This window comes from Aphelocoma coerulescens, chromosome 1 (genome assembly GCF_041296385.1).
Source record: "Aphelocoma coerulescens isolate FSJ_1873_10779 chromosome 1, UR_Acoe_1.0, whole genome shotgun sequence".
NCBI lineage: Eukaryota > Metazoa > Chordata > Aves > Passeriformes > Corvidae > Aphelocoma > Aphelocoma coerulescens.
In genome coordinates, this window is record NC_091013.1 from 12514968 (window position 1) to 12587056 (window position 72089).

A 72089-nucleotide genomic window follows, 5' to 3' on the forward strand; every position below is an offset into this window, starting at 1 on the left:
TCCAAAATACTCATTACTTACGTATTTACCTTCTGTGAGATAAGAATTAGAAGAAAGCAAAGCAGGCACAAAACTTAAAAGAATATAAAGATGTTTATTAACAGACCTAAAAGAAAGAAAAAAAAGTCAGACCAAACCTTCAGAACACTCCTTCCCCCACCTTTCTCCCTTCTCTCACTGACAGTGTAAAAAGACAACCCTCAAGATTTTCAGCCAGTTTACCACTTCTATAATAACCTTGTTCAGTTCACTTAGGGAGAGAAGTCTCTCTTGCTCATGCTGTGGAGGCATCTCCACAAGAAGTTCACTCATGGCTTCAGTATCACAACAAGACAGCCGCCCGGGTTGGTTCTCCGCTTGCATTTGAGAGTCTCTTCCCCGGACTTGCAGCTCTTTCCACAACTGCTTTCAACGGTCCAATCTTGAGCTACTGGGGTACCATTTTAAGGTTGAGCGGTTCAAAAACAAAAGTTCTCTTCACCCATCTCTGGGAGCATCTTCATCTCTAGGAATAGAGGCCCTCCCCCTTCCCTGGGAGCAAAAGGGTCCTCATCATCTTCATCTCTAGGAATAGAGGCTCTCCTCTGCTTTTTGCTCCCCCGGGAGCAAAGGGGCCTCATCATATTACAGCTACTTTAACATTTGCTTATTTCAGCATAGGTACTTTTGCTCACAAGTACAGTTTGAACGTTCCAACCCCCCATGCCTTCATGAAATTACAACAGGTACTCTGATATATCATAGTCTATCACCACCATAACTTTACAACAGAATTTCAGCTTCTAAGCATCTCCTCTTTCTCCTCCCTCAGGGTTTCGGCTCTTCTTCCTTTACTTAATGTCTGCAGGCTTCATCTGCTCTGGAGGAAACTTAGAGCACTAAAAGGGTTAATCTCACCCAGGCCCCGCAGCTGGAATTCGCCTCTCACTGTTGGTCACATGAGCTTTGCCAGGCAGCGGAGCAGCTTCAGCTGAATCTTTGGCCGCACTGCAGGGGGCAAGGCGGGGCGTGTAGACCCAGGTGGCCACAGGCAGGGAGCAGGGTTGCAGGGGCTGCAGATGGAACAGGGCCACACAGCTCCAGGATGGCTGTGGCCCAGCCTGGCCCAGGCTGAGCAGAGCCCAGCCCAGTTACCTGTCCCAAGGCCAGAAGCCAGAGAGAGCTTTCCCAGGGTTTGTTCATTCTTAAATGTGGACCACAGAGGCGTGTCAAGCTTTTTAACTGGCTTAAAAAAATTGTCAATATTCAAACTAGCCAGCTGATAGGTTCTGTCAGGTCATAGAGGAAGTTGTAAGCACCTCTTTGCAAGAAAATCACTTCTGTAGCTATGCTAACCCATGACACCATACTATCATACAAAGTCTTTACATCAGTGTAACTTACGCAGATTCTTGCTGCATTTAGATGGGGAAATGCAGATACCCTATAAAACATAAAACTTTGCAGCTTCAGTTTTTTTTGTTTACATAACTCACCTGAGTTTGATACAGCCTTTTGATTTTCCATTTGTATCAACTACAATTTGTTTTGTAAAGGAGATCATAAATCTTAAATGAAATATAGTTGAGTCCTCGGCTGTGAAAATTTCCCATAAGATTCTTCAGCATACAATTATATTGTATTCCATTTAATTGCCCACCTCAATTATTTGCTGCTTTATGGACCTTTCACCTTTGTTTGCAGAAAACATTTATTACAGGTTAAGTAACAAAACAATGAAGGAAAAAGAAACTACCATTAGGGTAAGACACTCAGAGGAGTGTAATTAATATTGAGTACAAAGGGGGAACATTGGTAATAATTTGTGATCTATATATATATGGCCTTGAATGATATACATTATGTCATTTCTCTCAAAGATATATAATACACATTTAGATAATAATGAGGCAGTCAGTATTATGTAGCAATGGCAGAAGTGTAGCAATGGATCCAGATAACATACTTGTTATATAACACAGTCCTGTTAAATAAGCTGGGATATGAAGGAAGAATACTCAAGTTAGCATCTTTCTAGCTAATGTCTGCAGACTGTGTTCAGTTCACATTTTACTAAGAGTAAGAATAAATTATAAGAATTGAAGTACATAAAAAATGCCAAAAGCACTTACATCTTCCAATATGCAGCCAAAAAAAATCATGCACCTTGACTGTTCTATGGTTTTTATACTTTCTTTGATTTAATATGAAAAAGCATGAACACACAAAGCAGAAAAGAAAAAGCTTCCCTAATCAGTGTGTTGCAGCTCCCCAAGACAAGACTGCATGTATCCTTCTTTAGGAAGCTTTCTGAGTGAGGTTTTTGAGTGAGTAAGTTCCTGTTGCCTGAAGTATGGCATAGAGGTAGAAATTAATGAGATAGTCCCAGAATAGCTAAAGGGTAAAGGTCTGTTACTGGAGGAAGATGTACCTAAGTGGCCAGCAATAGTAATGAGGTCCACAGGTCACCCAGGGTGCAATTCAGAGTGACTGAAGCTGGATGCTTACCCTTGCTGCATGCTGAGCCTACATCTAAAGACAACCTCAGCACACAACAGCTACCAGAGGGTAACTCTTGTTCCCTCTGTTTCTACCTTGCATGAACGAAAACACAGGCTTGTGAACTGATCAGAGATTAATTAAAACAAAATGCAGGCAAAAGACTCAAAGGCAAAGTGAACGTGAACCATAAGAGTAACAGATAAGGAAAAGATGGAAGACTTCTATGAATATACCAATATGCAATGTATTTCAAACATACCTATAGAACAGCTATCTATTCTGTAGAGTTGTTTGCCAGCTGTAGCCCAATTGGAAGAAATATTTACAGCTGATTCCCTGAATTCATAGACATGGTGACCTGGGCCAAAGGTTACAGTCGGGAAAGATGTGTCATGCTCTTCATTCAGTGCCAGTTTGTGACACTAAGGTAAACTGGTTAATCCCATCTATATCAGCCATACTTTTGTTACCTAGAAATTAGAAAAAAATACTTCATGTTGAGCATTTAGAAGCATACTTACATGCATGATATAAGTGCTGAATATCAACACTGTGATCCACACCAAACACAGGTGCAAAGTCTGCTGCTTTCAAGGTACAAATGTAATGCAATTCAGCTATAGCACATTGCTTCCAGATGTACATTTTAAAAGCCTAGAAGAGGAACAAAGTGATAAAAGTCTACAGAAGGGATAAAAATAAGCTTGGCAGCTTACTAGAGGTAAATTTAGGGTGATAGAAAACAGAATCTCCCCCCTCCCCTTTCAGCAAAATATGACGCATTTGACATCTATGACAGTTTTCTCAAGAGCTTTGAAAGTTTGTGCTACTGCCAATATTAGCCAGACACTGTGTTGTAAATCTGACACAGACTCCAAGTGAGTTGCTAGCAATATTGAGCCCAAGGTAATATATTACTCACTTTCCATAATAGCCAATGCTGATCTCTACTTAGGCATTCCTGTAGGAAACACAATAAAAAATCATGTAAATTCCAGCTGCTGTATGCTGTTCTGGTTAGGAAGGTATACAAATAAGACTGCATGATACAGAAGATTAAGCAAGCCATTTCAATAATGAATACATGTTTTGTCTGTTAAAGATGCTTACATTTTCTTCATTTTTATTTAAGTTCTCGGTGAATCTTTAGTCAGTTTTTAAAATAAGCAGCTGCCTGAGTGCAATTTGGGTTTGAAAAAATATCTTGCATTTTTATTTGAAAAGAATTTTTAAAAAAGCAGTCTGTCTGAGCAAATCAGAATTTTTACCTTCTGTCTGGTCTAACCTGATGCACTTCTTTAGTCTATCCTAAGAACAGCTGGTATCAGTTATAGATATCACTGAAACAGGAACCATGGGTCAATTCTTACTTTCTCTGATTTTGAGAACACAGGTTATCTTTCTTAGCTGATAATTACTATATATATTCTTATTTGTCATTTTCTTCTCTTTCTCTTCCCAAATGGTACTGTCTTTGTACATAAATGAAATTCATTCTCTGAGACGGGAGAAAGAATTGGTCTATGCGGCCTTCTGCAGAGCAAGAAGGAAAAGGCATCTTTCTGAGTGTTCTTGGCCATCCTTACACCTATGATATAGATCATTCTATCATTATGTTATTTATTTTCCTTTGACAAAAACAAAACATTTCACTGTTTCTGATTCACAAATAAGCTCGATATGAACTATGTGGGGAAAGGTGTGAAAGGAAGACAATGAAGGAGGAAATTATTGCTGTTATAAAAACAAACCCTTCAACACAGATATGAGGTTTTTTCAATATTAACTCACCAAAATATCATCTAAAAATGTGTGTTTTAATAGCATGAAGAAATCACAATTATTACAACATCATTCTTTTTGTTCTTCACAATTACGCTTGTGGCAATTCTAATTAAAACAGATGTTATTGCATATAAATAGCAACAACATTTATCATTCTCTTGATAACAAAAAACCCTCATTTTCTTTATGGTTTGCAGTTCTCCTGCAATTTTTTTATTTTTTTTAAAGAACATCTAGAAATAAATCAGTAAAGGCCAAAGAATTATTAGGACATTGTTCTACACTTCCAATTTTATTCAAAACAATGGACAGAATAGAGACATGAGGAAAAAAATGTCTGATTTCCATACACAGGATTCTTTACAGAGGACTGTTCTTTTACCACAGGCAAAAAGTCTCTAAAATTCAAAATACATTTGTTCACCTTTCAAAACTATCCTTCATTCAGATGATTCTCTGTTAGAGATGAAGGGAAAGCATTTTGATACAGTTTTGATTAACATAAGTCAAGATATATTCTTCTTACTCTGTTTTCCATCCTCTCAGAGGCAGCTTCTCTTGTGCTACATCACAAAACAAAGGGCTTTGGCAGACTGGTGCCTGCAGAACAAAGTTTCTCTGAAGATGAACTGGCACCTGCTGTCTGCATTTACACCTGAGGCACATGTGTGAAATGAGCTCTCCAGCATAATGTGCTTACAGCTTGTACCACACGAAGATGGTGATTTAAAATGCATGCAATAACAAAATTTGAATTTAAAAAAAAAATTTATAGCCTTCTATAGTCAGTATAGTCAATAGATTCTTTGAGTGTGTTTTGCGCTCTATTAATAAAGGCAATGACCAGTAATTCATGCACAACATACATGATGCTGTTTGCCTGGATTCTCACTTGAAAACCAGTTTGGTCTAAATATATATTTTTTTTTCCTCTCTACAGTGGTAAGAAGTTAATTTCTATGTTGCAACACAGATGTTTAATGTCATTTATCTCCATGCAAAAATTGATTGAAATAACACTGTACCAAGATATGCAATGCTGACAGAGGGGCCAAAATATTAGTCCAAAGTTCAGACATGAAGTTTGTAAATCGAAATCCATCATATACAGAGCATAATAACTTTGCAAATATATTAATTTCTCATTGTTTTTGTTTGTTACCATCATAGTTTGGTTTGTTTCCATGATTTGGGGTTTTTTCTTTTGGGTTTTCAGTTGGGTTCTGAGTTTCTACAATGAGCTCTTCCCACTTCTGTTAGAAAGGTGAATGAATGAGGATGTTCATGGGCTCAAAAATTTGGGTCCAGATATGCCAGTGTTCAAAGTCATGCTGCAGTTTTTGCTTACCTGATAATATATGGCAATAGCAGTTTTTTTACTGTGAATCTTTATTTTATGCTTTTTTCCTTATGTGATTTTTCTTCAAAGAGGAAGAGAATACGGCAATTTTAAACCTTTGTTTAGACTATTACATGTGAAATACATATAAATAGAAATGTTTCCTGTGAGAAACTACTAACTTTCATCAGGAGAGCTCTATAATTATTTGGGCCCAGAATCCAAAGACAGAAACTCTGACGGTATTAAAAGAAAAAATCCTTCCAAAGGAAGATGGGCTTAAGTGTAAAAAAATTCAAAACAAAAATAATTTTTAAATAGCAAAATAAGAATTTTAAACTACATTAATATAAAGAGGCACAAGCAAACATGGAATAAGCAAGCAGTAAACTGTGTCACTTGTTATAAGGCTGTTTTGTTGTCCATGAGTGATGTAAAAAGGTTAGTTTCGTAGTTAATTGTAAAGTAGCACAGCTGATTAGTTATTTTAGGTGCAGTGGGCTAGCTGAGAAATAATGACTGTAATAATAGAACAAAAAAAGGGTAAGTTAGATTGTGTGATCACAGCAAAGCAGGTTCTCACACAGTGGTTGACAATGAAGACAATGGAGATGGATGCAGCAAAAAAGGAGAAACACTCAGATAGCCTGCCTTCTTCCTGCATGTGAGCATATCAACTCGAAATTAATGCATATAGGTCTGAGAGAAAGTCAAAGAGACTGAAAACAATATCGTGAAATAGAAGTGAACTAAGGAAATATTAAGAAAAATCATAGCCCCTTTGTTAAAGGAATAATCTTTCTGTGTATAGAACTGAAGTTTCTGAGACTGTCTACACTGTCCTGGTCCTGTCCAGAGTATAGGCATTAAACAATTCTTGAGTACAACAGTCCATTAAACAGCACATTATCCCTCACATGCCCTGCAAGGAAAAGAAAAAGCCTCCATTAATTCCTCAGATCAGGACAAGTCAGAGTGCTCCATGAGGCAGACCTATCCCATAGCACAGGTGCAACATCGCTGTTAAAATCAGTTTCTTCCTATTTCCTGGGCAGTTTCTACTTTGGAATCTCTACTGACAGACTTTTATATCTAAATCTTGCAGTTAAATTCTGTGGGGTACTTTCATGGCCCAACCTTTGGTGAATATTTGCCTTGATAACCTGGTAAAATGAATATTTAAGAATTTTTTAAGTATTATTTATATCTGGACTGACTACTCAGAACTGTTAAGGCAAAATCCATTTGCCTAAACTGATCTTGTAAAGTGGAGCATAACCATCAGCAGGATTAAAAAGCAATCAGAGAATTAGGAGGCTTTTGGCACAAAGCAGGAATTAGCCTGATAAGAAGTATAAAAACAATATGAAAATTCATAACAGGAGGAAGAGACTCTAGAGTGGAAACAACAGGAGTGAAACCTGATTTGGCACTGCCAGAGGGCTGTTTGTGCCACCACAGATACTGCCCAGCCCAGAGGGAGCAGCCTGAGTTTCCTGGCCCTTGGGAGTGGCTGCTCCCTGTGGGGAAGGGACATTAATGGACTCATGGAGCTGTGGCTCCCACATCTCCAATGGTGTGACAGCAGGACAGACCCACTGCCAGGAGACTGGGGCATTACTGACAACCCACACGCTCTGCTAGAGGAGCTCTGCCTGTAACCATATGCACGTCTCTGTATACGCTCATGTATAATCACATTTTGGTGTGATTAGGACCTTTGGGGATACATTTGTGATAAGATAAAGATGTCTATAAAATTGTACATGTTTTACATCCTGCATCCACTATTGCAGCTATTCTGTTTTATACCAGTATCAATCCTGTAGGTACAGTTTGCTGATTGATGGGTAACTACATATTGTTTATGTGTCAAGAAATTGTTTCAATACAATCTGGTTTAAATTATTTTTACTTTGACAAATTCCAACTGGGAAAAGTCATTTAGTGATATCACAAAGGTTCATTGTTGAGAGAAAACAAGATTCATTACCTAAAAATCTCCATATTAAAAATAGTGATGTTTGCTTTATGAACTATTTTGTTTAAAAAATCAAGGAATATCATGAAAGGAAATTGGTTAAGCAAGTGTGTAGTGGTTTGGTCCAAGATACTCATTACTGTTTATCTTCTGTGAGATAAGAATTAGGAGAAATGCAAAGCAGGCACCAAACTTGAAAGAATATAAAGAAGTTTATTAACAGACCTAAAAGAAGAAAAAAAACCCCATACTACACCTTCAGAACACTTCTCCTCCCCCCACCTTTCTCCCTTCTCCAAGTGACAATGGAAAAAGACAACCCTTGAGATGTTCAGTCTGTTTACCACTTCCATAATAACCTTGTTCAGTTCATTTAGGAAGAGGAGTCTCTCTTGCCCATGCTATGAAAACATTATCACAACGAGACAGCCGCCCAGGTTGGTTCTCCGCTCGCATGTGAGTCCCTTCCCCAACTTGCAGCTTTTCCCACAACTGCTTTCGAGGGTCCACTCTTGAAGTTTTTTGGGGTACAATTTTAAGGTTGAGCCGTTCAGAAACAAAAGTTCTCTTCACCCATCTCTGGGAGCATTTAATCTCTAAGAACAGAGGCCCTTCTCCTTCCCTGGGAGCAAAGGGTCTTCTTCATCTTCATCTTTAGGACTATCTCTGGGAGCATCTCTAGGAACTGAGGTTTTCTCCTTTCCCATTTGGAGCAAAAGTCCTCATCGCTTCCATCTCTCCCTGTCCAAACTTCTCATGAAATTACAGCTGTGTCAGCATCTGCCCATCTCAGCGCAGGTGCTTTTGCTTACGAGTTGAACACTCCACCCCCAGATCTTCATGAAATTACAATGGGATACTCTGATATACCATAGCTTCACAACAGACTTTCAGCTTTAAGCATCTCCTCTTTCTCTTCCCTCAGGTTTTCAGCTCTTCACAGCACTAAAAGGGTTAATCTTTCCTTGGCCTTGCAGCTGGAATGTCGTTTATCATAGTGGAGGGGGGGGAGAGCCGAGCCACTCTGGCTGCCCACAGCCCTGCTGTGGGGGTGTTCCACGGGTGGAACAGGTCCATCAGCTCCAGGATGGCCGTGGCCCGGCCCGCTCGGGCCTGAGCAGGGCCTGGGCCGGGCCCACTGGCCCCTGCACGGGGCCTGCAGCCACCTGTCCTAGCACCCAAAACGAGAGAGAGCTTGGGGGGGAGTTTGTCTATTCTTAAGTGTGCATCACAGAGGCGGTCACAATTTTAAGTGGCTTAAAGAATTGTCCATATTCAAACTGGCCAGCTGATAGGTTCTGTTAGGTCATGGGGGGAAACTGTAAGCACCCCTTTGCGAGAACATCACTTCCGAGACTATGCTTTGCTAACCCATGAAAGTGAAGAAGGACATAATCATAATTTATCACTGGTCACCGTAGTCTTCCCTATTGACTGCAGTCATTGTTACTGTAGTGCAACTGAGAAAACTAAACGGCATGAAGTCATTATTCAGCACATTGTTCACTAATGTAAGAGTTTCTCTACATGTTGGTAATCTGAAACACCTGAGTTTGTCTCTAGCTCTGTTAGTGATCATGATTATAGGAAATCTCATTTACATGAAGGTCTACTTTTTTCCTCATGTATCTAGAAAGAAATTTTTAAAACAACTTCAGTACTTTTTAATGAGTTGCTGAAAAGAGAATCTGCATTTTTACTTTACTTTGCAGCATCTTTAGAGCCTACTTGTTCATTTTGCTTTATAGCAACTACCAAGTGTTAAAAAATCATTAAAGTTAAGAACAATTGCCTGATGTTCTTGATAGCTCATTATCACTACTTCAGAATTTCTTCTTTCTTTCCCTCACTTTGATGATACTGTGATAAATTTCCCGGATACTTTCACTAGATAGGACCTAGGTTGCACTTGAATATTGCCAAGATGCCAATATTATTAATCAATTAAGTTGATCATCATTAATTAAATTAATGTTATCAAGAGATGAATATATGAAAAAGTAGTGAGAGAACAGTCAGAAGAAAGTTAGAGATATTTAAGTTGGCAGGGGTTGATGAAATTCTCCTTGGAGCACTAAAGGAACAAGCTGATGCAGTGTCTGAAGTGTTAGCGATTAGTACTGAGACTTCTTGGAATAGAAGGAAGGTCCCAGAGGGCTGGTGGAATAAAAACCCAAAACTTACTTACATTAAGAAAGGCAGAAAAGTAGGCTAAGTAGAGTTATAGAGCAATAGGTCTGATTTTGTTTTCAGAAAAAAAATTCCTGTAAGTTATGAAATAAAATATAAGCTTATAGAGAAACTTATGGCAGTGAGGGAAAGAGCTCAAACTGATGTACTTAGACTAAATAGCAGAAAACCGTTTTATTTATTTGTTTGACAGAATAACTATGGTATGGGATAAAGAATGATCAGTAGAGGGCTTATAACAGCACTTTAGAAAGGCTGTTGATATTTGTACGGCAACCTCTCGGATATTTGCCAGAGTAGGTACATAATCAGGTGAAAAATCACACTCCAAAGACTATCTACATGTAGTTTTCAATCGAGGTGAAAAACTACAATTTGAAAAGTTTAGTGAAGGATCAATCTCTACATATTATTGCTACTGGCCAGGTTGACTGAATAGACAATGCATATATTACGTCTGCTGTGCTAATGAGTTCCAAGCACTCTGTAGGGAAGAATTCAAATCTGAAATCACCTTAAATATTTGGAAAAAATGTCCAAAATGAACAGTATGAAGTTCAGTAAGCACTAGTACAAAGAACAGAACTGTGGAAGGTTACAGTTAAAAATGAGAAAGACTAAGATTGTGTTGGACTTAGAACAGACAAAATGTACAAGACAAGATAATACAAAAAGGAAAATATTAATCTGGAGTGTTATCAGCAGGAGTATTGGATGAAGAGCATAGAAAGTATATGTTTTTCTCTCTTTGTCCCACTTAAGACTTCTAAAGGTGTAGTTCATCTGCTTTATGTCACACAACTTTCAGAAACATGGCTAATGGAAGTCTGCAGAAAAGGAACAAAAAAAATTGAAAACATTCAAAAAACAAGAATTCGTATTTTGAAAGGTTGAAGCAATGTATTTTAGCTTTAAAAAAAAAAAAAAAAGGAAAAATGTATAGGGATGGTGCTAATGGTCTTCTAGCATATAAAATGTGATGAAAAAGAGGGTAATGCTGAGTTATTTAGTCATTTACCCAAATAAATGCCCAAAGACTACCAAATACACAGTGTTCTGAAACAAAAGACTAAAATATCTTTTGATGTCTTGGCTTTCTTTTCTATGCCATTTTCTTATTGACATTTTGGAAAATTCCAAGTTGTTTAGAGTAACCACAGGATTTATTTTATTTATTCTTCAAATCTTGTACATTTTAGTTATCGAAAGCCCATTTATGTTTATTCAACATCATTGGTTGCACTCCAATTATGTTTTTATCCTCTGGAGAAACTTTCATAAAGGCATGAACTTTGAGATCAGTTTCAGTAATAAATTGTCTTGGGGGGGGCTTTATGATGTGTATCCCATATTGCTGCCCTATGCCCAGCAATAACAATAACATAAATATAACAATTGTTGTTTAAATTATCTATCCTGCAGAGCTTAGTACATTAGTAGAGTATTTGGTCATTTGATTTATTTGGTTTGTATGTCAGTCTCTATTTTTTATATGTATCGCTTATTTTTCTAGAAAAGTAAAACTAAGATTTAATTGTTGGGGATAATTTTTTTACTTGTACAAGAAAGTAATTTATGTTTACTTTTTTTACTTCTAGAAAAATGTACACAAAATGATAAATCTAAAACTCTTAAGATCATTCTAAGTCTGAAAGTACTACTTTATTGATATTCACCACAAATGGAAAGTAACTTTCCTTGTCTACAATAATTTCAAATAAAAAAATCAATATAGGCATACGTCTTTGTTTCGATTGAATGTTGCTCCATTCCTGGTATGTGTATATACATATATTTATATACAGTCACTTTTAGTAATTAAAAATTTAAATATGAAGATCATTCATCAAAGTTAATTTACAAGGCAGTGGAGAATTAATTCTATATGTCAGTGAAAAATTAATTATATATGCACCTATAATAATACTTTATGCCCTTTTGCTTAACAGTGTGTTAATAATGTAGTTCTTCCACAGGAATATATTTGATGGAATAGAGCATTGCACATTTAGAAAACTTCAGATTTGCCCCTGTGATTGTGAAAAGGTAAAGAGATAATGTATTTATCAAGAGTTGCAAATCCAAAGTTCATTAATTTTTAAAACTGTTTCTCAGAGAGTTAAAATTAAGCAGAGCAACTGCAGAGTCCACATCTGTATTTGTTAAGGTACATAGACACATCCGTAAGCCCTGGCCTGAGGTTTAGCCAAGTGAACTGACCATGAGAATCTGTGGGATGTAGGAGTAAGAAGCTGTAATGGGTCTCACTATAAGAAATGGTTGGATTTCACTGGTGGTTAAGGCAGGGCAAGGCAATAGACAGCCAAACCCCATAGGTAATAAACTGGGAGAATTAAAGACCTCCTGGGGAGTGAAATCTGTCAATGCCAGTGTGGCAACCTACCACAACCTTGGTAAGCTGGCCTGAGATGTTTCACTTGTAGTGCATGAGGCTGGAAAGCCATAGGTAACTATAACAGAAGTGGCAATTTTAGCTATAGATACAGCAAAACTGTGACTGTAATTTAGGAAGGTCTTTGTATCTGGGAGGAGACAAGGATGAAGGAAAGGAATGATTGGTGTGGATGGAGGAAAAAGAAGAATGGGAAGTGGAGAGGAAGGAGGATAAAGGGGATGAGATGAGCAAAAAATAATGCAGATCAATGCATTTACCTGATTGAGGCACCTGGCCACTGCAGGCTGTCTTGTCTTATTAAAATTCACTCCTAGCAACTTTCTGTGTAAACTGCTGGGACCCCTCTCTGATCTCTGTGTGCATTTACATGTGTGTATGTATATATTTTGCTATCAAATTTTGAGCTGGACTAGCCAGTATGTCAGAGGAAACACTCAATAAAATTTGGCCTGGGCCAATGACTGTGTAAAGAGATGTGGATCTGCATAGTGATACAAAAAGAACCAGAGTATATGGTAACATTCTAGGTGTTTGAAAATGTGGCTGTCTCGGTGAACCAAAAGATTTAGGGTATGTGTATTCTTCACTGAGTGACCCTAAATTGATCAGCCAGAGAGGAACAGGTCTGTGCTGTCTGTGTTGGCCCCCTTTATGCAGTGCAAGTAGAGACACTGCTCTCTGTCTATGCTGGTTTCTATGGCTGGCCACGTTTGCACCATGAGTGGGTGGGTGATGAGCACCTGCCAGGAATAGTCGCCACTCAGCTGGACCTGGGAGCTATAGCAACCTGGCTATATCACACCGACTCTGAGCGAACCATGGGGGCTGAGATAAATCTGACTCTGTTGGAACAGGAAGGAAAATTTTCGCACAGATTTGGCTCCACGTAATAGAGGGTGTTCAGGAAGCATGCTTCCAATAGTTTTCCTGATCTGCTACAGACTCAGGGGAGAGAAGGAACCCACCCCACCACAACCTCCTTTCAGGGAGCTGTTGAGAATAGTAAGGTCTCACCTGAGCCTCCTTTCCTCCAGGCTAAACAACTCTAGTTCTCTCAGCTACTTGCCATAAAACTTGTTCTCTAGACCCTTCACCAGCTTAACTGCTCTTCTTTGGATGCAAAGATCACTTCACCACCAGAAGTGGTGGTTTGGTCTAAAATACTCATTACTGTTTGTCTTCTGTGAGATAAGAATTAGGAGAAATGCAAAGCAGGCACCAACTTGAATGAATATAAAGAAGTTTATTAACAGACCTAAAAGAAGAAAAGAAAAAAGAATTATACCACCTTTAGAACTCTCCTCCTCCCCCCACCTTCCTCCCTTCTCCCACTGACAGTGTAAATACAACCCTTAAGATGTTCAGCCTGTTTACCACTTCCATAATAACCTTGTTCAGTCCATTTAGAAAGAGAAGTCTCTTTTTGCTCATGCTATGAAAACAGTATCACACCGAGACAGCCACCCACTTCCAAATATTGTTCAGTCCATTTAGGAAGAGGAGTCTCTCTGCTTACGATGTGAGTCCCTTCCCCCCGACTTGCAGCTTTTCCCGCAACTGCTTTCGAGGGTCCACTCTTGAAAGTTTTCTGGGGTACAATTTTAAGGTTGAGCTGTTCAGAAACAAAAAAAACAGAGGCCCTTCTCCTTCCCTAGGAGCAAAGGGTCATCTTCATCTTTAAGACTATCTCTGGAAGCATCTCTAGGAATTGAGGTTTTTCTCCTTTCCTCTTTGGAGCAAAAGTCCTCATCTGGTTCATCTGGTTCATCTCTCTCTGTCCAAACTTCTCATGAAATTACAGCTGCGGCAGCATCTGCCTATTGCTTACGAGTTGAACACTCCACCCCCCAGATCTTCATGAAATTACAACGGGATACTCTGATATATCATAGCTTCACAACAGACTTTCAGCTTTAAGCATCTCCTCTCTCTCTTCCCTCAGGTTTTCAGCTCTTCACAGCAATAAAAGGGTTAATCTCACCTCGGCCTTGCAGCTGGAATGTGGCTTATCGCAGTTGCTCACCTGAGCTCTGCCGGACAGAGGTGCCGCTTTGCTGAATCTCGGCCGTAGTGGAGGGGGGGATTCCGAGCCGCTCCGGCTGCCCACGGCAAGGCAGTGGGGGGGGGTTCCATGGCTGGAACAGGCCCATGGCTCCAGGCTGGCCGTGGCCCGGCCCGGCCTGGCCCAAGCAGGGCCTGGCCGGGCCTGCTAGCCCCTGCACGGGGCCTGCAGCCACCTGTCCCAGCGCCGGAAACGAGAGAGAGTTGGGGGGGGGAGTCTGTCTATTCTTAAGTGTGGATCACAGAGGCGGTCACAACTTTAAGTGGCTTAAAGAATTGTCCATACTCAAACTGGCCAGCTGATAGGTTCTACCAGGTCCCAGAGGAAGCTGTAAGCACCCCTTAGCAAGGACATCCCTTCCGGGACTATGCTTGCTAACCTATGACACTCACATAATTGAATCCCACAGGAATATTCCCAGTATTCCAATAATCCCTAAAGGGATTCCACCTTCTGGAAAAATACCTTCTCAGCAGCTTAAACTAAAATGGATGGGTTATACCTACAAGAATATTTAGCTTGAGATTTTTTTCAGAACATGCTCATTTTCAGTCTGCAGCCTGCTGCTTTCCCTCACTTTGCAATAGATACTTACTGACACCCTGGTGCAATTTATATTGCCTTTACAGTCCCTTGGAATTCTTATCTTTCAGTGATGAGATACAGAAAGGATAATGCCACAATGGACATCTGCAAAGCAATTCTCAAAGTAAAAGTCATTGCTTTTTCATGTGACAGTTCTAAATACCATTTATAGAGATATAAATGACAAACGTAAGGGATTAAGGAACTTGTGAGTGTTTCTGTTACACAGTAACACATCTTTTGCAAACTTCCTGGAATAGGCTGAAGGATGCATAAGCAAAAAGCAATCCAATAATTCTCTTCTGGACTGTCTTGGGTGTTCTGGCACCTGATAATGATTAAAAATTATACATGACTAACTCTGGACATCCAGATGAACAATTTTGGAGTAGAATTTAAAAGAGGTTTAATCAGTTCTATTGCCAAACCTTGATTAAAATATGCCTTGGGTAAAAACTTGATAAAAGAAAATTTTACATTCTTTGGCACTGAAAGTAGAAGCTACTTTTAAAGATGGAACTGATGAGAATTTCATATATAAAATATAAACAGGTAAAAGACTTGCTGTGTTCAGGACAGTAATAAATGTATGACATGACTGTTGAGGTGCTGAACAGTTTTCATACATGTCCAGTTCTAAGAAGCCCACGGGGTAAAATAATGGCTGGTAAAGAAAGCTCTAATTAATTAGGTGAAGAGTAAATGTATGTATGCAGTACCTATAGAAAAGTCTGCTGACATTCAGAAGAACATGAGAAAAATAATGTATTTATAGTGCTGTAATTCTTTTTCTAAGTTAGGGGGGAATGCATAAAGAAAAAGGAAAGCTATACAGCAAAAATACAAATGAAAGGAACTGATATGTCTATTCCTTACAGCAAATTTCTGTAAGAAAGTGCAACTTGAAAAGGGAGTGTATTTATAGGTTTCATATAATCTAATTGTGTCAGAAGTTGCATCAATAAAGACAACAATATCAGGAATGAAGTCACTGTTTGTGCTGACCTTAAGACAGAGAATATTTTCTATGGAGAATTTTGCACCTTCATACTCACTGCAACATATGGTACTGTAGCTATAAAGCGATTTAAATATGCTCACACTGTCAGCTGAAAGAGATTGACAGTGTTTTAATGTAAAGAGCAGCTATCATATTCCAACAAACTTTAAAAAATTTTACTCTCTTGATAGAAAAACAGCCCTTGAACACTATTACACAGATCTACTACCTAGACATTATTATGGATTTCTTCCTTTAATTTACTAAATTTTTTCTGTAGACGTTTCCTTTCTATTCGCAAACACTCCTTCTCTTGGTTGATTCACTTAGTGATGTCACAACTCACTCTTTGTAGTATCATATTTGTTTCCATGGAGATGGCCTGTGATACCACCAGCACAGACACATAAAGAAAATGACTCAGAAGGGAAATGCCTATGGATCATTGATATATATATATACACACTCATAAGAGAGATCAAATCAGAGCTATAACAGATGCAAATCAAAAATAGTGGGTGCAAAAGTTATCACTTACTACAGGAAGAGTATCACTTACTATATCTATGTCTGCTGCTGTCAATTTACCCGAGCTCAGAACTGAAAACTTAAAAAACATGCCCAAGAGTCATCTTTGTGACAGCTTTATGAAAATTTTTATTTCTAGTTTATTAATCAGGTACTACTGCACTTTCATAGCACAAAGTTTGCAGAGCACAACCTATACAGTCCAGAGATACTGCAAAAGAAGAGTCACAGCTGAAATAAAGGGTAAATTCCTAAATAATCATGAGGATAGAGGTGTAAAGGGTATCTGTAGTTGCAAGAAAATCAAACAGTCTCTGGAGGTAGAAGCGATAACCACTGGCTGTTCTTTTTGTTCCCAAACCAGTAGTATTTAAGCCCCATTGTAAATTTAAATTCTAAATGGCAGTCTTTTGTAGGAGCATTTGCCCTCTTAGTTGATCCTGCCTTTGCTAAAGCACTGTCTGTATACCAAAATTAGCAGACATCCATATTCTGTGCCACAGTTCAGAATTCATTTTGATGCTGTTACCTCCAAAAGTTCTTTCTTTAGTGTTACTTAGTTTTAACATATTATTACATAAAAATATGCAATTAGTATTCTTAAACATATAATAAAAAACTTATATTCACTGCACGTCAAAAGCCTTTCTCTTCATCTTCTCTTTGCTGAAGAGGTGCCAGGAAAACCATATTTATATTAAAATTGAGCTGAAGTCCTAAAGAGTCATAAATGTGATTGGTAAGTGATGTCCCTGCCTTATCTCATTATCTGTCTTCACTGTATCTGAAGAACCATCCTGTTGATGGATGGGAGGGCATTATTGAGGCCTTGTGTGCAGGAGGCTTGTAAGATCAAAGCAACATAGAATCATAGAATGGTTTGGGTTGGAAGGGAAATTGAAGATAATCTGTTCCCAACCCTCAGATGGAGAAAGATTTTATACCAAGGCCTGTAGTAACAGATAGCACAAGAGAGGTGACAAGAAGCAACAGTTTTAAATTGGAGGAAGGTAGATTGTACATAAGGAAGAAATATTTTATGGTGAGGATGGTGAGACACTGAAACAGGTTGTCCAGAGAAGCTGAGGATGCCCCATCGCTGGATATGATCAGGGTCAGGTTGGATGACATTTCAATTAATCTGTTATAGAGAAAGATATCCCTGCCCACGGAGGGGAGTTGGACTAAGTGGTCTTTAAATGTGCTTTTCAACTTACAGTATTCTGTGATTCCATGATTAAGAATCATATCTTGTTAATAAAAAAGAATCAATAAAAGCATATCTAAATTCGCTAAATAAATAAATAGATGAATTTCAAGACACCTGTAATTCCAATATTGTCTGTTTCTCTTAAATTCAATGCATTGTGAAGAACTACTTTCTTTTTAAAAAAACTTTTAAAACCTTATGTGCATAAAATATTTTTATTTAAACAGATGGCAACTTAAACTATATATCATAAGAGTGCTCATGCATGTTAATACAGACTACCTACTCCCCCAGGCCCCAGAGGAACAAAGCAGTTGGAAGGATGTAAAATAAGGTTGACTTAAATACATGTCACATTGTATTCTACAGAAGAACTAAATGCAGGAGTCTGTCAGTAACAGCACATCAAAAATACAAAATCTCTTTTTAAATAATCAAAAGCTCCCACTATAAAAAATATTGAGCACTGTTAAAATGGCATCGCCTTAAAAATCTATAATGTCAAGTTGGCCTGTCCAAATGATTCCTATCATATTTAATTCTTCCCCTTAAGAGTCTTTTAATCTTATAGAACGTTACTATTCCAATTCTGGATGAAAGTGTCTTCTAAGAATGCTTATTAAGAAAACAAAATTAATGGACTGATTAATATTTTGCCATTTCATTCTCCTACCAATCAGCAGCCTACTTTTACATAGCCAGAAAAACAACAGAAAGTAAGAGATATTTTACTGCTTTATTTAATAAAATGTAGCATCCTGTCAATACCAAATGCATAGAAAAAATGGCTATATCTAATGTAATGTTCAATAGTCATAAATTCAGATAAAATAAAGCCCATCTATCTCACACTGAGAATTACAATACAAAATGGACATAGGCATAAAATGAATGGGCTACAGTAGACAATATAAAATAATTTTTTTCAATGAAAAGTTAATTTCATACTGTAAGAAAATAAAAGGACTCTGGATATATGATTAAATTGTTGTAGTGGAAAATGTGAATCACCTACAACCCTCTCCACTGAAAAAATAAGCAGTAAAGTTTGGATGTTCCTAGAGTTTTTGACTCTCAGTGAATGGTCAGGTAAAGACAATAGTCTACTGATAACTTTCCAGAACTCTTAAACTCGTACGGTATTCTAAGAGTTAGGATCTTGTTGTTTATTTGAATGTGTATCTTAATGAATTAAAATGTGCAGAAATCACACACCAAGCAGTGAAGCTCAGATGGCTTTTGAATAGAGGCAAAGCCTCCCAAGAGGTAAGTAATGTACAACAGTCCCTGTAAAAGCCTCTGAAACTGTTTGCAGTCTTGAACTTAACTAACAGCCTCAGCATGGACAATGCAGAGACCAATAACCAGAAGGACAGGGTGACATTTTGGATGGGACAATTATTTTATAGCAAAGCACAGAGGTGAATAGAATTCTCTACTGCAGTAATATGAATTACCCTTCTATTGAGATTTTATATGTTCCATCGTCAGATAGGAAATTGTATTTTAATCCTAGCCTATGCAATTTACATTATATGTTTAGAGTTAAACACAAGAAAATTTCAAATTTAATTTATGCACTTTACAGAAATTGCCAAGAGAACATTCCATTCTCTTTTTTTTTTTTTCACCTTCTGTAGGAACAATGGCATAACACTGTTTTGAGGATTATTCCACAGTACTTTAATCACCTTAAACACGCATGTAGTGTGACATAGCCTCCTGAAGTATGTCTAGTGCTGCTGAAGGGAGAGGCACATGTCTATGTATGCTGCTACATCTCAAAAAACCCTTTGGTTTAATTCTTGTATTTATCAGAAGCTAGATATTACTTGCAGCTTTGGTCACTGCCAGAGTGCTGAGTCACACCTACCAGTCCTCTGAAAAAAGCCCACATTATGAGAAAGCAGTTCACTACAGGTATGGCTCAATTCCCATTTTAGAGAGCCTTGTTCTTTCAAACAGTGCAGCATTCTCATGCCATACCCAGGCATGGATCAGACATCAGGGGGCCAGAAGGGTTGGGGTTCACCCTCAGTTGTGTGACATTATTGGCTGGACGCAAACACTGTTTTGTACCTTTGACTCTGGAGAGAACACAGACATCTCAGTTAAGGTTTATTTCTGGTGTTTAGGTGCAGGGTTGAGTGAGATACAACATTTTAAATATGATATACACATTACTGAGATGCTAATAAATGGGCCAAACTCTTGGACTCTATTTCCATGTTCCCAGCAAAGTAAAGATGTCTATTTTCCACTTATCTCAACTGGGGAACAAGTTGTAAGACAAAAGCCATAGAAACACACCTAAATTTATATCTCCAACTGACAGATATTTAGTTGGAAGTGGGCTCATAGAAAGTTTTTGCATCATGAAGTTTACTTAACACCATTCAATGAGATTATGTGATCTGCACATGCAGGAAATTGCTTTGTTTCATCCTCTCAACATACAAATTATGCTACTTACACCAATTTTCCAATGTGTAACCTGGTGTGACTGCTGAGAACCACTGTGATAAAAGTTGAGTAACTTTCTTTTCAGGGAACAGTTTATTATAGAAAATTAGAGAGTAGGGCAAATTGTGGATGAGCTTGGGAAATCAGAGGCTGAATAATCTCTCTCAAAAATGTTTTAATAAAAATTGTGTAGCCATAATATGATAGTATTTATTGTAGTTAAAGGATACCTTCATTTCCGAAACTTTGATCAAAGTGGGATGAGTGTCTGAACTCCAAATTTTACAAATATAAAAAAAACCTTCCGATTTGTCCTGCATCTCTTTTATTGTTTTTTGAAAATTTCATAAGTGAACAAATTAAATAGACCAAAAAAATATTTTAGTATCCAATTAAGTATATAATTTTCTCCTAGGATATTTTTATAACTTTTCCACTTTTCAAACAAAGTAAATGAGAATGAAAAAAGCATTTTTTTTCAGATTATTTTCAGATTCTTTTTCAGATCATTTTTCAGATTTTTTTTTTCAGATTATTCAAAACTTTTATTTCTTCAGTACAAAAAATAATTTAACAATCCCCAAAATCTCCTCTTATGAGAAGAAACTGAGGGACCTGGGTCTGTTTATTCTGGAGAAGACTGAGGAGGGGATCTCATTAATGCATATAAATATCTCAAAGGTGGCTGCCAAGAGGATGGTGCCAGACTCTTTTCAGTGGTGCCCAGTGATAGGATGAAGAGCAATGACCATAAACTAAAATACAGGAAGTTCCACCTCAACATGAGGAAGAACTTCTTTACATTGAGGGTGGCAGAGCACTGGGGCAGCTGCCCAGGGAGGGCATAGAGTCTCCCTGGAGACATTCCAAACCCTGGACACATTCCTGTGTCACCTGCTTTTGGTGACCCTGCCTTGCCAGGGGGTTTGGACTGGATGATCTCCTTTCCAATCCTAACAATTTTGTGATTCAGTGAAGTAGTGATTATAGATATTAATACTGAATACACCTCAGTGTGCAGGTACTGATTTAGCATAGCAATTAGAGCTATGAATTGGTATATCTGTACTGTTAAAAAGAAAGGTCGGGGAGAAGTCCTGACCCTGAAGCCAGATGGCTTCTGTTAGCTTTCATCCATTTGTTAAGGGCTACACCTTTCTAGAACACATTGTCTGTATCCACTTCTGTGACCTCTGGCTACCACTGGTTCTTTTTTGTCCCTTATCTCAAGGTCACAAAAGTGGAAGAACTACTGAAATCACTTGCATCAGTACAATGACAAAATTTTAATAGACATGTTTGTTTGGAATAAAAATAGATTAGAATCCAAAAGGGGTTAAGGGAATAAGCATAATTCTATTATGAAATTCAATCAAATATATTGAAATTCTTTATTAAAGAGAGAAATATCTATATCCCTGTGGAACTAATGGAGGAACTGAATGCCTAGAGGAAGACCTGTGGCAGTGATGGAAAGAGATTTTCTGCCATGAGCAATGCTGGAATACTTATACAGCACAGGAGAACTTACTGTTAGGATAATTTCCTCAAATGAACTTGTTACAGGCAACATGTTAAAATTGCTTTAATCTGATTCCATATTCCTTAAGAAAAGTAAACAATCCGTAGTCTAAAATATCAGATTTCATCCCACAACTCAAATAATTACCAAAAAGCAACAAATTGTAAGTTGCAAAAGCACTTGTGTTGCCTCTGCATGTTGCAGTGGGTCTATGCTCCACTCTGCCATTGCATGTTGTTCTAAGGGGCTTTTGTTTCAAGGCATCATTCCCTGTTTTGTACAAGTTGTACAGGTAATGAGGATAAGAGTTACTTGAGTAGTTGCCTTAAAGACTGCTTCTGTCTTCACAAGTTCCATATCTAAAAAGTAGTTCCATATCTAAAAAGTGCTCTTGGAATGAAATCCAGGCTGAGCAGCCCAAGGTGGTTTGGGGTGTGCACTCCTCTCTCCTGGCTCTTCAGTGACACTGTTTTGTTGTAAGCAAACCTCATTACAGCTTTCCCAATCTGCCACAGGGAATGCTGAAACATCTGCCATCACAGTATGAACCTCATTTTACAAAAAAGCTCTTCAAACAAACCAGTGGAAGAGATGCATAAACTTTCTCTCTTCCAAGATCACTGTTTTTAGGTGCTGTTGATCGTGATAATGTTCTTTCAGAGCCTGTTTATGCATTTTCTCACTCCTTAAGGACTTCTTTCTGCCAGGTTCACTAGCTAAATGGCTAAAGTGTTTGCACTAACATTTCCAAGCTCAAACAAGTAGTGAAGTATATTTCAGGCCGAGGAGTTTTATTTTTTTTTGTGCATATTTGCTAACACTTCCCTTTTCTTCTTGTGCTTTTATCCAGCAAAGTGGGAAAGTACAGGGGAAGACACTCTGCCTTCTCATTGTGTGAAGATTTCATCTCCAAGTAAAATTGGTCTTTGATAAGGTGTCAAATATGAACTAAGCAGACATCATCTCCTTTGAGAGTCAATCATGCAACCAGAGCTAGCACTATAGGGGTACTTTTTAGACTGAAAAACAGAAGGTACATATTTTAGAACATAATATTTACTGAACTGAAAACAAACTCTGTTTCTTGGCAAAGGCAAGCTATTAACATTTTAGGAAAAAAATTTAATTGTTAGGCTGCTACACTGAATCTTCATGATATTTTCCTTTAAAATATGAATTTTAACTATTTTTAACTGTATCACAATTTCAAATATATTTATGGATTTACAATTATGATCATAGTAAATATTTAAAAGACAAAACATTTTCTACTCCCTGACTGAAGTCACTTTAATTTACACTTGAACTCCTTTTAGTTCATATGGAACAACTTTGAAGAAAAATAAAAATTTAGGAAATTGGAATGTTGCATTTCAAATTATCACAATGGCCTTCTATTGTTCTTTCAATGTGCAGGCCTTTACTGCACCAGAGCTGTCTCCTCAGGAATGGTTTAAATATTAGAGTACTTGGGAAGCATTTACTCTTGACTACAAAAAAACCCAAATCAAAACCTATAGCTTAGTTCTAATAAAAACATAGAAAATACATTAAGGTAAAGAGATGACAGGAGGCATGAGGGCAGACAGAGAAACTGTGGATCAGCAGAGTCTAAAAGAAAAAATCACAAAAGGTAAGCAAAAAAAGTTACATAAGAATGAGAATTATTGGATATTCTATAAATGGAAAGACAAGCAAAAATAGGAAACATAATATGAAGTGTACAAGTTCGTGACTATTGCTCATAATTACAGTAAATTTTCAGAGTAGGCTGAAAGAACAAAAATCTGCTACAAAGATCATGGAGACAAAAAGCTTATTTATTATATTTGTATTTTTAAAATAATGGGTACCCAACACTAGGTACACATAATACAGTTGAATATCTTAATTAAAAAGATACAAAAGAGTAGTTATAGAGGAATGGAAGGAGTTAAGAGAAAATTAGGTATTTTAACATCTATTTTTGGGGGGATTTTAATCCTTTCATTTAACAACAAGGTATTTATCCTTAGTCACTGCAGACTTAACAGAGATTTGGAAGTCCCAGTTGTATCTTTTTTTTTTTTTTTTAACTGCTCATCTGTTGGATTCCTCTCATAACCAGGTGTGAGGCAGTGAAGCATGGAAATCTGCCTTCTTCTTCACCTTCTGGGCCTCCTGTTTTGTGGTTTCAAGTATGTTAAAGGGATTTTTGTTCCTACAAGTCACCTGGTTCATTTCCCAAACCATTTAGAGCATTTCAAAGGTCAATGCATAAATCACAAAAGAGATTTTTGTGGGAAATGCAATTCCATATATAAGGTGTACTGGTGATGCCAGCTGGCTGTCCAGATCTACTGCACTGCATACCATTTGCAGGATTTCTGGACAGCTCATGTTTACTAAAGAGATTATTGCCAGAGATTTTCTTCAGCTACCCTTTCCACTCCCCTATCATATGAATTTGTAAAAGCAAAGGTGAGTGTTTTAGGGGTGAAAATTAGACTTTGAAATAAATGCATAATAAATCTAAATTGGATAGTGAAAAATATTACCTTGTTTTATCTTACTTTCACAGTCTCATAATGTCACAAAAGAAAACACTGATGACTGTTCTTGCTCTAGATTTATCTTCTGAGGCTTTTCCCTTACTCTGGAATTTACATTTATCTTTTTCTGTGAGCATCACAGGCCCTTGGTTCTGCCTTCAAAAATCTTTTGCATAGTGTCCTGGAATGGCACTGGTCTGTGCTTCTGTCACAGCTCTGCATAATTCATAACCCTGGCGTCCACCTCCTGAACAGTAATGGAAAATATTCTGAAGATTATTGGTTGCATCTACACAAGCTCAAGTCACTGTTAAATTAGGAATTTTCAGATGATTCCTTGAAATTGATTTAAATATAGATTTTCAAAAATATTTAGATGGGGAATCCCTATCATGCACATTGCGATATTTTTAGAAGTCCCCAGGCACATTAGGTTTCAAACACTTTACGACAGTTTAGGCTTTGTAAATATTATTTGACAGATGTTTGTATGGGTATCTAACTATCTGGAGTGCTTCTAGGCATTTTTTAGGAGCATTTGCCTGAACATAAAAAAATGTGGGCCTTGCTAGCACAACTGAAGAAATAAGCACATCAAGTGTATTTGCAGTCACTTCTGCTGACTATCAGATCCTCAGTGTGGTGACACAGTAACAATGTCACTGTACTCAATTTAAACTCTCTGATTGCTGAGCTTGTGAAGGATGCACTCATAGCAAAGTCCAATGTTATTAAATCTTCCTCATCACTTGTGAAGTGTTCTCTGCTATTTCCAGAAAATAATTGTAAATTATTTGCAATTAAAATTTTTTTAAAAGGATATATAACATTAGGAAACACTCTTTTTGACAGATATGAGCTTCCACATATCAAAGGCAGACATTAATTGGTTACTTGTATGAATGTACAGTATGAAATACTGAATTACTTCATGTGGCATTCAGCCTTTGTATTTTGAAGATTCAAGCCCATATGGATTTTAATTTTTTGATGAAAAAAGCAAGGATGTGAGACATGTTTAAATGTGCTATGTTTCACTCTGATATAAATATGAAATCAGAATTATTGGAGCATTTTTCTCTGACCTCGTCCAAATGAACCTCAAAGCAAGATCTCTTAGGTGCTGAAGCATAACAGTTACTCCTTCCTAGTATTTGTTGCAGTGAAACCACTGCAAGAGGTGGCAAAACCTTCATTATTTGACCCTTACCATGACATAAAACACCCTCTATTTCATTAAGCTCAACTGGTGTAGCAGAACGTTTCCTGGAGCTCACTCTTATAGCATAAGAAGCAAATATAAATTTTGTGACTTGCTCATTAAGATTTCAGAAAATTTGGCTTCAGGCACTCACTCTGGGCTGGGGAGACCCAGTGAATTCTTTGGGCCTCTTAGAATACTTTTTCCTTTGGCTCCTCTAGTGTTTCAGCTTATCTTTTAATACTAAAACATTTCTTAAATAATATTATCTTTACATTTAGCAGAAATGGAATCAACTCATGAGCTGTCCTAGTTTATTTTCTTTTGCAGAGCTATTTTGTAATAGTACTACCAAAACCAAGGTTAAAAGCATTAATTCCTGGCAATCATTTGCTGGGAAAAAGAAAAACCCTAATATTACTAGAAAAAAACTTTCTCCATAACTAGGAACTTAAATCTCTGGACAAAAATGCTGCTCTGAGGAGTAATTTTTTTCCTAATAGGATCTCAGAGATCCCTATTCACATGAAAATCCTATCTCGAGAGCTATAGAGGACTACTAATATTATACTGAAGAAAAACATCTTTCACCTTTGTCTGGAAATCTTTTTGTCTCAGCAGATTCCTTTATGCATAGTATCCTGTCATTTCTCTGGAATAAAACACTAATTTATTCTATGCAGAAGACTCACAGAGAAAAGGATATCTTAAGTAACTTCAAAATGCCTCTTTCAATTTTTTTCTTTTTTGTGACCTAAAACATCAATCTACTGAAAAGCCTGTTAGTTCTGCCCAGTAAAAATGCCATTTGTGTGGGATCGTGTCTCCATCTGTTGTGGAACTCTGTTAGTAGTGATAGGATAAATAATATAAGATGTACTGGTACTCCTAACTACTGACAAATGAAACAGGCTGGTAGTTTTAATCTAAATACAAACACACACACACACACACACACACACACACACACACATACTCACCCCTTCTCTGCAGAAACAGGAAATGCTTTACATAAACATGATTTGAAACACAGATGTGCTTTAACAAATCCCAGTTTATTAAAATGCTTATAATTTATATTCCTTTGCTAAAATATACCTGTTGACCCACCAAATTATTAACTATTCAGATATATTCATATTTTGGGAAGCAGATGGCACCCTCTCTTTCTCATCTAAAAAGCCAATTTCTGCAAAACCCATACGACTTGACCAAATTGAGGGTAACATATTGTGTATAAGCCAAGTAGATGCTGACTTCAGGTTTTCCCAACTCCTGACACTCATTGCCTTGTTTTCTCTTTTCCAGCAGAATATGATACTGTTTACACCTAAACTTTCCCAGTGCTCCTTCTGTAAGGGTCCTGCAAGTAGTCATGGATAACAGTATTTTCACCACCCCATAGTTTAATGGGCAAATCCCACCCTGTAACTCCATTTTTAAAGAAGTTTTTCCTGACACACACAATCACATTCAGTGTTTCTGTTGCTTTAAATATATAGTCACATATCTACTCCACAGTTAGTTACCTTGGTTATACATGCTGTAATACATGCTCTGGTTTTGCTTTCTGTATTAGCTGAGATAGAGAATTTCTGTTTTCACTGATACATAATTGACAGCCTCTTCCATACAGTCCTTTTTCTGAATATTTCCTATCTGTTTTTCTTTCATATGTTGACACTAAGGAGAGACATGAAACAGCACATTCTACAGCAGTTGTTCTACCATAGATTTCATGACAATCCATGACATTGTTGCAGGATCTTACACTGCTTGATGGTCTTTCTATGCCTGGAAAAATGTCCTAATCTCTTGTATTTGTGTCAGGTCATACAGAATCATTTACTCCACTCGAGTCTTTCCTGCAAGCTCAGTGATTTGTTAAGCCAAATTAGCATCCTTCCCACTTGTTCACATCAGATGCTTGTCACTTTGATCTGTCTATTAGAAGACTTTGAAGAAATTGGAAGTGATTATTTAAATACTAATACTACCAAGAATAATTATTGTTAATAATAGTAATAATAGTAACAATAATAGTAAAAGTAACAGTAATAATAATAATAATAATAATAATAATAATAATAATAATAATAATAATAATAATATAGCTGCTTGAAATTTGAACTTCATGGCTTAGGAATTTGTAGCTAGTTTGCTTAGAGAACTTCATGAGTATAGCTGTCAATCATCGATGACAATCATCTTTTCTCATTGCACTATTCACAAAATTTCAACAATTATAAAGGAAGCTAACAGGGAAATATTTCCACAGAACTGAATATATTCTTTGGAAATAAATATCACCTGAGAAATCTGTGAGAATTTGTTAGTGTCAAATGACTTAGAAACAAATTTACCTTAAAGAATAATCTTATGATTATTTTATATTTTCAGGAACAGTAAAGGGAAAGATACATTGTGCTTTTTCTGAGATATTGGTAGTATGAAAAAGATATTAATTATTACTTGGTTGTTGATTGAACAACTCGAATCTGCTGGGGACAATATTTTCTAATCATAGAAGCTAAGAATTATAAGGTAGGAATAGAGGATCTCTATTGTATGTGTATAGCAACTTGCCATAGAAAAAATTGCACAGATATTTAAGCATCACTATGCAAAAGTTTTCCAAAGCTAATTTCTACGACAATGAGAGTAAAAAACCCCATAAAATTAACAGCGTATTCTGTACAAATTATTACTATGCAGAAATAATTGTAACTCTGAAGTCAACTTAGTGCTAATGGTTAATGATGGTGACTGTAGCCCCTCTTGGAATAAAGACCTTGCTTTTCAATTCAAACTTTTCACATTTCTTATTAATAGCTAAGGAACCACTTGTATGCTGCAGAATGTTCTATTCCTATCTATACAGACATAATTCTACCATCATGTTACTTAAACAGTGGCAAACTTAAAGCTGAATTAAGTCCAGCTTTTTTTGGTAACTGGATTTTTTTTATGAAAAAACACAAAGTACAAAAAAAACCCATAATGGTAACGTGCACAAACACATATGAATATGTATAGAAATTCCAGAAAACATTAATGAAAAATACTGAACTCACAACCTCAGCCACTCAGATACTCCTTTTCTTAATATACACATAAATGTATTTCTTAACTTGCACTTTTAACTTCCCCAGTTGTTCATGATAGAGGATATTTTCAGTTGTGAAAAAGCCACATTTAATTTCCACTTATACTTGAAGGCCAGTAAGCAGTGGGACTGTTGTTCTTCCAGCAGAGATGATAGCACAAGTTCCCTTACAAAGACAAGCTCATATAATAGGACTTAATAGGCTTTTATCACTGCAGAACATGCAGTCCTGCATAAGGTTTGTTCTTTGGTGAAACAATGTTCTTTTCCAGTGGTTGCAGACCTAGGATCACATTCCAGAATCTAAACTCATAAATCAGAAAAGAATAATACTTCTTTATATTCATTCTGCCAGACAACATAGATCAAGAACCGCTTTAAATCTTGTAAGCTGTAACAAGTTCAGCACTCTAAATAGAGTCCTGTCTCCTTCCTATCTCAGTCAAGTGGTTTAAATTTGCTATTTTCAGCTTTATATTGGAATCAATAGGAACAAATTTATTGAATATAAAACGTTAGCATCCTCACACCTTCAAAGAATGCAATAAAAAGGAATTTTTGTGTGTTTTAACATTCAATTTCAAATGCTAAACTTAAACCTCCATGAATATATCTCGTCATAGTAAGACCTATTTTACCTTACCACAGCTGTCTAGACTCCCTCTGCCAGCAGCAGAAAAAAAGCAGGCACTTTTAAAAAGAATTTTTCCCTTTAAATTAATCCCACCTATTGAAGTGTCAAAGGCAAATGGAACAAATTACTCTCTGGAGAACTTCTTTCTATCCACTGGCTGTAGAAGGAATCTAGACAAATTAGCCTAGGTTGCTTCTCAGAGACTAATTAAAGATTTAAATTTATACCACCCCTACATGCACTTTATATGTTTTAATTCCATTCTCTGAAGCCTTGCAGAAACTATTTTCCATTTTCTGTTACCTTTTGGTAACACAGCTTTTCTTCTTCCATCTCTTCTACCTAGTGCAACCTTTTAATGAATCTCCACCTCAGCAACCTTCCAATTAATTTTAAATTTCCCCTGAAGAAAAAAAAAAACAGTTTTTTTCCTCTTGATTTTTCACTGCTTTTCCTGGTAGAGTGGATTCAGGAGCTACAAGATATGGATGGCAACTTGACTGCTTTTGAGACAAGTTAGCAATCATGCCTTTATTCCTTTCCATGTTTGTGCTGTGCAAAACTTCAGCAGAAAAAAACTTACCTGCTACAAGCTGACTATCCAAACCAAAAATAATTTTCATTAGTTGTCATTTTTATTTTTAAATAACTTTTAAATAACAGGATGGTAACCCTAAAGTCAGCTGGAGACAGTACTAAAGACTAAATAAGTTTCCTTGACACATGCAAGATTAAAGGAAGTAGTGCCCACCAGTGATAGGAAAAACAAGTCATGGCTGTTATCCAGAGTGATCTAAAACTGTATGGGCTATGATAACAATACAATGCAAGAAGAAAATTATACTTGTCATATATCCTCACATGCAGTCAAGTAGCTGTGCTGAGTGAACTGCATTAGGGTTTGTCCTCTGTCTAAAACACATAAAAATGATAGTTTTCATTCTGCATAAGCTTACATCTAAAACCTTCCAAGAAACCTTAATGATTAACTGTTTCTGTCTGCTTTGCACAGACAAGAGAGTATAGAAACACTATGTAAAACGTGAATAGCTGAATTTTCTCTCCTATAGTCAAAATATTTTCTACTGCCTACATTAAATAACATTTTTCAGTACATCTCCTTGAAATGTTTTTTGTGCCAGGAAGATTTCCATAAAAATGAAAACAGGCTTGTAATATTTGCTCAGAAAAAAACCCTCTCTTATCAAATAATGATACTGGTAGGAAATGTTCAAAGTTGTTGAGTGTGTTCTGCTGACTCATATCACACCATTGCAAGAGGCTTGTTACAGGAGGCAGGATATGAGACAGAGAGGAAAGTGAGAATAAGATTTCTAGGAATTCTCTCTCCTTTAACTCTTATAAAACTAAAACTATCTTAGCTAATTGTTTATTCTTCCGTTTCAACTAAAACAATGGATTGGAGAAAGACAAATGCCCCTGTATTTATTGTTGGTGCCCACATTAAAAGCATCTTACAATTAGCTGCAGTGAAGTTTTTCTTCCTTTCACAAGGGAGAACCTAAAAAGGTACATTAATCCCAACCTTAACATCAGAGGAACCATTTGAGTAGTTGAATAAAGACAATTATTATCGCTATGGTTTAATTATCTTTTGCAGGTAACTTGCAACTTTTTCTTTAACCTAAGCAACTCTAGGCTTGTTTGAATGGCTGTAATGCGAATTTACAGGAGAAGGATACTTTTAAACTTCTGCTCTCCTGATTGGATATAGAGAGAAAACACTTCTGTCAATAGCCGACTTCTCAAACTTTGTGCTTCATTCCACCAAACTCCATAAACAAAGGAAGGCTCTTATGTTTCTGATGATGTTCAAATAAACAGCAACTAAAAAATGATCAATTGGAAAACAGAATTATCAAGTTTTAAACATATTAGAATATCTTTCAGATATATTTCATGTCAGTTAAAGGAGCTGATTCTTGTGTAGTTCTTATCCTTTTTGAAATGCAAAATTATTATTCTGAGATGCAGATAAGATGCTGAGGCCAGACCACCTGAAGGAGAAACAAAGACACAAAGGAATTAAAAAGGAAACATCTGAAGGTTTGGGTTCAAAACTTCCAACCTTACAAAAGAAGAGAAAATATAAATAAAGCAAATGAACTAGAGCAGTATCACCAAGATTTTGTTTGAAACTAGGGGATATCGGTCATCCTGTTTAAGCCCAGGTCCCCCACTCCCTCAGTTATTTCAGGGTAACCAAGTACAGAGACAGGTTCTTAGGCAGTTTTTCTCATCAGAAACACAGTAAATCAGTTTGTCTTGAATGCCTGTATTAATGTAAAGAGTTGGTGGCCAGACTGTTCAGCACCAGTTTCAGAAAATTCAAGCTCTATATTCAAAGCATGTTTGTTTCACTCCTGCAAGAAAATGCATGCTGGAAGTGATTATATTTATAAATTGAACAGAATTTGGCCTTTAACATGGCACTGTGTTAAAAGTCTAGTTAGTGTAAAGACAATGGAGAATTTCTGGAATCTTAAGGCACACGTTTTTCTATTTAATTTTCTCAAGGTTGGGCAGATATTCAAAATTACACCTATTAGGAATGTTAACTTTCTAACCATACATTCTACAGCACTGCTGTGAAGAAACAGAGATACTGCCAAGAGCTTCAGGCTAAATTATTTTGAATTCTAACTCATCAGGAGGCTTCTGTTCTGAAATGCTCCACAAAGCTGGCAGGACAACCAAATAAAATAAATCAATAAACTCTTAGAGTTGCTTTTAATTGAAAAATATTAACATTTCAGAAAAATATAGGGACATGAGGAATTTAAAAATAAGGTAGTAGAAAAAATACACAAACAAAGCAATGTAATAAAAAATACTGAAAGAAAATCAAAACAACTCAGCTTAATTCTGGCAAAATATCAAAATGACAAGAATAAAATTTAAAAACTCCTGACAACTGTGAAGAATGTGAATGCATAAATATGTGGAAATATGGGACACTGACAAAGGTTTATTTTAAAAACCTTGAATGTTATCAACGTTGTATGAACACATTTTATGAATATTTCTACAAATGCTTACATTTGCTTTAGAAATTAAAAGAAAAGCTAGCTGAGTTGTCATGGTTACTGCCCCGCAGATATAGCACATCAACAGTGGTGTTAGCTTTTTCTTTTTCTTTTTGTTTTTTTTTTTTTTTTTTTTTTTTTTATCAGTACAACAATTAAGACAAAAGAGAAATACTATTTTTAATATTCTGTTTTCTGTCAGACAATATACCTTGAGCTCTTGCTATCCTAAGAAATCAATGGCAGGAGTCAACATTCTGATCCACTCATATTAGTGCACTCAGATATGTAACTCACTCTTGGTGTTCATTCTGAATCCAATGGAACAGGGGGAATATCCTCCTATTCACCTGATAATAAAATATTGTCTTCAATGGCATAGGCATAATCTCTCCACAATCTTTCTAATATATTTATTTTTAAGAATATTTGCATTTCTGCAAATCACTTGTTGACAGTTTTCCCTTCTATTCAAAATAAAAGGTACTCATCAAGTTTTGCAAATTCAGCTGTGTTCTGGAGAGGTGAGGAGGATTTTCAGGCAACACCTTTCTCTTTGTCTCATAGACTACATCTGTAACCAGATGTAAGTAATTTAATGCAAGATGGGGGAGTACTAATGAGATATTTCACCATCAAATAATGGGGGGCTCCTCAGTAGGATGAACACTCAGAGGAATTTAAAGCACATTTCAAATAGAAATCAAAATTCTTTTCATTTGTGTCTCCCACTTTTTTTCTAGTAAAAATAGTAATTAAGATTTTTAAAACCTACTTTTTCTTACATCGTTCATCCCAGGTAAGGTAGTGAGCAGTTCATTAATGTGGCCTCTTGGCACATGCCTGGTGAATTTCTAACCTCACAGCCCAGCTGTGTCCTTGCCTCCTAAGCACTGTTTGGCTTAGACATGTTTCAATAAAACGACCACTTCATCAGCTTTTATAGTATCTGATTGAACAGAAAATGGTATCTTTCAGCACCACACTATCACCAGCAGTACAAATAACTACTTAACTATTCTTACTGTCCTAGAGATTATCACTGCTGAGATAGGTACTTGTTAAATGGTTACGAGTCTTTAGTTTATACATTTAAGAGTTTTCTGTTTGGCATTGCTTTAAAATTGTACTTAACATGGATAAAGGTAAATGCAAGCCTTTATTTATATATCCAGAACAGTCAATCCAGTTGCAACTAAATGTAAAATTCATGCATGAGAAAAATATCTTTAGATAACCTAGAAGACTGTAAACTAGAGTTAGTCTTTCACCTCTATTAGTTTGCTTTGTGAGGAGGGGGTAGTCAAGGACTGAGGATTCACACAGTGACAATCCTCCTTCTCCCCCAAGAAATCTATTTTCTCCTATGGTCAGTCTTCCCTTCAGCACCTGCCAGGGGATCCTACCCAGGTGCTTTCACTCCAAAACCATCATACCCTCTTTTAATGGGAATGAGAGATTTTCAATTCCATAGGTATTACTTCATTAGAGTGGAAGTTCTCCCTTCTATTGTTAGATTTTCCTTTTCACTAGAATGAAAGACTTGGTATTCTTCATTGAGAAATGCTGAACTTCACAGAAGGTATCAATATTTAAACATTAAAAACATACTTGATATAAACTCGCAGCCATATGAATTATATGCAGATTACCAGGAATACTTGGTTGGTACAGACATCATGGCAATCAGCCCCGCTGAAATGACTCATCCCCAGCCAATTCCTCTCAGCTTATTATGACAGCAAGCAGTTGTATTTCTCCAGACAGAAGTGTATTTCTGCAACTTGCAGACTATTTGCATCAGAAGCAGTCTCTACACTCCCACTACTTCAAGCATGTCTAACAGAGAGGACCCCAGGAATTAGATGCCAGCTGGCTGGATGCCATATTTAAGTTAAGCAAATTTTAATGAAACTATAGCAAGAACATCTATTCCAGGGCCAGTTGGCTGTTGCAACTATAAAATCTCTGACTTTAAGCAAGTATTGTTAGGACAAGAAAATAAGTATTTAAAGCCCCCATTATCAGTGCCATTGACTCATAGTGTCCTTGACAGAATCTGCCAAACCAGGTCATAAAACAGACTGTGCAGCTTGGAATCATGATGTATTGATGGTGTATCTAATTCAAGCTGTTATTTGTAATTAAAGCTTAATTTTCAGCAATCACAAACATTTGAACAATTCCTTTTATGACATGAAAAATATTCTTTAGAAGAGACATCTGAAATTTGAGCTCCCTTATTCTCTCACTTTGCTTCCTCTCCACCCATGAGTTTGAGTAAGGATATTTAATTGACTAAATTACAATTTAATTTCCCAATGTGAACTATTAATTTCAGATTTAAGTGTTAAAATGCATTTTTCTCTATGCACCTCCAATTCTACATTTTCATTAATTTTTTGTGTCTGATGGGGAAAAACCCCAAACCCAATCAAAACCAAAATACAACTCCCTCCAAATCATTTCTTGATTTCCCATCTTCCAAACACTTTAATCATCCTCTAATGCCATAAAAATAATCAATTATTATTTTACATAGAAAGAATTTCCATTGTGTTGGTTTTGAAATGCTGAATTCTGTATTACAAACAAAGAAGTCAACTTATATATTTTTGATTGAAATTAGTTACTTCCATGAAACAGAAAAATTTTCACTTTTATCAGTAAAAGCTCAGGTGTAAAGCTTTTGAGGAATGCAAATGAATTTATAAATCTAGAGTGCTCTCATACAAGATGAAATAAATTATTATACAGATACAGCTCCCCTTAAAAGAGAATAGCGTCACTTCAAGAACCAATAGAGCAGATGACAATAAATGTAATGTCCCTATTCCAAGAAATGGAACATTTCACACAATTAGCTGCTGTACTCAACATTATTAGCTGTGACACATGAGCATTGCTACCCAAAATACTATAGTAAAGGTCAATAGAGATGGTTATTCTTCTCATTTCAGTAATTTTAATATTTTGAAATGTTCTATGAAAGTAGAATTGAGAAGTAAAAATAAAATCTAGAAATGCTTATGACATGAGAGAAAAATGTAATGAAAAAATCTAATGTTAATGTTTTGACAAATCTTAAAACATTAAGTACAAGTTGAACATGAAAATATATTACACGCTGAACAGCCTAAATGAGTTTTTGCACCCTTCTACCGTTTCACTACTATTTGGAAAGGATTTTGACTATGAAAAACTTTCTTTTCAGACAGAGAAAATAATTCCTCTGATTATGGCATATATGAGACACCCTACTTAGAAAATTTTAATGCATTCTTTATTCATCATAAATAGTCCAATAATGCTGAACAATAAAACCACTGCTTATGGCTTCTAGCACATCAAAGTATTTTCTTTTTTTTTTTTTTTTAACTAAGCCCAATATTTGCAGAAAAAAACACCTACAAACTGATTTGTTGCTACATCATGAAAAGATATATATTTATCTGGAATTCCAGATCCACCAGATTTCTTACCCACTGTTGCATTCCTTACTGGGGCAGGTAGGTAAGGCATTACCTTTACCCGCAGTCAACAGAGAGAGGCATTGCCATGAGGGATTCAGCTGAAATGTGTTGTCCACACTTAATGACTGGATGGGGATCTGCCATGAGCAGGTTCCTACTTCAGAAGCCTCAGCTAATAAACAGATTTAAGTACTTTTGGTAAAATCCCTGGGCCTATGGGGTAGGGTTTTTTTAATGCAGTTTATCCTAAAGCTCTAGTGTCAGTGTTCCACAGGTGTCTGTCTAAAATTAGATAAGTCCTTAAAAGGTTGGCAAATATTTTCCTTCAGACTAACATTTTGATTGCTCTTAGAAGTTTTTGTTTGCAGGTATTAAATCACAGATGCAGGCTTCTCCTGCCATCTTGTTTGGCATCTGCAAAAAAAAATCAATACCTAGATAATTCTGTACTGTAATACCTTTATCCTAGCAAGCATCATTTCTGTATTTCTTTTTTATTTCTTTTTTCCCCAGTAACTTTCTAGCATATACATATACTAGATAAAATAACACAGGATATTTTTCAAGATTGTAAAGCAACATATTCTCAAAAAAAGATCAATTTTTCTTATGTGGTTTTTAATAAAATAATTTAACTTTTAATTCCAGCTTAATATAAAACTAGTATTTTTAAAAAGTGAAAAGGCTTTGTACATACCTGGTGGCTGAACATGTAACAGCTTAGGATTTACCTTCTATCCATTTTAATTTGGTTCCGACTGTTTAAATTTCTACATTAATTTTCAGATGCTGTGCTGTTGGGATTTTTTCCTCCTCCCTAGAACATGACAGAACATTAAAATTCAGGCAGCAGTTGTTTCTTTCTATTTTAGGTAGGAATGGTGGCATGTTTTCTGAAAGGGAATGTGAAGGTGCTGGTTCTCATCCATTGAGGCAAACAGATGCAGTGGTATAGGCCTTGCCATGCCTTTGCTGGCTGCTCTGCCCTCTGTGCAAAGCCCCACTGCCTCCATTCAAGCTGTCAGGAGCAAACACTCCACAGTAGCTGCATTTTGCCAGCCAAGGCTCTCTTAGGAAGTTACCCTCACATGTGGCCACAGCAACAGGAACTCTGTCACATCTTAAGCTATTGCAGGGAGATTTTCCAGATTTTATCTTTCAATGGAGCCTTATCTGATGTTCGTGTTTCAATAGAATATATGCTTTGCCTCAGTCTAGGAGTCTAAACAGCAGCCTGTGGAGCTAGAGGTCTGAATTATCTCTGAAAACAAGAGAGACGCTGTGTTGAGTTCTGTAAATACTCACTTTCAATTAATTTCATTATTTACAGGAAATGAAGTGTTGGTTTATTATTCACAGGGGTTATTGTATTTCTCCTGCTGAAGAAACAGGACTCTCAAATTATTTTGAAGCCAGTTGATGAAAACACAGTATAGATATGCTTATCATGAAAATGGAGGGGGAAAAAATCTCCACTCCTCTGAAAGGACTGTATTTTTGCAACAATAATGAAGTAGAACCTATATGATTTTGCTTTTTTGCAGTAAACATATTCCCCAAGTTATTTTATGATGCATCTTACATCTGATGAGAGTAAACTTTTACCACTAACTTGAAATACCAGAAAATAAAACAAATTTTTTGAATTATGCACATGCGTCAATGGAGAGTTGAACACGAGCCAGCGGTGCCCTGGCAGCCAGGAAGGCCAAACATGTCCTGGGGGGCATCAGGCACAGCATCACCAGCTGGGCAAGGGAGGGGATTGTCCTGTTCTGCTCTGCACTGGGGCAGCCTCACCTCAAATGCTGAGAGCAGTTTTGGGCACCACAATTAAAAAAAAGATATTCGGCTGTTAAGGAGTGTCCAAAGGAGGACAACAAGGACAGTGAAGGGCCTTGAGAGGAAGCTATGTGAGGAGGGGCTGAGGTCACTTGGTCTGTTCAGCCTAGAGGAGACTGAGGAGAGACCTCACTGCAGTTACAACTTCCTCGTGAGGATAAGACGAGGGTAAGTACAGATCTCTTCACTCTTGTGACCAGTGACAGGAGCTGAGGAAATGGCTGAGTCAGGGGAGGTTTAGTTTAGATGTCAGGAAAAGGTTTTTTTCCCAAAGGGTGATTAGGCACTGGAACTTTTCACAGGATTTCCAGGGAAGTGGTCACAGCAGCAAGCCTGTCTGAGCTCAAGAAACATTTGGACAATGCTCTCAGGTGTGTTTCTTGGGGTGTCCTGCACAGGGGCCAGGAGTGGGATTTGATGATTGTAGTGGTTTGGTCCAAAATACTCATTACTGTTTATCTTCTGTGAGATAAGAATTAGGAGAAACGCAAAGCAGGCACCAAACTTGAAAGAATATAAAGAAGTTTATTAACAGACCTAAAAGAAGGGGAAAAAAATTATACCACCTTCAGAACTCTCCTCCTCCCCTCACCTTCCTCCCTTCTCCCACTGACAATGTAAAAAGACAACCCTTAAGATGTTCAGTCTGTTTCCCACTTCCATAATAACCTTGTTCAGTCCATTTAGAAAGAGAAGTCTCTTCTTGCTCGTGCTATGAAAACAGTATCACAACGAGACAGCCGCCCACTTCCAAATATTGTTCAGTCCATTTAGGAAGAGGAGTCTCTCTGCTCGCATGGGAGTCCCTTCCCCCAACTTGCAGCTTTTCCCGCAACTGCTTTCGAGACTCCACTCTTGAAGTTTTTTGGGGTACAATTTTAAGGTTGAGCCGTTATGAAACAAGAACAGAGGCCCTTCTCCTTCCCTGGGAGCAAAGGGTCTTCCTCATCTTCATCATTAGGACTATCTCTGGGAGCATCTCTAGGAACTGAGGTTTTCTCCTTTCCCGTTTGAAGCAAAAGTCCTCATCGCTTCCATCTCTCCCTGTCCAAACTTCTCATGAAATTACAGCTACGTCAGCATCTGCCTATCTCAGCACAGGTGCTTTTGCTTACGAGTTGAACACTCCACCTCCCATATCTTCATGAAATTACAATGGGATACTCTGATCTATCATAGCTTCACAACAGACTTTCAGCTTTAAGCATCTCCTCTCTCTCTTCCCTCAGGTTTTCAGCTCTTCACAGCAATAACAGGGTTAATCTCACCTCGGCCTTGCAGCTGTGTGGCTCTGCCGGACAGAGGTGCCGCTTTGCTGAAATCTTGGCCGCAGTGGGGGGGTGGGGGGGTTCCGAGCCGCTCTGGTTGCCCACAGCCCTGCTGGGGGGGTCATCTTGGAGCCGTAGCCTGGCCCAGCCTGGCCCGAGCAGAGCCTGGGCCGGGCCCCGCTCGGGTCCCGCAGCCACCTGTCCCAGCGCCGGAAACAAGAGAGAGCTTGGGGGGGGAGTTTGTCTATTCTTAAGTGTGTATCACAGAGGCGGTCACAACTTTAAGTGGCTTAAAGAATTGTCCATATTCAAACTGGCCAGCTGATAGGTTCTGTCAGGTCCCAGAGGAAGCTGTAAGCACCCCTTAGCAAGGACATCCCTCCCGGGACTATGCTTGCTAACCTATGACATGATTTTTGTGGATTCCTTTCCAATTCAGCATTATCTATGATTCTATGATATGCTACGCTGTAGTGCATTGTTTTGATGTTCCTGTAAGAACTGCTTAATGTTTTGCAGTCCTCAGCATTAACAGGTGCATCTCTTGCACATAAAGATTGACCAAAGCTTTCTATAATGCTGACATAATGATGCCAGATCTGGGGCACTAACCTCCAAGCTTATTGTATGATGAACAATTTAGGTAGAAACTGCAAACATTTTTTGTTTGCAAAAATATGAATATGCAGAGAAACTGTCATTAGCTTGAAGTTTTCTTTAAGATGGTGTTTAAATCCAGTTTCTTTGGTTTTAGTGGACAGGTGTTCCTCCCTGCATCACTGCAGACTTTGACCCCTGATAAACTGCAGTTCATTAGATACCTTGGCCTGTGCTGAGATTTGCTGGCATCATTGGAAATAAAAATAAATTTAAATTTGGGCATTATTTAAAACAACTAGCTGATCTAACCTGCCAGATCCCCAAGACAGAGCCTATTTTGGATAATATACAACAAGAATACATTGTTGGATTTTTGGCAAGTGAAATAGAATTATGAAAAAGAAAAAAATATATACTGTCTACAATCACACTCTGGTCAGTACTATCTACTCCATTCAACAATCCCTCCTCACTTTTTGCTCCAAGGAGGGAGCCTTCCAAAGTAAGATGAGCCAGAATAGCAGTCCTTACTCAGTAGGAACTAAATCCAAAATTCAGGAATCCTAACCTGAAATATGAATGACTTTCCTGTTCCTAATAGGAATATCTGAGAGCCATAGTTCCACTGCCATAGGAATCAACATTCTGACTATATATCTTCTGGCTTGCATGGTTGCAAAGACCCAAAGAACCTCTCCAAAGTTGTTACTGTTGTTATACTCAGAGAAGAAAAAACCAAATTCCAAACAGGCATAGTCCACTCAGGTTCACTAAACAAACCACAGTGATCTGCCTGTGTCTATAAATGTGCTGGCTAAGCACTGAGAGTGAAAGCTGTTCTCATTTTAGTGACCCATACCATGGGGTAAAAAGGAAAGCTACTTTGCCATATCTTCCTCATGGCTGCCATCCTGTGGTTTTAAGCGAAAATCTTTGAAGGTGCTCAAACACTTTGCTGAGGCTCCAGCTGAACTCCTTCATATAAGGGCTGAGCTCACAGGGGTGCAACTTAAAGTGCAGCAACTGCACATGAACCTCACTGGTGGCTCCCTGTGTGGATCATCCTACCCAAACGATCCCTCCGATCCCAAAGAAAAACTGAAAAATATGAACAGGGAAAGAAAAAAAAAAAAATAACCTCCCAAAACCCCCAAAATCTTGCTGTCTTAAACATCCTACCGTGTCTTTCAGTACAGGGAGGATGGGAGGATGACAGAGGATATGGAGGCTGGAAGTGGAATCTCAGTTTTTTTAACAGTGCCTTATGTTTCAGCACCTTTGAAAGTAATTTTCCAGATATGCAGTGTGGCTTCAGAGAACTGTTTTCAAGCACCAGAAAATATATTAATTCTCAGTCTTAACCTTTGCTCGGGAATTCATTCTTCTGAGTGTTCTGAAAGAGTTTGACACATAAGACTGGTTTGAAAAGGACACCAGCTACATATCAGAACAATACAGGCTACAGTATTATTTTGGAAGAAGGTAATGTCTCAAACATTGAGTCTCTTTAGCATATATAAATTATACCCGATGAAAATTATAGGTAAAAGACTTTCAATGTAATCAACATAAACAACATGAATCAACTTAAAGTGCAAAGCTTTCTCAATGAGAATTAACCAAAATTTACCTGTATAATTTACTGTCTCTGTTTTGCTAAATGTTCCCAGGAAGTTGCTGAAGCCAGGAAACTAAGCAGAAAAGCAATACTTTCTTTGTATCTCATGATTTACAATGTCTGTTTTAAAAGCAGACCTTTCGATTTGATGTACAAATAGTAAATGCACTCTGGGGATAGTTTCCAATGGATTTCTCAAGCTTATCCATCTACTTGAAACACTTAAAGGCAAATCACTTGACAAACATTTTCTCTCAAATACTACAAGGAAAACATTTAAAAAAGGCATTACATCTTTTTACAGTCGGGGAAGAAATTTAGGCATTCAGTCAACCCTTAAAACAGCTATCTCAAAAGCCCAAAATAGCTCAGAAAAAAGAACCCAAACCATTTTAAACCAAGTTAAACAAATCAAAATTCTTGCTTGAAGGCTCAAGGTGCCACGAAATTAGTAACTGTCAGTACCAAGTTACAGTAAGTGCTCTCAAATAATAGAAAGGCGAAGTATGTTGAAAAACCAGTGCATAGATTAGGAGATCCAGAGAGAAATCTTCCGAGAAATGGCATGTGTTTTAGCACAGCTGAAGAAATAATTCTTAAAATACATTAGAAAATTTGCAGGGAGCAAATTGTTGTAGTATGAGGAACAAGACAAAGAACTGATTAGATTTGTGGGCATGGAAAGACTTGAAAATTATGTTGTTACAATTCAGCAAATGTAGCTGCTTACAGTGGTGCTATTTTCAGCTAACATTCTGCTAGTTAGGTGTATGTGCTGTGATTAAAAAAAAACAACGAAAAAGAAAAAGGAAATCTGGAAAACTGGTGGTGTTTCAAGACAAATTGGATAGAAGAAAGCATGCTTGACTAGGCTATCTCCTCTTTGCTTCTGCCAATAATCTTCATGCCAATGAATAATAAAGGATGACATGTAAAAGTACGACAGCCAGCAGCTATTCACTCTAGGGTATTCAGTTAAAAAAATTAGAAGAAAAAGATGTATTAGACTACAGAGTTACGGCTATGTAAAAACTGTGAAGCAGAGTGCGTCTTTCAAATGAAGATGTAAATATCAAGAACAATGTATAAATATTTCTAGTCAAGAAAAGAATTTGTAAGAAAAAATAGTCTCATTCACACCTTTCATGTTTAATATTTGCCTTTTTCATCTTTCTGTATAGACTTTCTTCTCTGTTTATTGACATAAAATTTAATATTTTTAAAATTTATTCCAAAGCATCTTTCAGTTCTCCAGATATTTATCCATTGCTTGAAAATGACTATGGAAGTTCTCCAATAACTTTACTAGTAAGTATTTTGTTAGTTGATTATACCAAGATAAAACCAATTAGGAAGATGTATTATATAAATATTAATGACATCCAGAGACCACACTATGCCAAAACTGCATAGAAACAGAAATTATATAGTCATCACCTCATCTGAGAGAAAAAATTACCCATTACTTTTGTGCAAACCAAGAGAGAAAGAATTAATTCAATAAAATTATGATGAAATTGCAGTGGCTAATTTCACAGCCAGGCACTTAAAGGCTTGATTTACTTTATTTTGTTTTTCAGTAGAGGATTATACCCCCTAGCTTTAGAAGCTAGGAATTAAAATTGATTTTTTTCTATTACTATTATTATTAACATAAAGATAATTTTGTAAAATTATTATAGACATTATGTCTAAGTCAAAAAGATGCTTTCCCTATGTATTCAGTTGTGTTCCCATGTTCAGAAAGTTGGCATCTTAAATACTTTATATTTTTCATATTATATGCTACATGTTTTGCAGAAAAGGAGGAAAAAAGAAAGTTTACTTATCAGTGTAGAAAGGCCAAATGAATAAAAACCTTATTTTGAACTCATCTCAGTATATAATTTGAATTAAAATGATTCTAAGAACATTATAGTCAGACACTCAAAGGCATTCAGGTGTCTAAAAATAACTATCTATAGGGTTTTTCAAGAGAGCTTAAGAAAGTTAGGAACTTAACTCCCACCTTAGAGGCTTTAAATGCCTTTGCTAGTGCTCGTTTGCTGGAGAGAGTCCAGCACAGGGTCCCTAAGCAGATTAATAGATTGGAGCACCTTCCATATGAGGAAGAGCTAGGAAAGCTGAGACTGATCAGCCTGGAGAAGAGAAGGCTCAGAAGAATCTTAATGTGCATGAACACCTGCAGGGAGGGTGCAAAGAGGATGGAACCTGGCTGCAAAGGTGCCCAGTAGCAGAACCAAACTTAAGCACAGGAGGATTCCTCTAAACATCAGGAACCAATCTTTCACTGGGAGGGGGACTGAGCGCTGGCACAAGTTGTCCAGAGGATTTGTGAGGTTTCCCTTCTTGGAGATGTTAAAAAGTCATCCAGATGTGGTCCTGGAGAATCAGCCCTAGATGGCCCTTCTTAAGCAGGGGGGGTCAGATCAGGACCTCCAGATGTTCCTTCCAACTTCAACCTGTCTGTGATTCAGTTTAGACTGTTCAGAAAGGTGAAAAAGGAGCTCAAGGAAAAGTATAACAGGCACAATAAAGTTATAGAAAAATATTTTTTCATTTAGAAATCCTTAATTTTCCGCAGCACTAGGCTGCCACACATTTCAGGGAGAACAAACATGCAGGATTACAAGAGAGGTATATCTTCCTCTGCTATGAAGAATGCATCATCATTCCTTGAGAACATTCAATAGCCAAGTAATCTATATAAGGAAAAATAAAGCAATAAAAGAGAATTAATTGTAAGATCAGTTAAATGCAACAGCTTCTAAAGTAAGAAATGTTATGTTACTTTCTAAAACCACATGAGTAAAAGCAGTGGCTAGGAGAAGACTGTAAATTAAATGTCTCCTATAGGCAATGGCAGGGGTTTTTAATCTCTCCAGATGTCAGTGCAGGTGATTGTAATCAAAGCACCAGTACAGTACACAGTACAGAAGGGTAGTGCTGTGTCCCTCTCAAGGCCAAATAGCTCACTAAAATAATGATTCTTGTAGCTCCACAGTTTTTGAGGTTCAATAGGAAGATTTTTATTATTAATTATTTTGATTAAAATATTAAAAACAACACTTTACATGCATTGTTCCTACCTTCACTTGTCTAGACTGTCTTCAATGTTATATGTAGAAAAAATTCTGAAGTGTAACATCTTCTGGCAGAAGGTTTCATTATTTAATTATAAATTTTTGTTTAAAAACTGGGTTTTTTTTAATATTCACTCTGGGGTTTTGTTCCTGTTATTTGCTTTCTAATTAAACAGCTACTTAACTTTAAGCACACACATAGTCCTTTCATAAGAATGTAAATTAATTGTATGCTTTAAAATAAATCTGAATTATGGTTTGAGTGTATAAAAATATTTTCACTCTGCGGATTAACAAAAAGTTACAATAGTTACAGACAAGTGGAAATTCTTGAGAATGGAAAAGTGCTGCCTAGTTCTAATCTTGCTCAAATTGTTCTGTGAGAGATTAGATCACACTTCCGCTTTGCAGCTTATCTTTTTGTATTGCTGAGCAGTACAATTATTAATTGTGCAATCATTTAGAATCAATTTCTTTCAGAAATTTAAGTTTAAAGACATTAAACTGAAATGTAGAATCAATAGGGAGGATGTGCTGATTTTCAGAAGTTTCACTTCTCAAACTGAGTGTAACATAATTTCTCATCACACAGAATTGAACAGGACCGGGTTACTTGCTGTTTCACAGAAGTAGCGCCCCTGCTTCTCTCATGTTGCATTCTGGGTGAACTGAAAAAGGGAGAACAAAAAGCTGCTTGTAACCCAGGATTCCTCTGGCAGACCTGTTCCTGAGAGCAGCTCAGATCTAAGGTAGGGATCAGAAAGAGACACCATCATCAGGACCTGAACCACATTAACTTCAAATCACTTGACTCCAGGAGCAGCCTCACAAGCTGAAGGCAAAGGCTATCTGAGTCATTCCCACTGTCTACAGATCTAAGGAATATGCATACATTGTACAGTGGGCTGGAAAGGTGCACTAGTGGCTTCATGGATACTCATCCTTTTCTCCAAAAACAAACCCTATGTTTCAACTGCTTTTTCAAGTTCTTTTCCTTAAAACCCTGATATGGATTAATACTTTATATTTACATTAGTTTGCATTTCAATTCCTTACTTCAAACTCAACTAGTCAACTGCTGTCATTGGCTATTGAAACAAAGCACACAATAATACTCAGAAAAAATGGCAAAATCCTAGTCAATGCATATACTATTTGTTTATAATATTTTGTAACCTTGAACTTTAGCCATAGAAATGTTTTGCACCAGAGCTTGCTACTTCCCGCCAAGTTCTTTTTTGGTCCCCTGCTGTTGCAGTAATTCATTGCTAAAGACATGCATTTCTGAAGGAGTTTTATTTTTGTCTCCCTACAATTTACTTGTATGGGTAGACATCTGAGTATCAGTTAATAGTTTGTCTTTAATTTCCACATTTTTAAAAGATGTTTGGGATTTAATTTTTTCTTATTGATGCTTTTCTTTTTTCTTTCTTTTTTTTCCCCCTGAAATAATAGAAGAAAAAGAAGAAAAAATCATGATGGAGAGCAGGGGAGAATTAAATAAGAAGTTGATGTGATAATAATGATCTGAGTAGGCACCACAGACCATTGATGTTTGTTGCACAGGTATGGGTGGCTGAGGTGGATCTTGGAAAAAGAATCTCAAATAGAATCTTAAAAAGATGCAAACCATAGAGCAAGAGCAGCGTTTAAGAGGAGAGGGAATAGGTAGATAAAGTGAGAAAAGTGGAAGCAAATGCTACTGTGACCTAATGACAATACGAAGGAATAATAATGAGCCATTGTGATTCTAAATCATGCAAAATATACTGTTCAAAACAAATCTTCAGCTAATCAGGAAAATTAATTGCATCTTTTAATCAACTTGCTGAGCATTTGATGAATTCAAGGTCCATTTTTTAAAAAGTTATTGAAGAAAAGCTGAGAGAGATAAGAATAATGTGCTATTTTTTTTTTTTTTTAATTGAGTCATTGTGTGGCACTTCACCCTTTGTGCACACAACAACATGTTTGGGACCAATGGATAACAACGCTCACTGGTGCTTGAGAACTCTACTGTGTGACTCAAGTGATGGTAATTAAGTTAATAGGAAATTCAAACTGGTTGAACAATATGATTGATCTACTAAAATTCTATGAATTCACTACGCTGCAGTTCAGGAAAAAAATCAGGTTTTGCTCTAAGCAGGACCGAGCAAAATTTAGTCTCTGTTTCAGTAAACATTTACTCATGCAGCTTCCACTCCTTGCACCAGCATTATTACTCTCAGAAAAGACTTAAAAAGATATAAACTGCTATTTTTCCTCTTCAGCTGTTGTAATCACTAGATTTAGCTTGGCAGGCTGTAGCTTCCGGAGAGCTCAGCGGGGCTGCTTAGGGTCGCATCCCGTAGTCCATTTTGGACGATCCCGCAATCTTGCTCCGGCAGCTATCAGCGCTACAGCCAGTGATGGCGAAGGAGGCAAGAAGGGTCTCCCATGAGGGCTTGAGAGCACTTTAATGACAGCTGGTCCCTGCTATCCCCAGAGGCAGAGAGACCTCATGGTCCGGGGACGGAGGATTTTGTCAGGGGCTCAGGGGTGGTCCCTGGGTGGGGTTGGGGTACAGGAACCAATAGGGAGAGCCCAAGGGAGTGGTCAGGACTAGGGGCAGGGAAACAGGGGAGAACAATGTAGGATAGGGAAAGCAATGGATAAACAGATCGCCACATTAAGCTGTATTCTGCTATTTATCCAGTTTTCTACCTTCTGCAGCCCTGTGCTTGACCATGTATGACACTTTCATATCACAAATCAGCAATACAATGCCAGATAGAGGTTGAATACACTAGAAAAGTCATAACCAAAAACAAGATCTTCTTTGTCCAACTGATGCTGTAGTGAAGAGTAACATTTCAGATTTAGCTACTGTCCTGACCTCCACACAACTGCTACTAATGTGCTATGTAAAGCAGGAACTAGAACATTAATAAGGCCTCCTAACTTTTAACAACTGTCTCTATTCAGCATCGCTTTGAAGATAAAACTTGGTGTTTTGGCTTTGCACATTGCTTTTATTTTTTTCTGATTTAACTCCTTTTAGGGGGTTTTGTTATTACACTAAGGGTTGAGGCATGGAGGATTCCTACAGAAGCAGCCTTTTGTGGGTCAGTTCTCATTTCTCAGGATGAGGCTATGATTGTACATGTGGGGACCTGGCTGTCCAGAAAGGAAGAGAACACTACAGTAGGAACAGGGATCTGTGCCAAAGGCAATATTGCTCACTCATACTACACTTGTAACTCTGAAAGCCCAAATAATTGTTCATATCTCTCCTTTTGTTGTTAAGCATTGCAGCAAATCACTTGTTTTTCTTGTCCTGAGGCTCCAACTGCTTTCATGGTTTTTTCATTGCTCTGTTTCTACCTTGCTGCATGTTTTCTGCAGATGAGTACTTTTCTTGACTATACTGTCAGTGCATAATGGCCCTTGGCACTTCCACTTTAGTGCCATTACATTTAATGGGCAAATGCTTCAAGCAGCTGCAACTTGGCTACTGCATTTTCTTAGCGCCAAATGGTTTCCTGGTGCACAAAAATCGTGAAAAAGGAAAAATGCACTCAGAAACTGTGTGGATTGCCATGTCAATTAAAAGGTACATACATCTACAGTCACTCAAGAAAAAACATTTCTGTGTCCTGAGAATTGTATCCAGCATCTGTAACTACTGCAACTTGAATTATCAAGGACAGTCTACTGGGTTCAGCATTACCTTTTGAACAACATTCCAGGATGTATTCTGACTTGAGACACTAATTCCAAATTTAGCTCTGTTTTGTTCTAGGAGGTGCTGGTCTGTTATGATCTCAGTAAGAAAGAAACTCAGACCCTGTACAGTATAATTTAAAATCCAATTTATTAGAGCTTGCACCACAAGGACATAAAGAGTATGGCTAATTTTACATCTCTATGGAACTCCAGGTGGTTTTGCTTCTCATGGATCTCCAATCCCTGTACAGCACACTGGGCAGACCCCATCCATAGAAGATTCTCCCATTTCAGTCACTGGAATTTGTTCTTACAAGATAATGCACTTACAGCACAGTGAAGTACAATACAAGCACAGCACAGGCTTGGTCACACTCATGTCAACTTTCATGTGGATCACTAAGTCCTTGGGGTACAGTGGTCTCTTAGTTAGGATCACTATGATGACTTTCTTACAGATGCATACATATATGCTACAACCTACATATAATTTTATATAATGCATAATAGATAATTAGATAATATGTATATATGTATAATTGAAGTTGACATCACATATGGTAGATGGAATGCATGTTGTCATTTTCATGGGCTGAAACCTGTTAGCACACAGAAAACATAAGCAAGTTTGAAAATTGTGGTGAAAACAGAAAATCCACCCATGTTCTCTCAAGAAGCTAGTTCTCTTAGAAAACCATAAAGTATGACAATACCTTCACTAAGATAAAGCACTTAGTGCCTGGTGCTTCATGTAGCTCTATTTATATGAGGAGCTGTTGTTTGGTATACAACCAGTCACAGACTCTTGTACACAGTGTCCCCATGACTCCCTCAGTCACAGGGAGGAAGTGCAAGGCTTAAACCTAACCAGATTGCACGACCAACAGGGTAAACTGTGCTCTTCAGTTCAGATTAGGAGTTCAACAATTCTTAGTGTTCATCACAGAATGCATAGGTCATGCAGTCTCATACTTTAAGAGATAGACTTGAGAAATGGCAATGAAATTAGCATTGTAACCACAAGCAGATTACTCAGTCCATTTTGGCAATTCCACTCATCATAAAAAAAAAATCTGAATACACTTGCACATTTTCTATCACAACATCTCTAACAATAAAGTTGCTTATAACTGATTAAAATAGTGGCCCACAATGGTGCCATAATTTTGAATGTTTAATAAATTTCAATGATATCTAATTATGTAGACAGACTCCAATTCTTCATTTTATAAAAAGTCTTTCTTTGGGATATCTAACAATTTGTGGTGGGTTATCTTGGCTGGCCACCAGATGCCCAGTAGTCTCTCCAGCAGTCCTCTTCCATCCACTAGGAACAGAAAACACAACAAAAAGCTCATGGTCAAGACAAATACAGGGAGATTATACACATTAGCAAAACAGTCTTGACTTGGGGAAAATAATTTAATTTATTGCTAATAAATGAGTAGAATAGTGAAAAATAAGAACAAAACAACAGAAAAACCCTAACCTTCCCCCCTACTCCCTACCCTTCTCTTCCTCCTAGGGTAAGTTCACTCCTACCTCTTCTATGTCCTCCTCCCCAAGCAGCACAGGGGGAAAGGAAATGGGGATTGTACTCCATTAATAACACTTTGCCTCTGCCACTCCTTTCTCTTCAGGCTGCTCCCCTGCTTCCATGAGAGGTCCTACCCACAGGATATTGTTCTTCACAAACTACTCCAATGCAGGTCTTCCACACAGGCATTTCTTCAAGAAATGCTACATTATGGGTCCTTTCCACAGGGTTCAGTCTTTTAGGTACAGAGGTAGCAGGTCCTGCCAGAAAATCTTGTCCAGCTGCTCTCCATAGGCTTCGGTCCTGTCAGGATCCTGCTCTGGTGTTGGCTTTCCATAGGCTCCAGATTCCTTCAGGGCACATCCACTGCCTGCAGGTGGATATCTGCTCCACCATCTGCAGGGGATAACCAGCATCCCCTTAGTCTTCTCCACAGACTTCAGGAAAATCTTTACTCCAGTGCCTGCAGCACCCCCATCCTCTACTTCTTCACCAGTCTTTGTGTCTGTAGGGCCATTTCATTCATATTCTCATTACTCTCTTCCAGCTGCTCTTTATCACTCTTCCTTAAATAGGATATTGCAGAGGTACTACCATTACCACTGTTTTATTCAGCTTTGGCCAGTGGTGGGTCCATCTTTAAGCTGGCTGAAATTGGCTCTGTATGACTTCTCAAAGAAGTCACCCCTGCAGCCCTCCTGCTAGCAAAACATTGCCCCATAAACACAGTACACAGTTATTTAAAACACTTCTAATGAAAACATATAGGACTCTCTAAGATATCTATGTATCTATGTGTCTATCTATCTATCTGTCTATCTATCTATCTGTGTATCTATTTATTTATCCATCCATCCATCCATCCATCCATCCATCCATCCATCCATCCATCCATCCATCCATCCATCCACCTGTCGGGGTCCTTTCCCCCTGCCATGTGGTCCTGGGAGAGGGGTCCTGGGTGGGAGGCACAGGGTTTCCCTGCCCCTGGTCAGCCTCATTCCCCATTGGTTGTTTTGTGTCCCCCTGCACGGGCAAGGACCCTCGGGTCCCATGATTGCCTCAGTTCCTCGGCAGATCCTCAGCCATGTGGCTGGAGAAATAAACATCTCTCTGAAACATCTATCAAGAAGCAGTCCATATATATATTTCTTTTCCACAGGCCTCGTTGATTGATACGCGTGTTGCAGTTTCCCCACTGTAACAAATGGTAGAGAATTGCGAGCAGAACGATCCCCGATCCCTAAGGACAGTGACTGATTTGTGAGTAAACTCTGGATTTCTCTTCTTGTTTTGTTTTGCTGTTCCATCTCTAAACTATGGAGGAACTGTGGAAAGACTCTTGGCTCTCAGAGCCACATATGGACATTTATCTTAAACTTGAAAAGATTCTTGAACAATGATTTGTAAATTTTACCTTAATTCAAGCTCAAAATGAACTGAAACACTTCCTTTCATGGTTGTTTAGGAACTTTTTCTACGTTTCTTGGGATTTGATTCTTACCAAAGACTTTTGGAAGACCATTTGGACACAGTTAATTTCTAAGTCAAAATATATGCTGATGGAAGAATATTTTTGTGAACATTATTTAATTACCAAGACTGTTGAGCAATGTCAGCTGTGTCTTGGCAAAGGGAAGCCTGGCTCAGGGACCGTGCGGCCTCGCCCACGTGGACTGAGCGCTCTGCAAGCAGCAGCGAGGCAGTTCCCACACACGGGCGGAGTGAGGCGAGCTGCAGTGTCAGCAGTGGAGCGAGGCGCAGCAGGAGCCCGCTTGGCCCTGCGCAGCACGTGGTGGATTGAGCCCCGTGAGAGGAGTGGCGTGTGGGTGGCGGCTGGCAGTGGTGGCGGTGGAGCGGAGCCGTGCCCAGCCGAAACGCATGCTGGAGCAGGGCGCAGGGGGGTCATTGCTTGGGGGCCCAGCTGACGTGGGCACGGCCCCAGGCAGCGGCAGCACAGCTGAGAGCAGAGGGGGCGGCAGCGCACAGGGAGCTGAGCGATGTGGCCTGGCCCTGAATGCGACCCCGGGAAGAGCACACAGGCACGAGCAGCCCTGGCAGCTCCAACGCGGGAGCGAGTGAAAGCGAAAGAGAAGGCAAAAACGCAGCGAGACAGAAACCAGCAGCCACTCAAAAAAATCACCATAGCTAAGGTTTTAGGAATAGTAAAATGGTATAATGTAACGCAACTGGGGGCATGTTATCACAAACCTCGGCGTGCCCTCAGGCAGAGGGGACGCAGCGTTAGCCTCCACAACACCCTCGCTGGACGGCTCAGTGGAATCGGTGTGAGGTGGGTGCGTGCGCTGGCTCCTCCTCAGAGGAAGCACGTCGGGCGGCCGATGGATTAGGCTCGCATTAGCCCGGAGGCAAAGATGGTGGGAGGGGCTTCTGGTATGGGTTCCAACAGGTTTATTTGTGGGAGGGTCCAGGAACCAGAAAAAAAGCCTCGAGAAGAAGGGAGCACACCATTTTATGGGGGGGTGGAGTAAGGTGGGGAAAGAGAAAGCAACCAATGGGGTACAAGCAGAGGGGAGGATACAATTTTTCAGAACAAATGGGGAAAACAGGGAGGCGGGAGTCACAACAAGGAACCAATTGATAACTAAGAAAGGGAGAATTTTCTGGAACGGGGGAGGTAACTTAAGATTGGGAGCCACCCAGGGGGAGGTAACCTAGAGCTCAGTGATCTCATCTGGTCCGCCTTCCGATCCACTGTCCTGGGTGGGGAAATCCACCCAGTGGATGGCCCTGGTTTGATTGACATTTGATGGTTTCAGCCCGAGAGCAGGCTGAGCCACCCAAACAATAATGTCAAACAAAATTATGGTTTTATAACAAGATGTGACAACCAAGAAGACATATTCATTCATAGAACTGCTATTAAAAAGAATAACCCTGAAAAATGCATCCCAAGCTTGGGAGATGAGGAGGTGGTGGAATTCAAAGTTGTCCGAGGTAGAAAAGGGTTACAAGCAGCTGAGGTCACTGGGCCTGATGGTGTTTCTGTAGAAGGCAGTATATATGCTAAAAATCATAGTCATGTTAGACAATATCTCCATTATAAGCCCCCCCTACAGTCTCCCTTTCCTAATCCCACCTTTCCCTTTTATCCTATATCCTATTACCCCCAGCGTATTCCCAATCTGCTTTTTCATCCATGGTTTCCCTCACAAAACCATGCCTTTGCCAATTGTTTCCCCAAAAATCCCTTTCCAATGCCGAGTGGGGGATGAGGAGGGGGAGGGAAGAAATTAACTATTGTTGTTTAGAGTTCCAACAGGTACAAATGGAAGAAACCCTCTCCTGCCTCAGTTTCCCCACAAAGCATGCTCGGAGAGTCCTGTCTCCCTTCTGTCAGCCTTAAGATGTTCCAGAGAATCTGTTTGGACATTTAAAGATTCAGAAGGGTGGCTTGTTTTGTTTTGAAACTGTCCTTGTTATGTTTATCCAGTTGTTTTCAATGTTAAGTTTAAATCTCTTTTTGTTAAAAATAAATGGGTGAAATGTTGGAGTCCCTTCCCCCCTGCCATGTGGTCCTGGGAGAGGGGCCCTGGGGGGAGACACGGGGTTCCCCTGCCCCGGTCAGCCTCGTCCCCATTGGTTGGTTTGTGTTCCCCTGCGTGGGCAAGGACCCTCGGGTCTCGTGATTGAGCAGTTCCTCGGCAGATCCTCAGCCATGAGGCTGGAGAAATAAAACATCTCTCTGAAACATCTATCAAGAATCAGTCCATATATATTTCTTTTCTACAGGCCTTGTTGATTGATACACGTGTTGCAGTTTCCCCACTGTAACATCCACCTATGTTCCTTTCTGTCTTATGTAGTTGCAAATGTTTATTTAAAACGTGTTCCCACATAAAAAGAATTTCATGCAAATCTCAGCCAAAAAAAAGAAAAATTCAAATATAAAATACAGAAGGACCAGATGTTTGAAATATCAAGGCAAAGAAAATAAACAACATAGTCGATTTGCAAGTTTGAAGACTTTGGTCATAACAGCCAAAATTATTCTGAGCTCTCAGTTGTCTAATTTAAAACAAGGATTGCAAATTGCTGAACTATACAAAACGACTGAAAATTCTGGCCTTTAGTCCTACTTTCGTTCACATCCTTTATATTCTGCATAATTAGCACTCTACTCTGATGATGAATTCGGGGTAGGGACTCAGTCTGTCACCAATTTATGTGAAGTTACCTTGCTTAAAAAATTATGAGCTTTTTTACCAAATCTAATATATCCTTTCTACAAAAGTGAAGATAAGTATATAATAGAAGTAGAATAAGTATTAACACCTTGGCCTCAAAATCAGGAATGAAAATAGGAGGATACTGTGAGAAAAATCTCTATAATCCATATGCAGAAATAAGGAAACTGGGGAGAGTAAGGGAAGCAACAAACCTGGAGAACAATTTATTACCTGTATATCCATCAGACTACATCCTTGATGCTAAAATGGAGTTCATTTCCCTTCCTGTACTTTGCAAGAGCTTCTTATATAATTGCTAGTTGTGTGCTGATTTTTTGCAAGGGATGGAAGCCAATGGTTTGGGACTGAAAGGAAATTAATAGTGTCCTGCTTTCCTCCTGATAGACCTGTATTTTCATTGCTCTGCATTTCCCCTCCAGTATTTTTGACATGAGGAGGAAGGATCTGGGTTAACATTATCTGTCAAGCGGAGCATGCAATGACAGGATTTTATGAGGACTCTAGGACTCATGGTTAAAGTTCAGAAATAATAAGTAGTAAAATGATTGCCTCTATTAAAAAAAAGGAAAAGGCATCTTCTTGGTCATGCTAAGTAACTCTGTGTTTGCATAAGTCTGATGTGATGCTCCTTGCATGCTAAAATTTGAGGAGTGTACAAGACAACAATATGAAGCATCAAAATTTTATTGAAGAAAGAAGTTTTTTGACTTGTTGATAAGAAATGGCCTGTTACAGACCTGTTCTATTCTAATGGCATTGGAGCAGGCTATTCTGTAAGAACCATTGAACAGATACTTATTTTGAATATTAAGTCATTAAACCCTGTGTCTGAACATGATCTTCCCTTTTTCCTTAAATGCACTTACAGAAAATTAACGTTATTGAATTACAATGCCTTGAATAATATTACTTTGAATTAAAATACACAATTCTTTGATTTAAAATAAAAAATCAGAAAGGTCTTCAATAATTGTGGAATTTTTTTTTTTTTTAATTCTCTGGAATTTCCAGCAAAGTAAATGACCCATAAGGTCCTCTGCAGTTCCTTTCTAGATTGAAAACCAGATTGAGTATTGTACAGCTATTGCAAATCATATATTATATATAAGCAGTAACTCAACCAGTTATTAGTTCTGGTGGTAAGGGAAATCTGCTAAATTCTATTTGGGATACCCAAAAGGTAACAAAGTAGGTATGTTTTGGATTGCCATATTAGATATTATCTATTAATGCACATTTCCGTACAAGATAACACAGATATTTATAGTGAAGCAGATGTAAACCTGGAGCAGTTTCATGGTATGATATTCTGAGACCACACCACCCCATATGCAATTTACAGCTGGTATTTTCAATATGCAAAGCCATAAAAAGACACATGTGTCCCCTTCACCTTCTTACCAGTTAAGCTCATTCATCCATCACTGGCTTCCCCTCACTCAAAAAGCCTTTCTTGTTGGCAGAAATCAAGTGACATGCAGCAAAGCTGTAGTGTACTCATCCCCACTTGACATCTCCTTAGAGAGATCCCCTGGTGAACTCCCTCTCCCACCATTGCTTCATCCCTGTCAACACAGCTTTAAAAGTATAAACCCTGTATTTTAAACAACATCTAAATAGGTAGCTATTTTGTGAGTGTAGTATGTCAAACTATCACAGCAGGCTTTTTTTTATGAACAGGTTATCTGATTTTAAAACAATGTAATTCTATTTTTTTAAAAACATTTTCCACAATTAAGATCCATTTCTTCTAAGACAGACTTGCCCAAAGGCATTGCTACAGACAGCATTTTCTCACTTGTTAACAAAATTTTTATTTGTACCCTGTCCCATTTCAGCAGAGTATATTAGAAAAACACTGAGCTGATTAAAATAAACAAGAAAGTGTGAAAAGCAAGTTATTTGTATCTATAGTTTTGTTCCCATATATATATATATAGTTTTGATCTGTATCTTGTTAATGGAAATAAAACATACAAAAATCTAGGAAAAAAAAACACACCAAAACTATACAAAATCTCTTATACAAATTTATCAAAACAAGTCCACAGAAGAAGGACTCTTCCATCTTCTCACTTGTTATCTACATTCCTAAAACCAGCAGAAAGATTGAATTAGAGTAGATTAGATTAGAAAGCAGAGGGAGGCGGTATGGAGGAAAACTTATGGAAAATGGTCCCAGAGCTCTCTTTTGCAAAGGATGAAGTCATTGTCACATTAAGCGAATGACATTTCAGTAACAAAACTGCCACCAACTTGAATAAGACCAAAATTTTCATTCTATTAACATAAATATATACATACTGAAATAAACAGATATAAAAAGGCCAAAGAGTGGGAAGTAAAGATTCCTCTAGCTCCCTAATTGTATTTTTGTCAAAGTTATGGAAATAACACTGCAGATTTGTGGATTTTAAATTACATTGCACTTGTCCATACCTAAAAATTTGCACTGCTGTCTAGAGAAGGTCTTCTGATTATGCCAAAGGCATTTGGGTGTCACTTAGATATAGTTGCAATCTCACCAGAAGTTACAGACACAGTTGACACAGTTTCTTAATGCTTTAGCTTCGTGTTGGGACACATTCAAGCGCACATGTTTCATTTTCACCAAATCCAAGATGTTCTTGTGAAGAATCTGACATAGTTCCAAGATCATTCTCTCAAAACAAAAGCAAAACAAAAAAAAACCACAACACCCCACACACAAAACCAAACCAAACCAAAAAACAACTGTCATGTTTCTGCTACAGAACTGTGTAAGTCTTCGTGCTTGTGTACAAAGTGCAGTGCACAACTTCACAGTCCTCCCATGGAAGTGATATGGAATGTAAAATCACATGTAGCTGTCTATAAGGAGGTTATTCTGAGGGGAGTGTTGGTCTCTTCTCCCAAGTAACAAGTGGCAGGATGAGAGAACATGGCCTTAAATTGTGCCATGGGAGGCTTAGATTGGATATTGGGGAAAATTTCTTCACAGAAAGATTTTTAAAGCATTGGAACAGATTTCTCAGGGAAATGAAGGAGTCATTATCAGTGCAAGTATTCATAAAAGGTGTGGATATGGCACTTGAGGAAGGATTTGACAGTAAGTATGATGGTGCTAGGTTGACAGTTAACTGATAATCTTAAAGGTCTTTTCTAACCTTCATGGTTATTTGATTCTATGATATATGTCCACATACTAGTCTTTCTAGTTCCACTTACATTCAGTGTCAAATAATAAACTGCTCAATAGTGTGAATATTAAGGTTCACAGCATGATTGACCATCTTAAGGTAGATATTTAAAATTAGCTAGCTTGGTAGGAATCTGTATGTTGCATTTTTTTCCTCTTTCTTGATGTTAAAGGGACCATAAAATGACCACTTCATATATAGATGCTTGAAACTACATGCTGTGAATCTATTTACAGATATATATTCATATAAAAAGCATTTTAATGTCCTCTGAACAGTTTCAAGAAGAATAAACAGCTGCCAGATTAATTTTACATAGATGCTCTCTCTTCACTACGTTTCAAATAGCCATGGTCCATTCACCAACTGCAAAGATGGAAAAACAGAGGAAGAGCTTAGAACTGCCAGAGAATCCATCTAAAATTATAATCCTCAGAAAAGAGACTCGGCTTTCACAGCTGACCTGTTTCACAGGTATCATTCAGACTCCAGTATGTAAAATTCATAATTTCCACGTTACCAAGAATTTCTTCAGTGCCATTCAGTTCTATCAGTAACCATTCAGATACTGAACTGAATGATTCAGAACTGAATGTACTTATTAGCTCGCAGTTTACACCATTTCTGAAATCTAGGGGTATGTTAAAGGATTTGTACATCTGAATCACCTTGCATGATGCATGATCTTGCACAGATGACATAAATACAAGTTGTTCTCCAGATATACTGGCTACTCTGTACATACACAGGGAGCTGGGCCCAGTTAGCCCCTAAAATCAGATGAAATGTGTCCTTAAGCTATATGTACTACCCTATCCTTCAGTTGTGACACTAGCCTAAGCCAATGAGACACAAGGGCCTAGTCTGTTGCTACCAGAGAGCTGCAATATGGGTTTGTTGTCTGTAAGGTAAAGCATCTCCTCTTTAAGATACTCTTGACACTCTTGACAAAAAAAAATAGTAACATATATATTAAAAAAAATCTTGTTTTTCATTCAGCTCTTAAAAGCCTTCCACCTCTTTTTCTAAGTAAACAATTTGTAAAAGAAAATAGTCAGTCCTTACAGACTACAATAATAATAATAATAATTATTTGTCTTGAACTGCTTAATTTTATTAGAAATAAGTATTTCCTAGTCTTGAATTTTGTCAGAAATATTGAAATAATATTGTTGCTAAAAAAGAATTGTGGAAAGGTGTAAAAACTTGTGGATACTTTACTTAAACTGAACATTTGACACTTTTACCTTCTGAAAGACTCTGACAATCTTGTACAAATTACTTGGCAACAAGAGTACAATTAGTGACAATAAGCATAAAATTATGCTTTTTCTGTAGTTATAATTGTGGTGCAGGTGAGTACCACAGCAGTGTTGGGCCCCTATGCACACCCAGGGCACTCAAGTGGTCAATTCCTGGGTAGACCAGGAACACCCCAACTGTCCCCAGCTGAGAGACAATGAGTTGGTAAGAGACAATAGATTGACTTTAACAAAGTGGCTGATTTACCTCCTCTCTGCCTGCACAACCAATTATTGGACTAATTCATTCTGGATCTCTCCAGGTGTGCATTTCAACCAGTTTTAGAAATTCCCTCAGGCATCTCCTGCTGGATTTATTCCCTTTTGTATTTTTCAAGTGATTTTCGTGGCAGAGAGAACCAAACTGCAGGTAGGTAACATGCAGCCAGGTCAGCAGGAACTGTTCCAGGACATTCCTACCAGGGATGTGCAAGAACAGAGGTGCTCCAAGGTGGGGAATGAGGCAGGGGCACAGCCTCGCTGGCCACAGTGCGGTCCCTCAGGGCATCAACAGGGCTGGCAGGAACAGGGACTGGTAACACCATCTGCCAAGTCAGGACAAGCAATTATCAATCAGACCCAGAGCCCATCCAGGGAGTCTTTTCAAAAGCAGAAGGAGATGGGACCAGATGTCTGTTACAGCTTTTTACTTCAAGTTAAAATCTTGATTTATGGAAGAAGGGAGCCTTCTAAATTCAAATAATGTGACTATTAAGTGTGGGAGTAATCTTTCTGTCTGGTACAGGAGGAGAGAGGACACGATGGGGAAGGTGATTTTCTCAGGATGAGGTTCATTATTTGTAAGAGGGCTGTGCCAACCCCTAGAACTTCCCTAAATACAGGAAGCTCAATTGCACAATTCATGGCCAATTTTGTAATGCAGAGACAGAGATTTTGAAATTTGTCTGAGGTTGCCTGAAAAGTTTCTGGTTTTGTTGTGTTTTGTCAGTAACACATTTTAGACCATCTTCTGTATAAAATGTTACAACATGAAAACGGAGGTAGTGGCAGAAAGGATTTAAATCCTGTGTCCTGTATTTTGCCCTCTATTTTCCAAAATATATTCTAAGCACAGCTGTATCTTTTTGTCCTGAGTGAGTAACAAATCTGTCTCACAAAGAAAAGCAAGATAAAACTTTGCAATGAGAGGGTGAGACTATTGTGGCACTGCTGGTCCTTCAGTCCTGTTTTCTAGAACAATCAGAAACCTGCTAATTCCCACCCAACCCAAAAAACTACACTTAGTGAGTTCAAGAATTTAGCAGTTAATAACTATGGGCTGGGACTGGGAAACCAGCTTAATAGGATTCAGGAAAAAAAAAAAAAAAAAAGGCTACATTTAATTTTATAATCACAGTCTGCTTACTATCATTAACCATGTTTTGCTTATATCCCCAAACAAATCATGATTACTAGCAAAAGGCTCCAGGACATAAAATGTAATTTATTAATTATCAGACTTCTGTTAATTAAGAATTATAGTTATACTGTACCATCATTAGTATAACATTGTTTTTAGCATCACTGACATGAAGAAGAGCAAAAGATTTAAGTCTGAGACTCATATCTCATCCATATGACAACTGCATAAATTACTACTTAATACATCAATATTCTTCCAGTACATCTCTATGGCAAATATGCAGATTAATATGAATAATTTCCTGTACTGACCAACGTCTGATTCTTAATATGGAAACATTTCTATATACCAGTCATTATGAAAACATGGCCTTACATGTTATAGCAGAGGTAAAAACAGAGGCACGCATCCTGATTGTTGTCATGAATCCCACAGGGGCTGGATCCCAACCCTGGTTGTGAGAAGCATGCAACTTTTTTCCAAAAAAATTTTCTAGTGATACAAATCCTCTAAAAGAATGGTGAGTAACCAGAATTAAAGCATGGATTAAAACCATGTGGTACTACAGAAAAAGAAACTCAGTGTTTTATTTTACTGAAACAATGAAAGTATGGATATTGTACATAATCTCAAGTACCAATGCTCACCTTACAGTACCAAAACCTCTGCAGAGCAGTCTGGTAAATGTTTATTTCTGCTATCGGTAACTGTCTTTAATAGGTAATCCCATTTTCCTTGAAATCCATGTTATGAGCGTGGAAGGTGCATTTATAATGTGAGCCTCAGCTATCAGCGGAACAACATGGATCAAAAGCTCTGTAAACAAAAATCAGTGAGAGAAGGTTCCTCTGGAATCCAAGCTGCAAGCAAATATGTATGTGTGGTTATTATCTTCAAGGATAAGATTATATGCTGTTCTTATCCGAATACATGAAAAACTAGATTCAAATACAGGCTTTTCACCACAGGCTTAAGGGGAAATGGTAGAAGGCCTTTAAAATTCATTTTGGGCCTAGTTATTTTACTGCCTAAAGCTCTGACCTGCTATTTCTTCTGGGAAGATGGGAGCTAGCAAACAATGACAGGAGAATAAAAGGGGTTTTTTTCCCATGTGCAGCATTTTCAGCTTTCCAGGTTCTTTTGTCCTAGTCAGTTTTTGAGTGAGATGAACAAAAACATCCAAAAATCTGAGAATTTCACGACCTTTTCTTTTCAGTGACACAATTTTACATGAAAGCAATTCCTAAATCATGTCACTCATGTGCAAGTAAAACTGCAGTAAGATCAAACCGGTTTTCGGCAACTTCCAAGCATACTTCTACCACTTCTCAGGGACTAACACAAGAGACAGAAAAGCAAGGAATTTATTTGAGGTTTTGGGCAACAGCTTTGCTTTGACCACTGATACCCAAGAGCTGCTGACTAGAAAGGTAGAGACACAGCAAGAGAATGCTGGTAGGTAAAGGACACATTTCTTTCAGGCTCTTCTGCTCTGAAGCAGGAAAATAGCTTACCTGCTGTGACTACAGGAAAACGGGAAAACCATTCGTGTCCTGGGTGGTAGCTTAGCAGCATCACACTGCCAGGCAGAGACGGCAGAGCTGCCGCAGTGCCACAGCAGCCCTGCGGCCGGGCAGGTCGAGGCTTCCTGCTGCAGACACTCAGGCTTCATCCACCTCTCCTCGCTTTGGGTTCTGCCACCAGAGGGCACGAGGAGCCAAACTTCGGTGGCTTCACAGCGAAACAGCTCCCCTTTTCCTACCGAAGGAGCAGGGTGACTAATCTGCGCCTTGTCATCTCTGCAGTCCCTAGGCAGGCTGCTGATTGGGAAGGAAGAACCTGGAGGTTTCCTTTCGAAGGGAGGAAATCCATGAACATACCCTGGTGTAGACCTTTATTTCTGAGTCTTTCTGTTTGCACATTTCATCTTCTGTACCCCAGATGATGTGTACAGGAAACAGACACAGCTTTGTCCCCTAGATGTGGGAATGTATTTCTTCCAGGAGGAAAAGGTCACGTTATGCACCTGTCAATGATCTTTTGTCTGCTGCCCTGTGGAAGCATGCCAAAGGAAATGTGGCCCTGGAGTGCAATGTTAGCTTTCTCTTCTATGTGCTGCATAATTACTGCCTTTATCATGACACAGATGATATCCACAGCTTAGATATTCAGAAAATCTACAGGAAACTGGGGGCCATCAGTTTTATGACTACTTAGGTGAACTGACAAGTAAGTTTCAATTTGATGAACATATCACCCCATTAATTTTTTCAAGATCCAAAACATGCAGCTTCTCACAGCCAGGGAAACCACTTCCTTAAATTTAAGGGTATCATTCTAAATGCATCTAACAGAAGAAAGCGAATTCTGAGGTGTGGAGGAGCTTCATGTTGGTTTCTGTGATAAATCTATACGGTGCTGTCCTTAAAATTGTTCTCATAGAAGAGGAGGATGACAGGAAGCAGGCCCCTTCTGAAGATGCAGAGGGTGGTCTATAGGAAATAAATGAAAAATTCAACAGCAGCCCTAACAGTTTTTTCTGGTCTGTTTCTGATGACCAAAATGTTCTAGCAACACTATTTTATCACTGTTCTTGCAGGGTTACCTAGCTATCATGGGGAAAAGGGGTGTTTTTTAATTTTCCCTGGAGAATGGTGAGCAGTTACTTTCTTTAACACCTGAAAATATTGTATGTGTTATAGTTTCTCACAATTAATAGATTAGAAAGTTTTCTGTAAATGTCTTTTTGTCAAATTGGTGGGGAACTTAACTAAAGTCCTAACAGTAAATCCTTTATTTCCACAAATAAGCTAAATATGATTGTAATGAATGATTCATTAATTCTGCTTGCGAAGTGTGAAAACTGGGAAAGATTTTTCTAAGTATATGTATCACAGGCATCTTAGTGTCCTTTTTAGAATCCAAAATTATTTTGTCACGGTAGAAAGAGTTGCAGCATCAATCTCAACACAAAGTATGCAGTATTCTTTATAACCCCTGAGAGATGTTCCAAAAATTACCTCCAGACAGATGTGTCATGGGAAGACATGCTCTTCTTAGAAGTATCTGAAGATGTTAGTATATGACCATCTGGGTAACTGTCTGTTGTTTTAAACATTTATGACCAGAGGTTTTAGCCTGAGAACAGGACATTTTTACCTGCAAAAGCAGTTTTCCATATTCATATTTGGAAAGCCAGCACTCAGAAATAAAAACAAATTGTTTGATCTGAAATACTTGCATTGATATCAAGGCAGAAACGGGAGTATGATGTCCCAATGTCTGAACAGCTTTTGCCCCTTCTGGAGCTGTTGATCTCTTCCCCACAGACAGAGGAAAGCTATGCTTTGATCTGTTTTTGATGACCTGATAAAAGACATTTCCGAATTTCCCTGAATACCTTGAAAGAGAAGGTCCTCTTATAAGTCTTGCCAGACACATGTGCTGAAAAGCTGTAACAAATTCATTAAAAACCTGGAGACTAAAAGGATGTTTTTCAAAAGAAAAAAAAAATTGTTAGTGAAACAAGCTGGAGGGTTAATTATCCTCTAAGTTTTGAACTTGCCCATTTCCAGGTTTTTCTGTTAAGTAGTGATAGAACATATGATAAAAAATTACCTGGTATCTGCAAACCAGCAGGAGGGGGTAAGGATACCACCCATACCTGGTGAAGACACTAGGGATGACATTTTTCGCTATCTGGATGTGGAAATAAGGGACAGTTCCCAAAAACTAGGCTTAACAGGATGTTAAAGAGCTAAGCTGTGCAGCAGAGACCTTCAGCAAAGCTTGACATGTGGAACAGAATTATCACGAAAAGTGAGATGAAGTTCTACTGGGACAACTAAACAGAAGTCATAGTCCATGAGAAGAAACATGAGTAACCAGATCACATTGCTCAGGAAGTATTGGACAATGTGCAGGAAGAATGCATAGGTGTGCCGAGATAAGCCAGGGCAACACAAGCATATTCCTTCTTGAGACAGCCAAGAAAAATTCTGTATTTAGCAAAGGAGTCCAGTAACACCATTACAGCAAATATTCATTTGTTCTTTCCCTTTCACTCTTTCTTGAATTTTTTTTGTGAAGTGTCCTTCTCGGGGCTCACTTTCTAGTTCCTAGGGGTAAAAAATTCCCTTCCTGTATTTGACTGTCATCTGTTATGTGGTACACCTGTATCTGATGACCTTTCACCTGGTTTCACATACCATAAATATTTTTCATAACTGTTTTTTGTAAGTTCTTTACTGAACTGATTGATACTAAATCTCACTTTTTCTCTAGTTATCTCTTTGTACTCTGTCTTTCAAAGATGTATAATTTCTTTAATTTTAAACCAACGCCTCACAAGGATTGAAGGTTTCATTTCCATAGGTCTGTATCTGACAGTGCTGTGGAGGCTGTGGTTAGAAACATATCCATGTAACAAAAGTTGTTACATGTAAAATATAGCCACAACTTAGGCTTTACTGTCTTGTTAAAAGACTTGAGATGGACGTTTTTTACTGTATTATTAGTAGAAAAACAGGGTGAATATTATTCTGCTTTTATATTTTCTTTTAGTTCTGGTTTACAAATTATTTTTCACAGTGTTTTCTTTCTGAGGCACATGTCTATACTAAATCTGTTTTTAAAAGCTATGGCTTTTTCTGAACCCATCTTGCCTTTTAAAAGTACAGTCCAGAAACACATGGATATAACGTCTATCAGAATTATGATGTGCACAATGCTGTCTTTCAGTTTGGAAAAACAGTGTTTATGCACCAAATCCACCTGCCTTTGAGCACGCAGATGACAATCACTTTATTATTCTCAAAGTTATTTTTCAGTGAATTGTGCAAACTGTAAGCATTCTGGTTTGCAAGCCATGGTGACACTTGGCTTCTGCTGACATCAACTGTTCAACTTCTTAGATGCTTGAAACATTGGAATTACACCAACACAGCTTTCCACCTCCCCAGGAACATAGGAAATGTCTTTTAATTGATATTCTGGCAGACACATCTAGAAACATACTGCTAAAACATGCATGTAAAAACTTCAAACAGGAGGTGAAGAAACAGCTGTTGAAGAGGCTTTATTAATCAGGGACCAGAAGAGGTGATGTTATGTTTGATATTTTCAGCCTTTTTTCTTTCTTCCTTTCAAATGTTGCTGTCTTTCCTTTGATAATTAGGCCGTCTTTATAAAATGAGGTTTGGCCAAGAGCACATGTTCCTGCTCTTTTTTCCTCTGGCTTTCAATTTCTGTAGGAAATGTGACCTGTATATTGAAACAGAGGAAAATCTCAGGGACCAGGAGGTACCACCAGCTCTGGCTGCTCCTAGTCAGCCACCCTGTGACTCTTCCAACTCTGCCCATGGCCCAGCACCCGTGTCAGCCCCCTGGGGCCATCCGCTTCTGTCCCACTGACACCGTAGCACAGCTGGTCTCCACTTCCTCACAGCCCTGCCTTGACCAGAGGGGGGGCATGACTACCCAAAGGAAACCTCCAGGTTCTTCCTTCCCAATCAGCAGCCTGCTTAGGGACTGCGGAGATGACAAGGCGCAGATTAGTCACCCTGCTCCTTCGGTAGGAAAAGGGGAGCTGTTTCGCTGTGAAGCCACCGAAGTTTGGCTCCTCGTGCCCTCTGGTGGCAGAACCCAAAGCGAGGAGAGGTGGATGAAGCCTGAGTGTCTGCAGCAGGAAGCCTCGACCTGCCCGGCCGCAGGGCTGCTGTGGCACTGCGGCAGCTCTGCCGTCTCTGCCTGGCAGTGTGATGCTGCTAAGCTACCACCCAGGACACGAATGGTTTTCCCGTTTTCCTGTAGTCACAGCAGGTAAGCTATTTTCCTGCTTCAGAGCAGAAGAGCCTGAAAGAAATGTGTCCTTTACCTACCAGCATTCTCTTGCTGTGTCTCTACCTTTCTAGTCAGCAGCTCTTGGGTATCAGTGGTCAAAGCAAAGCTGTTGCCCAAAACCTCAAATAAATTCCTTGCTTTTCTGTCTCTTGTGTTAGTCCCTGAGAAGTGGTAGAAGTATGCTTGGAAGTTGTAGGTAGGCCATGTTGCTGAAAACCGGTTTGATCTTACTGGCATATGTGTGAAATTATTTAGGATGTAATGTAGGTACATAATTTTTCTGCTCCTCCTGTTAGATAATGCTTTTAAACTGACTTAGACAATCCTGTTGCAAGCATATAATACCTTATGGGTGGATTACTCCAATAGGCTGGCTACTGCTTCTCCCATGCTCCATTTCAGAGGCAGCATGCTGTGAAAGAGCTTAAGTCAGCTGTCCAGCCATGCTGGGAAGGGCAGCCAAGGGCTGTTTCAAATGAGACAGGAATGGCTGTACATGGCATTATTATCCCATGACTCCTCCGGGATGCCAGTGGACAATTGGATTTGCACAAAAAATGTGTCACTGAAAAAAAAAAAGCAGGTCAGGAAATACTCAACATTTTGGATATTTTGTCTGTCTCACTCAAGGACTGAGTACAACAAAAGAAACTGGAAAACTGAAAATGCTGCATGTGGGAATTATCTTTTATTCCCCTGTCTTTGATTGTTAGTGCCCATCTTCCCAGAGGAAATAGCAGGAAAGGGAGAAAGAAAAGAGAACAGCTTCTGGTCAGAATTTTACATAGAGTAGCTATGCTGATGACAGATTTCAAAAGCCTTCTGTCATTTGCCTTTAGCCCTACAATGCAACAGTTTAAAACCTATTATTAATTTATTCTGAAACAAACTGAGTGGAAGAAAATCCTATGGGATTCCAGGCAAATACAAGAGTGCATATTATTGTCATTGTCATGTGTCACTGCATAGTTATCGTGGCTGACCTATTGGAATTTCACCATGCTGAGATTATTTCAGGCCAGAACATTCCTGTTTCTGAAATGTTTATTGTTTCCTTACTACTCTGCCATTCTTTGGGAACACATTGTCCTCAGACCATCATGACAGTGGCAAAAGTACCACTTGAAGATGCTTGATCATGTTCTTGGCTGTAGAAATATGTGTCATGTCCAAGGTCAAAGTGTTATAAACCAGTGCACAAGATTAGAATCACTACAGCTAAACAAAATTTCTAGCCTTTCTTTGCATTATTTACAGAGGTAGTTTTGAAGGAAAAGAATTTTTATTCAGACTCAAAGGCTATTACACAGTATCCTGGTTTAGTCTGGATCAGACTTCATTTTTCACCCTAGTAGCTGGTACAGTGCTATGGGTTTGATTTAATATGAAAACAATGTTGATAACACACCGATGTTTTTGCTGCTGCTGAGCAGTGTTTAACCTAAATCAAGGACTTTTCAGTTCCTCGTGCTCTGCCAGGGAGGAGCTGCACAAAAAGCTGGGAGGGAGCATAGTCAGAAGAACTGACCCAAACTGCCCAAAAGAATATCCCGTGCCATAGAATGTCATGCCCAGTATATGAACTGGGGAGACTGGAAGGGGACTGTTCATGGCTCAGGGATGGGCTGGACATTGGTCAGCAGGTGGTGTGAAATTGTATTGTACCTTACTTGTCTTTCTGGTTTTGCTACTCTCTCCCTAGTCAAAATATTTTTATTATTATTTTTATTAGCATTGCTGTTGTTTTGATACTATTATTTATTTATTCATTTATTTATTATTATGATTATATTTTGTTTGAATCAGTAAATTGTTCTTATCTAAAACCACAAGGTGTACCTTTTCTTTACAGTTCTCTTCCTCACTGAGACAAGGAGTGGGGAGTGTGGAGTGTGAGCAAGAAGCTGGCTGTGGATAAAACATGTCATAAAGACATATTGCTCTCACCAAAATATACAGAACTGGAGCCTTCTAATTTACTTCCTAGACCTTGATCCCTAAATTTTTTCTTTCAATATTATAGGAATTAAAGTTTAAAAATGCATTCACTTGTTAATAAAATGATAAATAAAACAGGTCATAAAAAACCCAAGGATTCCACCCTCTGGCTAAAATTCAGAAGAAATATTCTCTTCCCCAATGACTTTTATCTCTTCTCTTTTTTCCATTGGACAATGAGCATTTGGAAGTGAATGTTGTGCACAGCTACATATGTGCTAGTCTATGAAAATCAGTTTGCTCTTTTAAAATAAGTAATTTCTGTAAACCAGTAAATATTTATTAATGCCACCATTTACATTGCAATGAAGTAAAAGGAAATGTCATTTTGCTGTTTAAAACACAGCTGGGTGGGATTCAAGAAAGTACATTTTGATAAAATATGAGCCCCTGATGTCTGTTTCAAAGAGATACTGAATAAAACCTTCCAACTAATTTTTTTCTACTTTATTTTCTTTGCATATAAGACTAAGGTATAAAACTGCTACCACATGAACTTTATGTACTGCATACCAGCTTTCATAATTATTCTTCACATGCTCCTGTATTGATATTTTTCACTAAAACAGAACAGCAAACTGTCAGGGCACATCCTGTGAGCTTAGGCCACTGGGGATCCCCTGGGAGTTCCACATGGGGCAAGATCTGTCTGTGGGCAGCTGGAGACCACCCCTGCGGCAACATTGCTGGGACAAGGGCTGGTGGCCCAGGGGACTCAGTGGTCCTGGGCCCTGGGCAGGGTTGGGGGGAGCGCTGGGAGGCTGGGAAGGCAGGGAGGGCTGCTGGGGATGCCCTGAGGGTCCTAACAAAAACCATACCAGCATATAAAAACATATCAAGGTGACAACCAACAGTGTCAGACATCACCAGGGAATGACAGCTTATCCCAGCCACCAAATAATAAGGCAGAAGAAAAACAGAAAAATTGAACAACACAAGCATTTATATCATGTTCAAGACAATTTCCTCATTCTCCTCATTCTTCTATCATAAATCTGAGACCTTACATGTGCAAGAAGCCTTATAATGGTTCTTAAACATTTTGGGTGAAATTTACTCTCTCTTTGCTTTCTTTAAATCCAAAGTCATGCTGAATTTATAATGTTATGACTGAGAAAAGAAGTTTGCTTTTCTTGAAAAGCATTTTGTGCCACAGTGCATGAAGAGTGCTGTTAAAATAAATTACATTTTAGCTTCATAGAGCACTTCGTTCTTATGTGAGTGCTCCCATTAAACTAGTAAGGTTTGGATATTCAGCACTTCTGAGAACTGCATCCCTATATGTCAGTTTCTATATATAGTGTAAAATGAAAAAATTTAGCTATTCATGTTTGAAGATACTGGCCCATTTTTAGAGATGTTATAGCAGCATTCTAATTCTAGTCATGACCCAGGTTGAAAATACCTGCTAACCTGAAAAATCAGAATGGCTAATGAGCTTGTAAAGGGTTGGTCACCAATAAGTATGAACTCTTGAAAGAGAAATGGTTTCCAAATTTGGCCCTTTTTTTCTTTCTGTCATGTCTATAAAGCAAACTCTAAAGAACTGACTAGCCAGCATTCGTTTCATTGTTCTCTTGGGTTTGGGAATTGGAGTGCGACCTTTTCAACACATCTAGCTTGAAACCTAACCTTTTATAGCTAAAGATGATGTATTAGAAGGTCTGGAGGTGGGCAAAGGAAGAAGGAAATTTCATCTTTTATTTTAGTATTGCTCTAAATACATTGGATATCTGAATGTGTTGCACACAAAAAATAACATATGGTGAACCTGCAAAACAGGGAATGTTTGCCTCCTAAACAGGTTGGGGATTTTTGGTTGGTTGGTTAGGTTGGTTTGAGTTTTGTTTGTTTCTTTGTTTTTGTTTGTTTTGGGAGGGTTGTTTCTGGTTTGGTTTGGCTTGGTTTGATTTTTTTTATTTGTCTGAAACACTGGAATTGATTTGTTTAAGTTGTTAAGGTCCTACATATACTTGTCTGATTTTAAGAAATTTATTCCCTTTTCAAAACAGGAAAACTGTCTTTCTGTAATTATTGCATAGCTACATCTTCCTTTACTCAGTCTTTCTTTTGATCTTCGGAGTAAACTGAATTCTGCCTTTATACTTAATTCTTTCATACTTAAATAAATCTAGTTGAAATACTTACAGGCAAATTCCAATTGTCTTCAGCACAAAAACAGACTATGCAAGCTAGAGCTGCTGATTGTCTTTTTAATTCTGAACGTCGTGCACTGGGAGTTCATGAATTTAAGAAACGTAATGCAAAAATCAAGAGACTCCTTAGCACTACTTAGTAAGAGTCAGATGGCTTTTATATCTCTTTAATTTTATTATCACTTAATATTGCCAGTAGTGAAAAATGGAAGACATTCTTGTGTTATTACTACAGAAGTTATTCTCATAACTGGAAAGCCAGAAAATATTGCTGACATTGTCCAGACAGAAACAATCACAGACATTCCTGAGACTGCCATGAGTTGGGGAATAGCTGCCTTAGCAATCTATCTACCTCACTCTTAGTAATCATAACAAAAAAAACCCTGATGAAAATTTTGATTCTCTATCAACATGCATTAGAATCTAAATTTACAAATTCAAATCTATGCCATAGTATAAAAAAGGGGGGAAAATAAAGGAAAAAATCCTCACAAAACAAATTTACAGATGTTCCTTTTTTCAAAGCAGACAAGGGGTTTTGTGCATGGTGTTATGTAAGTGGTTAGGTTTTGGGTTTGGGTGGGTTTGACGGATTCACACAATAAAATAAAAAACTACTCACCTGAAAAAAATCACTGTTCCATACACTCTTAATATTAATATTTTGAACTGATTGGAAACAGAGACAATATCCAGTACAGGACACTGTTCAAAAGTTCACTGTTCAAAACACCTCCTATGAAATTAAACATCCAGCCTTCAAAGAATGTCATAACTCTAAAATTTAAAAATGCATTTAAAATTGCCAAGGATTGGAACGTGAGAAAATGGTAAATTGTAAATGGAAACCTCCTTCAAGACAAGGGAAACAGCCTCCAAAAGAGTTGTTGTAGAGTGTTGGCTGGTGTGAATACTGGTAATTCTCAAAGTAAATAGAATAGCTTGTAACTAAGAACTATTATTTCAGACTCTCTTTCAATTTTAATATATTTTCTCTGAAATCAGAACAAATGAGACACCTATACTTTTGCACGAGGAAACAGAAAGCAGAGATAACCCTTGTCTTTGCACTGCCTCTGCTTTTTCCTCATATCTCACCAGCAATATGCCTGGGTTTAGAGGAGTAATTCGTTGGGGTTTTTTTCCTAGTAATTAAATTAGAAACTGCACTATAAAATTGTGCTTTTATAACCTTTAGCCATTCTTTTCTCTTCCTTATTCTGGTCAGGTCTTTAAATGTGAATGAGGTGTTAAAATGCAAATAGATTAAAATCTGAAGCTGGTTCTTGGATCACATAAAGCTTTTCTCTCTGTTCCTGCTACATCAGAATTTTTGAAAGAAATTTTCTAACAAAGCTACATGTTCCACATCACTAGCAGCAACCTCCTGCAGTGTGGTTGCACCCAGGGAGTGAAGTAAAGTAAAGAAAAGAAAAGATCTCTCTGAAAAATGAATTAATTTGAAGAGTGGTAGAAAGATGACACGTAGCCTCTAAATCTGACTGTAGGTAATAAAAGCTCTTTACCCAAAACCAAATACACAATAATAGAATTTTCCACTCCATTTGGTGCTCAGTCATTTTGCCCAAACTCACTAAACTTCTGTTCAATGACTGCTCATAATTATACAGCTTCACATCTCTGGTGTGCACATCAAATGGAAGACCTGCTGCAGGTTTTAATGTCAGTGGAAAGATTAATTGAATTTATAAACTCCACAAAATAGTTTTGTATTTATCAGAAGATGAGTAAAACAAGATTGGCAAAACTTTACTTCCCAGTTCCTATCTATATATATATATCTTGTATTTTCAGACTACTTTAACATCTTTTTCTTTCCCTTTCTTTGTTCTGGTAGTCCACTTTTGCTAAGTGACTTTTCATAAAAATTACCAAATACAGAGGCATTTTTTTGTAGAGCTATTTTTTGTAAACTGAATTTGTATAATACTTCTTTAACTCCCTAGAAATATGTTTTTCACAACACTCTTTAAAAGCTGATGGAAAGTGGGCTATTTCCAGTAAAAATGAGAAATCCTATTTTTGCTGCTAAAAAAAAAGCCCTCTTCCTTCTTCATGAAAATAACTCTTCTCCTTTTCTAAATTCAAAAATGTTCCCCAGATGCTGTGGACACAACTACATGCTAAGCAACAGTAGGATTTATAATAACAAAATAAGGATTAAAATTGACTTAACTTCTGAATTATTAATTAAATATAATAATGGTCTAATAACAACTGAGCTTCTCATCATGGGACTGAAACCAAAAGTTCTGAAGTCCTAATTCATTCCTGATTCAGTCAGCTGTTGATTTCAAACCCCTGAAGTTTCATTTTGAATTTCAATCAGCTGCCCTTGCCTGTTACATCTACCAGATCCAATAGGAGCAATGACAGTGTTGCAATAACCCTGGTGGGTTACAGTTAGATATTAGTACAAAGGTCTGAGGGAAAAGGAGTACCATTTATTAGACCAACTAAGGCTCTGTTTAGTCTAGAGAAACTGAGAAAGGTAGTGAATTATAAAATGTGCACTTTGACACATCTTGATTCCATAAGAATTAGACCCACATACTTTGAAATTCTTGCTTCCATGTGGAGGAACAATTATTTTCTCATACATGGCCTGGTTGAAGTTGCCTCATTTTTAGATGTCCATTCTAGAAGATTGGAAAATCAAACCCCTGGAGCACAGCCTGATGTAGTTTATAATATGAAGAATGACTTGAAAGCATAGACCATATTTGTTTTTCAACTAATACCAGTTCTTCTACTAAAGGTATTTTTTTCTCCTTTAGGCAAAAAAACCAAAACCAAAACCAACAAA